This window comes from Colias croceus, chromosome 6 (genome assembly GCF_905220415.1).
Source record: "Colias croceus chromosome 6, ilColCroc2.1".
NCBI lineage: Eukaryota > Metazoa > Arthropoda > Insecta > Lepidoptera > Pieridae > Colias > Colias croceus.
Genome location: NC_059542.1, coordinates 10,119,968 through 10,183,136, shown reverse-complemented (window position 1 = coordinate 10,183,136; position 63,169 = coordinate 10,119,968). Strand labels below are relative to the sequence as shown.

General features: G+C 31.5%; 7 protein-coding genes across 7 annotated transcripts in view; 4 read left to right on the top strand and 3 right to left on the bottom strand.

Moving 5' to 3' along the window:
* Nucleotides 1–2,977: 2,977 nt before the first annotated feature.
* Nucleotides 2,978–5,308, top strand: LOC123692745. The gene is made up of 5 exons (XM_045637535.1): nt 2,978–2,999; nt 3,827–4,036; nt 4,335–4,468; nt 4,762–4,795; nt 5,236–5,308. Exons 1-4 carry the CDS (start codon nt 2,987–2,989, stop codon nt 4,792–4,794), a joined length of 390 nt encoding a protein of 129 aa, XP_045493491.1. The 5' UTR covers nt 2,978–2,986; the 3' UTR covers nt 4,795; nt 5,236–5,308.
* Nucleotides 5,309–5,749: 441 nt separating this feature from the next.
* On the top strand, nt 5,750–7,290 carry LOC123692672. Its single transcript, XM_045637445.1, has 4 exons — nt 5,750–6,038; nt 6,123–6,212; nt 6,289–6,684; nt 7,044–7,290. Exons 1-4 carry the CDS (start codon nt 5,957–5,959, stop codon nt 7,184–7,186), a joined length of 711 nt encoding a protein of 236 aa, XP_045493401.1. The 5' UTR covers nt 5,750–5,956; the 3' UTR covers nt 7,187–7,290.
* Nucleotides 7,291–7,895: 605 nt separating this feature from the next.
* LOC123692702 lies at nt 7,896–35,214 on the top strand. The gene is made up of 28 exons (XM_045637474.1): nt 7,896–7,917; nt 7,999–8,142; nt 8,221–8,337; nt 8,468–8,587; nt 8,759–8,896; nt 9,512–9,625; nt 9,959–10,096; nt 10,589–10,689; nt 10,801–10,939; nt 12,562–12,711; nt 12,878–13,012; nt 23,198–23,278; nt 24,117–24,188; nt 25,327–25,422; nt 26,515–26,625; nt 27,507–27,575; nt 28,097–28,210; nt 29,487–29,594; nt 30,496–30,597; nt 31,006–31,089; nt 31,167–31,247; nt 31,506–31,595; nt 32,144–32,233; nt 32,347–32,424; nt 33,224–33,373; nt 34,150–34,269; nt 34,730–34,837; nt 35,099–35,214. The coding sequence occupies exons 2-28, from the start codon at nt 8,034–8,036 to the stop codon at nt 35,212–35,214; spliced, it is 2,931 nt and encodes a 976-aa protein (XP_045493430.1). The 5' UTR covers nt 7,896–7,917; nt 7,999–8,033.
* Nucleotides 19,599–22,652, bottom strand: LOC123692562. Its single transcript, XM_045637319.1, has 2 exons — nt 22,067–22,652; nt 19,599–21,925 (listed from the first exon to the last, which is right to left on the bottom strand). Exons 1-2 carry the CDS (start codon nt 22,605–22,607, stop codon nt 21,762–21,764), a joined length of 705 nt encoding a protein of 234 aa, XP_045493275.1. The 5' UTR covers nt 22,608–22,652; the 3' UTR covers nt 19,599–21,761.
* An 8,696-nt stretch (nt 35,215–43,910) lies between the features above and the next one.
* LOC123692796 lies at nt 43,911–48,149 on the top strand. Its single transcript, XM_045637591.1, has 4 exons — nt 43,911–43,947; nt 45,440–45,532; nt 47,528–47,626; nt 47,819–48,149. The coding sequence occupies exons 1-4, from the start codon at nt 43,935–43,937 to the stop codon at nt 48,082–48,084; spliced, it is 471 nt and encodes a 156-aa protein (XP_045493547.1). The 5' UTR covers nt 43,911–43,934; the 3' UTR covers nt 48,085–48,149.
* A 453-nt stretch (nt 48,150–48,602) lies between these two features.
* LOC123692500 (cytochrome P450 4C1-like) lies at nt 48,603–54,809 on the bottom strand. The gene is made up of 10 exons (XM_045637256.1): nt 54,424–54,809; nt 53,186–53,275; nt 52,820–52,930; nt 51,967–52,158; nt 51,242–51,423; nt 50,865–50,931; nt 50,356–50,554; nt 49,902–50,050; nt 49,305–49,478; nt 48,603–48,812 (listed from the first exon to the last, which is right to left on the bottom strand). Exons 1-10 carry the CDS (start codon nt 54,449–54,451, stop codon nt 48,646–48,648), a joined length of 1,359 nt encoding a protein of 452 aa, XP_045493212.1. The 5' UTR covers nt 54,452–54,809; the 3' UTR covers nt 48,603–48,645.
* A 6,914-nt stretch (nt 54,810–61,723) lies between these two features.
* Nucleotides 61,724–63,169, bottom strand: part of LOC123692704 (peroxisomal targeting signal 2 receptor) — a 13,815-nt gene continuing 12,369 nt past the window's right edge. The window contains exon 8 of the mRNA XM_045637477.1: nt 61,724–63,169. This exon is cut by the window's right edge and continues 236 nt beyond it. The gene's annotated coding sequence lies outside the window, so the exon portion shown is untranslated.

The window sequence follows — 63,169 nt, the reverse complement described above, 5'->3', positions numbered from 1 at the left end:
ATTATGATTAATAATTTGACATTTTATTAATGGCCAGCTACCTAAATAAAAATGTTATAATTATTATTGATTAAGTAAAACATGTTTTTATTTTATAGAATGATATAAATAAATTAAGATATGTGTTAAAAATAAGTTAAGTTTTGCTTCTGATTTATAAAGCATTTGAATTCAATAAAATTAAAAATAAAATATAGATATTCATTCGTATTAATCGATATATTCGACTTTTTTACTCTGACAATCTCTGCTTGACAACACTGACAATCTCTGCTTGATAAGACCGGTAGTCATAGAAATCTAAATAACAATGCCGGTAGTGAACACATTATCTTTTTTTTCAAAGATTTGTTTTCCCATAGAATCAGAAGTAAATATTTTACCAAGAATTACTAGAAATAACATAATGAATTTTAAATATATTATGATTTCTGTAACAGTTAGGCCCAGTTTCGCCATTCTCCATTATTATATTTGCACTGGAACAAGTAAGAACATCTGAATTAAGTCAGTACCATTCAGCATTCTTTCGTCAACAAGCTTAAAAATTCACACTCATCGATTAAAAATGAATATTTCGTTTTCGCTGTATAGTTTATTTTTATATAAACATCATTGACCACATAGACGAATGTTAGAGCCTCCTCATATACCTCTACATAGGCTCATAAATATTAATCCCTTTTATCAAAGCTTACACAACGTGCCGTTTAATACATTGTCACAATAAACATATTTCCATAGGAATATCCAATCGAGGGAACCATATTTTCACGGGCAATACAATACGCGACGAGCCGCGAAAATTGTCGGTTATGCTAGCTCGTTATTGGCTGCAATTTTTTATTTAGATACTCGATTTTATTGGCCTTTTTTGACTAAAAATTGTGGTCATATATCCAATAATGAAAGAGGAAGTTTAGACGTCTATCCTACTAATAAGCCTACTAATATTATAAATGTGAAAGTTTGTGAGGATTTGTGTGAGTTTGTTACTCACTTTCACGCAAATACTACTAAACCGATTACAATGAAATTTAGCACACATATAGAGGGTAACTTGGATTAACACATAGGATAAGTTTTATCCCTAAAATCCCACGGGAACGGGAACTATGCGGGTTTTCCTTTGAAAACGCGGGCGAAAAACTAGTTATTTATAAATTGATAAAATAATAGCGGTCCGCCCTTGCTTCGCCCGTGTGTACAACGGTGTTTAAGTTTTCTCTTCGAAAGAACCTTCAATGTGGCTTAACAAAAACCTTAACGAAAAAAATTTCTGAAATGGTCGAGCCGTTCTCGAGTTTTACGCTTAGCAACATATTTGGCAGTTCATTTTTATTATATAGATGAGATATAATAAAAATGAATTGCCTTTTAGAACGTATGAAGACTGATCAATTCCTCATATTAAAATAACAATCATTAATGATTAAACTTCAAGCCCAATTAAACTACTTCAAATTGTACAATATCCATAAGAAAATATAAATATTGTGATAACATTATTACATAAGAACAACGCAAAGTGTGTCATATATAATAAGTATATGTTTTGTTACGAAGCCACTCGGTCTCTCGAGGCACTAGTATCTAAATCTAGACAACGCGCTTCGCAAGCACTGAACATAAATCTATGTAAATTCCGCCAAATTCCCGCAATGTTACAAAGAATATGACAATGTTTCTACTGAAATATAAATATTCTTTTATTATATATTACAACTACGACTCATTAGTTCATAATTTATATTATACTATCATAGGATTATAAGTTTAATGTTATTTTATTATTTTATATTTAGGCTAAATAAATTATTATGGTTGGTTGGACATTGATTTAAAAGAGCACATTCAATTGAAGAAATATTCAAACACACTAATTACCGACTTGCATCTTATCTACATGTTTGTTGGTAGATAAAAACTATCAGAATAATATTGCGTAACCATACAATTCATAAAGTAATACACATACAAATAATTCGCATTCGATGAATTAACTTTAATACAATTGAATAACAGACTATTTATTTGTTTAGTAATTTGTGTCCTAACACTCAGAATTGAGGAAAAGGATCACCAACCATATTTATGGCATTTAACTGTTATTTTTAAATGTATGTTCATTGAGAGACTCAAAGGACTGAAAGGTCACATTCACCATAAAGTGTGTGAGCGGACCATTTTCTCTTTATCCTACAAATTATAGCTTCGAGTGACTTTGATCTTAAATTCTATCAATTTATTATTGAGACGTTAACACGAATGAAGATATTATAACATTATTTGGAGAAATATCACACAATTGCAATAATTTTTGATCGCTATCCGAAACGGCACTGATGGATACAAATTGCTGACGGTAGTTCTGTTTAAATACCTGATAGACGATGAAATATGCGCATTCATATCAAAGCGAAGTTGCGTATGTAATGCATACGTACATTACCTATTTATATAATAAGACATTTTACTACTTACAAGTAATATGTTTTAAACAAGTTTTAAACGTATATCTCTCTCTCTCTTGAGCCTTTTTCCGTCCACTGTTGGACAAAGGCCTCTCCTAAAGCACGCCTTATAGCTCGGTAAAGACCGAGCTTTTCGCCGCCATTGAGTACCGGCAACCCTGCGTATATCGTCGCTCCACCTTGCTACAGGGCGCCCCACTCTACGTAGGGCGTATGTAAAACGTATGTTACAGATGAATTATTCCAAGCAATAGGTAGAATTAGATTGAAACCTCGTTCCACATCTTAGTTAACGCATTCTAAAAAATAAATTCCAAATTTTAAACTTTATGACAAAGAACAGTTCTTGACAGAAATATTCAGGACACCTACAAATTAAGTAAAATCTTCAAGTTTCTCAAAATGCCCGTTTAATTATAAAAATAAATCATACATAATATGGAAGTTTAAAAAAAATAACACAGTAAAATCACACAGTCCTCCATATAAATTTTAAAATAACCCCATTTAGAATGGATAACTCAAGTAAGTATTATAAGTTCTCTTTATGTGTACTTCTGCCTTATCTTAAAGACTGGTTCGAGGTGCACAAAACATCTATAATTTACTAGTTCAACTTCAATGTTAGAGGAGGAGCCATTATTACCATCTTAGTTTGAAATTAACTGCTATGACCTGAATTCTGTTACGGCATATGAGGCCCTATTTGCATTCTAAAGAATGAAACATTTTATTCATAATAATCAAATATAAATAAAAAAGATAGATTTATCTCACTTAACGCCCACGACTGATGATTTCAATGTAACATTGAATCAACTCATTCATCCATAATATTATTAGGGTTGTTTATTTCTTGCCTTACTGCTTATCACGGCCAAAGATGTCTTTAACATACCGTTGCAAGTAACACTGCGGGTATAAGCTAGTCAAATATAACAATTTTAAAATTCCAATACCGAGTCGATAAGTGTTTGCTATTGTAAACATCGTCATAGTATTTGGAATTGTCCGCCGTTTAATTCGTATGCAGGAGACACTTGATCCCCAAAACGTGCCAAGAAATTAGATTTTTCTTCAGTTATAACAATATTCTATTATTTTGTTAGACACTATAAGGGCTAGAAAACTTAGTATTGTCTTCTGAACGAAAAACCCAGCCAAAATATTAAACTATATCTCCCTAGTAAAATTGCCGAGAAGAAGTGCACTCACCTACATATTTGTTATTCACAAGAGCAATTTTAACTCACTTGCAGATAGGACGTTAGAGGACCTATTGAACTTGACAGACACAGATTCATCCTCCTCCAATTCAGGAATTTACGAATCTAATCAACCGTTTGTACTAGAACTTCACGAGATCAAGAAAGACGTGCCTCAGATAGAGAAGACTGCACCAACTGATTTGAGAATAAAGAAGAGGAGGAAGAAACGTGCTCAACCCACTGCGGAGAGGAGTAGCACGTCAGCATCTAGCTTGTCGGATAGTACTCCTAAAGTTGAGGATCTGGGAAAGGAGGAGTTCTATGACGCAAATGCCAGCTTACATGATATACCAGGTAAAAACTGTTACAGCTTATAAATACATACTTATGTATTTGTAAACCTATCGAATAAAGATTATAGTAACTTCAACAGCAGATAGCAACATTTAAAAGAATTAGATTATAGGTACATTAAATCAATCACGGTATTGTATTTCGAAAATTCGTTATCAGCTCATAACTAACGTTTGATTTTCCAGTCAAGGTCATACTTAAAAGTCAAAATGCAACTCGGATCAAGGTTTATTAATAATATAATATTTGTTATAATAACACCACTTTCTAAATGATCTGTTCTATTAAAACTTTTTAGATAACCAAGCAAAGCCCGCAGCAACAGTTGCCTTGGCTCAAGCACATTCTGAACACGGTCAAGATCCAAAAGCAGAACAAACTGCAACAACTCAAAGGACTTCTGCCACTCCACGACAACCATCTACTGTTACGGTAATACAATAGACATTACTCTTGCAAATTATAAGAAGTCTGGTTATTTCTAGTACTATAATTTTTAAGGCATAGAGAAATTTTCATTTTGGTGAAACTTAAAACTGACCAAATTCAATTTTTTTTTTAATTAAATAGCATAATATATTACTTTAATTTAATATAAAGTGTATTTCTTTAGTTTTTATGCAAAATTAAACTATGTAATGCTTGGTTACTTAGTATAATAATTTTTGTCTTATGTTTAGGTGAATATCTAACTTACTATAACCATAATATTAATTGGTTTTCAGAAACCTGTAGTTCCTCCAGATGCAAAGCAATAAGGTAAAAATCTAATTTAAAAACCTTATTTATAAATTATAAATATTATACATCGATAAAACTTTATTTTCAGATTCGATTACAATTTATTGTAACTGCGCAATTTTTTTTTATCTAGGGTCGCTTTTAATGCTTCAGACTCTTTTAGAGCTAGCGCGCAAGAGCAACTTTTGTCTCTCCCATCAACTCTATAGGAAGTTGCGTCGCTACGTGCGCGCACTTTCTTACTAGCCCATAGAGTTGATGGGAGAGACAAAATAGTTGCGGAGACAAAAGTTGCTCTTGCGCGCTAGCCTTTAGACTACATAATAATTAAGAAACGTTTTATTTTTAAGTAAATGCAGGTACAATTTTACATTTTATTATACAAATACATAGAGGTCTTGAAAATATTTTACTTATAATACGTTGCTTTTAAATATAATATTATGTTATCTTTACAGGTGTTCAGGGAAACATTTGGCTTTCAAGGAACAAGTATTATATAATTAACAATACAATAAAATATTTATGGAATAATAATGTGTTGTTGATTAATTCCCAGAACCTTCTATTCATATTTCAAGAGCATCCTTCGTTATCAATTAAGTACCCTATTGGTTTGAAATAAATAAGAAATCGTTGCATTTTACATTCAAGTGTAGTTTATAGCATTTAATTAATTTTAAATTTAATAACTCATACAATAATTGTAAATGCTGATTTTGAACATTATAAACATTTTATGCACTTACGACGTTAAAATTATAGCGTAGTAAAGAAATAAATGTATGTCGAGATCATAGAGCATAATATTATAACCAAAGAGCATTATCACAAAAAAAGTTTAAATTAGCACTAATTTGTTACCTACACTCGATATAAACCTCATTGTAAATCTATTGTTTATGAAAAATATGACAAAACCACGACATAAGTCAAAATGACTTTGTCAAAGCGCACTCCTCTAAAATTTAATGTTGTGTTGTGGCAATTTTAGCTTTGATTTATTTAAATATTATTTTACTCGGGAGTCCCGCTGTATCGGGACCTCCCGGGGTCTTTGGGAGGTAAATTTATATATTTTATTCCCTTAGTAATTGTTGCATAAACTCGAAAACATGTTGCTTTATTAAACACATGATAAATATATGAAAGCCACGAACGAGCGCAATTCCAACAGTTATGGAAAAACCGATCCGCATCAAGAGTAAGAATAAATCTGCTGCGTCGAAGCAAAAAGCAGCGAAGAAAAGAAAGAGTGATGGTAACTATTATTATTAACGTAATTTCAAATTATAGAGAAAATTATCTAATTAGTTATCATTATTATTAAACTGTTCTTCTCCAGGTCCTACATGTTCAATGTTCATAGCTGAACTGACAAAAAAATTCATGTTGAAAAAGAAACAAGAAGCCGAAGCGCCAATAAACATAGTCCGTTAGTGTCCAAATATTATTCATTTCCATTACTCAAATTATTATGGATTTAAGCAATCGCATTTTTGGTTTTATAGAAACAATAATTGAAAGCCTCACTAACGCACTACCGGTGAGATTATCAAAACGGTCTCCTCCAAGGAAAGATTCGCCTTTAAAAATTGAAACTTTACAATCTTACGCACCAGAATTATTGCCGAACGATACATTGAATGTACCTCAACCATTAGTCATAGCAGCTGATGAGCCTGCGGAAATAGAAAATCCAATATTAAAGAGTGGTTTCAAAATGCCTAAAATGCCAGTCGCAAGCAGTGATGTGTTCAAGCCAACAGAGAGACGGATCAAAATGCCTATGGAAGATGTTGCAGTGAACACAGGAGGTGATCACGACGTCGCTGGTGAAATAGCAAAGTATGTGGGGACATTGAGAAAAATATCACTCATAGCTGAAGAGTTTAATCAGAAGACAGGTAAATCCTTGGTATATCAACTATATAATGCCCTTAGGCTGGTTGCAGAGCTTGACCAACCATCAGTGCGTACCGTCGGTCCTGACGATACGCACCAACAATATGTATGACTATGACACTAATGCGCATGACAATGCGCATGCGTATGGTCGGTCTAGCTATGAACGGTTTTATGAATTTCCATACATATGACAAACGCGACTCGGTCAAGCTCTGCAACCAGCCTTAGATATTGCCTATTTAAATGTTTTAGTAAACTCATATTATATGTTATTGTCAAGGTGTATTCGAATAGGCTATGAAATAATTGCCACTTCTATAAAACTATTATTATGTCAACAACATCAATCCTATTTCAGCTAAGAATTTAAAGGAAATTGTAGACAGCGTACAGGAGGATCTAATTAAAAAGCTAGAAGAAATAAAAGCAGAAGAAGGAAATAAATTAAATACTCCAATGAACGTTATGATTGAAGCTGAATGTTCATCGACAAAGAAATAACTGGACTGGCAGAAAATATAAAGTAGAAATCATACCTGACAGCTTGTCAACATGAATTAAAGATTGTTTTGGATTTCTAAAATTCTTTGTAAAATAAATACATAAAAATATAAGTTTTGTTTCGTTTTATTTTCAAAATTTTAAAGTGAATGCATGCTTTATCATGAGCATGTTTTAACAACAGAATCGACAAACAAATTCCAAAGGTTCCATTCCATTTTATGTACCTAGTTGATATTTTATATGTATAGACACTGAAGTTATTATTCTTATTCCTATTTTTAATTAGGACAAACAAGATATTATAAAGCATATTGTTAATAGAGCAAAAATGGATGTTTCTCACGAAGTAACTTCTAATTTATCTAAGTCGAAGGATTATACAGTTGCCTTCGGCCGTATGACTTCAACTAGGAACAAAATAAATAAAGGTAAATTAAATAAAAATATTATTCAATTATTCAGCCTCAAATATTTATAAAATATATGAAATTATAGATGTTAAGCATAAAAGTGAAGAGGATAAATTCTATAGAACCAGACAGCCAGTTAATTTTAGAAGAGTTATACCAAATAGCAACGGTCGAATTGATATTGCAGGTACCTAATTAATATTGAAATAATAATAATTGAAATAAAAATATACTTTTCTTTATATTGCCTTTTTTTCTTCAAAGGTGACCCGACAACCATAAATAAACGACCCAGGCCAGCACCTACTAATCGACCAAGTAAATAATAAATTTATTGAAATCCTTTTTGTAACTTTAAATCTAAATTTAAAGGCTTTAAAATGTGTTATACATTTTTAGAAGTAGATAAAAAACCAAAACCAAGTCATATTCCAATGCGAAAAGTCAACACTCTGAAGAAAAAAGCATCAAACGAAAAGACACAAAGCATCTTATCACAAAATAAAAATATACAAAGACTGCAAATTTATAATACTTCACCGGGTGAGTTTTTGAAATAAAACATAATATTTATTTTATATCAAACTAATTGTATGAAACTGATATTAAAGTAATAACTAGAAGTTTCAGATTTTTCAGAACTGCATGATGTTCCAGTCACTGTAGCTACAACGAGACCTATTCCAACTTTAGGGCAAATTTATGGCAACTCAGTCATTAATAGCGACATTTACAATGGTAATATCATATTTGAATGATCTTTTTTAAGTAAACATGATTAAAATCTAGCTACCCCTGCTAATACCACTTATTATTTATTTTCACTTTACTGATCATGTAAGGGGCTCAATGTACAATAATTTTTTAGATTTTTTCTTGGGTCCAGTAAATGAAAACTTAGAAGTTCAATTTGTGACCCCAGGCAATAGTAATAATATAAGTAACGTATCTCCTGGAAGCGGATTCAACATGGTCGATACTAATAAAGGTAGCAATCTTGTATTCTAAATTAAGGTTCAAGAGGAACTCTATATTATGATTTAATCAGGACTTTGAAACAAAAAACAATGAAGTTTTATTATCAACTCTTTTTAATTTAAATTAATTTGGTAAATGCTATAAAAATTCTATTCCTTCACCCCGTCATAAAATGTTCTAGAACAAGGGATGAGCAACCAACATTCTTCATTTACAAGCAACGCAAATCACCGAGCAAGATATTTCCAATCCACTAACGATAATGTTAGAGACTGGTTATCGTTTGAACTAGATCATCCCACGAGAGATAATGAATCAGGTACAAATCTTGACTTTTTCATTATTATTTAATTTATCATAAACATTATTATCGGTATTATCTCATAAAGATTTTATTAAATATTATTTAGGTTACCATTCTGATAGTCAGCCAAAATACACGTCAAGTGGAGCGAAATCAAACGGCTTTTTGGATCCCAGAGCAGAAATTATCAGAAAGTACTCACTTCTTTTCAATAACATAAATCAAACTAAGAAATCTGTGTCGACGACGGACATAGAGAAAAATACCGATGGTAAATTAACTACAAAAATTAGACCATTCATTATTATTAAAAGGCATGCATGTAAAATAATAAATTTAAATGCTCTGGATCGTCAAACTTATTCCAAAAAACACTGAAAAAAAAAGATCCTAGTATGTCTTTTTAGTGGGAAAGAAAATAATATTAAGTAATTATTAAAAAGTAAATTAATGACTTACGTATATTAAACATAATCAATTTTGCTGTTTTCAAAATCGTTCCAGTTATTTATAACTGGTAAGGATACCCTCAGGGTGGCTTACTCAGTCTAATTAAATATCAATATCAACAATAATTTACAATCACTATTGATTGCTTTTTATGGCATTCAAATTTTTATTTAATTTCAGCTAAATCGATGACAGTGCAAGAAACTGTGATATTAGCTAAGGACTCTAAAATAAAACCTGTAAACCCTTTGCACAAAATGAATACTGATACGAAACCGTTGAAGCCTCCCAACGGTATGTTCATATATCAAAGGCTTTTCTATATTTAGTAATTCCTCCTTTTAAGGGTTATGTTGATTTCAGTAATTTATGTTTTAACAAAATATTACGTATTGTCTTATTGTCATATTTTGTGTTCAAATTCAAATGGTTTTTTTTTTGTGCTCAATGTAATATAGATGAATAAGTACCTTATTCAAGTTAAATTTAATTTAAAGACGCCTTACGTAAGAGATTTTTCCAATACATAAAAATCTAATAACACGCCAGTAATACCTGTACAATATAAAATATAAACTAATAACTACGAAATATTTAAAATAATTGATCATCACATTATTTTTCCAGAATTCTACGCCACCTTCAAATTCCCGTCCACACCAAACCCGACACGCAAGAGAGAACCCTGCAACAGCATACAAGTTCCCTCATACATCGAGTGTCCTTCAGAAGTTCTGCAAAGGACCACCAACTTTGAAACAGACGGTATGAGGCCGTTGAGTTATATGGGTTGACCGGGTTGTCACATTCCTTTGAGATTTCCTTTGAGAAAGTGTGTTGGAATCATGCACACGTAACCCTTGCATTATTTTGGAGTCTAAACACAATATTATAATTTACGCATAAGTTATTTCAAAATCAGTGTCCGTATACAATCCCGAATTTCACAAATTTAACAGTGAATACCTAAATCTATATGGAATTTTAGAAGACACGTCGAAATACAAAGTAATAAAGTTATATAGAGCAACAAGTAGGGTCCTTTGAATTTTATGTAGAAAATTCATCCTTGTTTTGTAAATTTAATCACCACTGTTTACATTAAGCACAAGTAAACATACCACCAGCGAAATTTATGGGAATTATTCACCTATTACATGATATTGTGTATATTAAACATTCCCTATTTAAAATCCATTACCTAAACCTGATTTTTTTTTTTATTTATATTAATTGAAATAAACAATACTCCCCAAGGCAACGACACGTCAAGCACAGGGAAAGACGTGGACATACAAGACGATCTCTCCAGCCACGCGTGTGAACACCTGGACGACAGCAGCGATGCCACCGACCAGGTAAACCCTGATAATTTGACAAACAACTAGACTCACAATCGCTTACTAAAAGATCGTCAGAATTTCCACTCTCGTTCTCGCAACGCTCTTTTGACACGTTATGGTCACCAGTACGACTGGAGGCTGCCGAGCTCACAGTGCAGTGCCATATTCAAGTCATCTAAGTGCTCGGAGACGACGGATGGTTCCTGGAGACAGAGGGGTGACCTGTGCAAGCCGTCGAGCAACTTTTCGTCGCAGAAATGTGCAGGTTTGCGTCTATTAACCCGGCGTCATTGAGGTTGGGTCAAAATGACCCAGCTTGTTTATAATTTACAATATCTTTGTAATTACGTGCACGATTGTGCTGTTTTTTGTAGTAGCTGGAGCTAATAATGTACATTAAACGTTTTGGAAGTGAAATCCTTTCGACGTCGAGTATACTGGGAGCTACACGCGTGTATTTTCGAAAAAGGTAAATATGACCCATCCTCACAATTGATGTAACAATTTTGCGCCATGGCTAAGTTATTGATTTTTACTGTTGTGTATGATTTCTTGGTGTCTGCAAAATTTTTTTTTGCTTGTTTCTGTGAATTTAATGTTTTTGTTTGTCCAATAGGTACTTATTATAAAATAAGTACTATAAACGGTTAGAATAGAAAATATCACGTATCATGGCGGGTTTAGACTCTTGTCTGACTCAGACTTACCTTATTATGATGATGAAGTAGAAGAAGAGGATCATGTTAGAGTGCGGAGTGTGTTTCAAGCGGATAAAAGCGAAAACCCGAATTCAATACCTTTTACAATAAAACTAAATATGGGGTTGACGTCGCTGATGAACTTTGCGCCTCATATGATGTGATTCGTAACTCCAAAATGTGGCCCCTGACAATTTTTATGCCATGTTGGACACACAGGAATTAATCCTCTTATAATACGCCGCATAAATAAAAACAAATCAAAGGATAAGCGACGTAATTTTTTGAAAAACTTAGGTCTTGCTCTGGTCTTAGAAAATTTGAAAATTCGCCAGGAATTGATCGATTGCAATGAAAAATGGGCAAAAGAATCAGAGAATTTATTGGTGGATCATCAGAGGAGCCACCTGCAATTCCCACAAAAGATGTTAAGTGTGTCCGGAAATAAAAATAGTAAAACAAAACATTTTTGTCAAGCTTGCCCTAAATTTATTTGTCCTGAACACATCGTGGCTTACTGTATTAATTTCATTTACAATGAAGATTCTAAATAGCTTTGTTAAAGTTTTTTTTCTAATATATTAGACATAAATTTATAAAAATGCTATTTGTAACCAAAATTACTGGTTATTAGCGTAGTAATGACATGAAAACGTAAGAGGTCTATATTTTGTTCCTATTTTTATGAGTTTATGTCAAAGTTGATTAAAGTGAATAAAACGTTGGTTAATTACTATTTTTATTTTACATTATCAAAACCAGAATACCTATAACCTATAATAATAACACAGAATACTAATTTTCTTAAAAAGTTTTAAAATAACAACTATAAAATATATGGGTAATATTGACCCACCTCAACGTTCGCGTATCTGTTTTCTACCACAATGACGCCGGGTTAAGCTTGATGTTTGTATAAAAATGTTAATATTTTAACATGTTTGTTAGATATAAATTTATAATTATTTATTTGAATGCCATAAAAACCAAAAAATATAAATTCATGTTTGTTAGATGTTAGTAGATTCTGACACATATAGCTTGGTCCAATGCAGCATAACGGGAATTACTGTAACACATCTAAATATGTATGGTGGTTACTTCACATTCATGTTCGTATTTTTTTCAAATCACGTTATTGTAGAGAGATTTATTCCTACTATAATTTTACTTTAAATGGATGTTTTAGCGAATTGCAGTTATCATGAATATTACTATCATTACTGTTGGAGAAAAGAAGTGGCCATACGGGAAAATAATATTCAAAGACTTCGCGATTCTTTGGGCAAATGTAAAAAGTGTCAGAAGTATAGAAGATATTCAAATAAAAACAACAAGAGTAAGTCTCAAATCATAGATTATTCTATAATATTTATTTTTTTGGTAAATTCGATCCTTGATAATAATGATGGTTGCTTTGAGATCATAACACGTAAAGCTTTGGTTTTTATTAGTAGTAGCATAGTATTTATTAATTATTTTAATGTATTAAGACAATTTTTCAGTATCCAAACGATTTGTAGACTTGAAAAACCGCATAGTGTTTGGACGAGGGTGCAAACATCGCTGGAATCGCGTTTGGAAGAAAACCACACAGCGGTTCACGAAATGGTCGAAATCACCGTCTAAATTCGCTAAATGTAACTATATCCTATATTATTACGTATGCATCATCACTACATAGTATAAAACAAAGTCACTTTCCGCCGTCTATGTATAATCAGATCTTTAAAATTACGCAAAGGATTTTGATGGTATATTTCTTTAATAGATAGAGTGATTCAAAAGAAAGGTTTTGGTATAATATAATTTGTAAGATTGTAGACAAAGCGAGCGGAGCCGTAGGCGGAAAGTTAGTTTATATAATAAATTCATTTTAAGGTATAAGTTACTATCCTACTTATATTGTGTTTAAAAAGTCCCAAGTTTTTTCTGTGCGTTAAAACCTGACATGAATATATTATAAATAAACGGGTCGGTAACTTGTCGGTAACTGTGTTTAAAAACAGTTCATGATGTCCTTGTGTTTATTGTTCTCGAGTTTTTACGAACTTAACATTATTCCGTTCAGGATATTTATAAAATAGACTCCTTAAAATAAACGTCTCACTCCTAATATTACTTTGAACGTTTAACTTTACCCCAAAAATATATTTTTATTTCCATATAAAAACCAATTGCGTACACTAATATTCTGATATTGAATAAAATAACTGTTCTCTCGATATAATAATATCAATAACAAAATAAAGGTGTCTCAGAAAAACTATGACTGAATGGTAAAATGAAATTTTCTCGAGGATCGACTCAAACTGCTGATCTTATTTACGTCTAGAGGACGAAAAACTGAATATCAATATCGTGTGAAAATCTTATTTGGAGGGAATCGCACATTGACGTCTATATTGAATCAATCTCAGGGAGAGTATGGTTTGGAGAGCGCAACTTATGAGACCCACTTACCTACACTATGTATAACTATCTATATAAGAAGAGGATATAATAAAATAGCATACCGTTTGACCATTGAGAATTATTTTTTTATTGGTTACCTAAAATCAATTTATATCTTGCTACGGTCTACGAATAAAGTTTACGAATTAATCCTTCGAATGTAGATTATTGAAATGAATAAGATCATCATACTCACATTATTTATCATCAACCAGATTTTATACTTCCAGTATTCCAATAATATTAAGGGACATAATATTTTTTGTCTATTTACTTTTAAAATACCATAATAATAATAATAATAACCCCCCGATGTATCTCTACGTTGCCGTCGTGGAGGGGCTTGTGTGCCTCAATGAGCACTAGAGCTATGCCAGCAGAGCTACTCATGCTGGACAGGTCTAGGGGGAGAGGTCAGACTAAAAGAGGTACAACCAATGTTTTTAGCCCGGTCACAAGCTAAAAATATGGTCTTTTCTCACTTCTTCTTTCCCTTCCTTCTTCCTGTTATTTCACCACTCTTCCCATACTCTTTTCTTTCACTTTATTTCTTTACTTTCTCTCTTTACTTGTTCCTTCTAATGTCTTAATTCACTATTCTACTCTTACCCATACCACATTAATTATCTCGTTAGATAATATGCGATGCGCCTTAGAAATAGAGTATTACCCCAGGCGGGTACCAAAGCTAACCGCGATGGAGAATCCCGCCCCGAGCCAACGAGCTCGGGCTGCCCCTCGTATTCTGGGGGGGGCACCGTATCGCCAATTGTCTCTTGTCCAACCGCGACAACCCAATCTGTAGAATCAATATCATGTTCTTCACCTTCGTCATTGTTTTCATCAGTACCATCATCACCACTCTCATTGCTCCATTATCAAGAATCAAGCTCATCCAATGTATCACCTTCATCTTCATTACAATCCATTGGGGATGTTGTGCAGGAGGCTACCTCAGCTAAAGTTACTGCACCCGCCCCAGATGGAAGGCGCACACGTAAAACGTGGACCAAAGAAATGAACATTTTCATCATGCGCCACTATTTCATCCTCACAAACTTAGAATCAAACACAAGAACGTACCTGACACCATTACATGCACGTTTTACTGCGGAATATCCTGAAATGAACGTAGGAAAACAAAGAATAGGAGATCAACGTCGTGCTATTGTTCAACGCAACTTCCTTACAAAACAAGAAATTAATAATATCAAGGAAGAAATTAGAATTCTACTACAAAACCCTACGCCCGCAGAAGTGAATGCGACTACAGAGCACACCCAACAGGGCAGGATCAGATGGTCAGATAATCTTAACGAAACCATAATGAGAAGTTACTACCGACTCACAAACCTTGAAACCGATTTAACTACTTACAGACCTTTACTGCATCAGGATATAATTACTAAATGCCCTTCAATAGCTCACCTTTCAGTACAAAGAATAGCTGACCAACGCAGGTCTATTGTCAATAATCACCTTTTGTCCATTGATAGATTAAATAGAATTAGAGAAGAAGTAAGAAACGAATTAAATACCTCAGCTTTACAATCACAACATATAGATGAAAATATTTCAGTTTCTACAATTCACCCATCACAAATACACAACGAACACCAAACTTTGCAATCAACACAAACCACCACAAACGATGATATCACAAATCCAATGCAAATAACAGACGACCCGCCAAGTTTAACTCTGGAACTCGCACAACAATTAGAGGACATGTATGCAGAAACTTATAATAAATTTAAAGATTCGAACCCGACAACCCGGCCTTATATACCCAAACTAAAATCCTCTAAAAAGCTATCATCCATAATTAACCATCTGAATAATGTAACTCTCCCAAACATATTTACACCTGACACTAGCTTCAATATAATACAAACCTCTATTTATTGTGCGGCATATACTTCAGCTAAATTTTATGGGGCCCGAATTAGAGACACCAGCCTAAATACCATAAAACCACAAGCACCTTGGTGGCAAAGACGATTAGAAGATAGGATAAGCGAGCTTAGAGCAAATATAGGGAGGCTTACTGAATACGCTAGGGGTATTAGGTCACCGGCTTTGGAAAAGCATTTGTCTAAGATTAAACAAAAATACAAAATACACACTCAACATGAAACTCAAAACACTGACATAGCACACTTTCTTGACACACTGAAACAAAAATTAAACGCCTTAGCAAACCGATTAAAAAGATATAAACTAACAACTCTCAGAAAAACACAAAATAAACAATTTGCCAATAGTGAAAAACTCTTTTACAGGAAACTCACACAACATCAAAGTCAACGAGAAAATAGCGCAACTTTGCCTACCCCTGAATCTCTAAAAGCATTTTGGTCAAATATCTGGTCTAATCAAATTGAACATCAACACAATCACTGGATAGAAGAAGATAAGGAAAGATTAAAGGATACACCAGAAATGAAATTTGAACAAATTCATATAGACCTTTTTAAAAATGTAATAGCAAAAACTCATAACTGGAAAGCTACTGGAACCGACAATATACACAATTTCTGGTATAAAAAACTTACATCCACACATGAATTACTACTCAAACACATTAATACATTCATTAGCTCACCCGATACCATGCCACAATATATCACACAAGGTATTACATACATGTTACCAAAAGATCCATCAGACACATCAAACCCTGCAAAATATCGCCCGATCACCTGTTTACAAAATATATATAAGATCATCACATCAGCTTTAAGTGAAACAATACATAGACATATACAAGAACATAATATTTTATCAGAGGAACAAAAAGGATGCCGAAAAAACAGCCAGGGATGCAAAGAACAACTTACTATTGACGCTGTAGTATCAAAGCTAGCACTCAAACAAAAACGTAGCATTTACACTATGTATATAGATTATAAAAAGGCTTTTGATTCAATTCCACACTCCTGGCTACTATACATATTAAAACACTACAAAATTAATCCGATAATCATTCATTTTCTAAAAAACATTATGCTTAACTGGTATACAAAATTAAAAATATGCAATTTTGATAAAACTACTGAAACCGATTTCATCCCCATAAGAAGAGGTATTTTCCAAGGAGATGCCTTAAGCCCCTTGTGGTTTTGCCTTGCCCTTAACCCACTATCCCACATGCTTAATAAAAATAACATAGGATTTAAAATAACACACAATACAGAAAACATAACTCTTTCTCATCTCATGTATATGGATGATATAAAACTTTTTGCAGGCACGCTAAACGAAATTCATACCCTTGTCGATATTACGCAGATATTTTCAAAAGATGTATGCATGGAATTCGGAATCGATAAATGTAAAATCCAATCAATCAATAGAGGGGTGATAGAACATAATGTGTACCAATTAGCGAATCATGATACCATAGAAACGGTGGACCCCGCTGAAGGGTACAAATATTTGGGCTACTACCAGTCACAAGAAATTCACCACAAAGACACTAAAAAACTACTTCAAGATAATTTCAGACAACGACTACATAAAATATTACACACCCACCTCAATGCTAAAAATACTATTAAAGCCATCAACACTTTTGCTATCCCCGTTTTAACATACTCGTTTGGGATCATACGCTGGACAAAATCGGAACTTGCTACGCTACAAAGAATAATAAATACTACAATGACAAAACACAGAAAACATCACCCTAGAGCCTGTATCCAAAGATTGACCCTACCTAAAATTGAGGGTGGTAGAGGAATCATAGATATAACAAACCTCCACAATAAACAGATCACACTACTTAGGGCCTTTTTTCATAATCGCTCACACCAATCACGTTTACACCAAGTTATATGTCAGGCAGATACATACACTCCACTTACACTCTCCGACTTTAACAAACAAATAAACATAATCACCAAACAACAAAAGATAGACTTATGGACCCAAAAATCTCTCCATGGCCGACATCGTCTGGACTTGACCAATCCAATAGTGGACAAGGTAGCGTCAAACGCTTGGTTAAAGAGGGGTGAACTGTTTCCCGAAACAGAAGGCTTTATGTTAGCAATTCAGGATCAGATTATAGACACTAAAAATTATAGGAAGTACATTATTCGCGATAGCAGCTCCAGAAGTGACCACTGTCGACACTGCCACAAGCAACCGGAAACGATTCAACACATAACTGGCGCATGTTCATCCATCACACAAACAGACTATAAACACAGGCACGACCAGGTAGCAGCTATCATTCACCAAACACTCGCCTACAAATACCAACTAATAACGGAAAAAGTACCCTACTACAAATATACACCACAAATAATTTTAGACTCCGCAGATTTCAAAATTTACTGGGACAGAACAATACTTACTGACAAAACCATACACCACAATCGACCAGATATCACACTTCATGACAAGAAAAATAAAACCGTATATTTAATAGATGTAGCAATCCCCAACACGCACAATCTTAACACCACTCATACTAGCAAACTGACAAAATATACAGACCTGACTATTGAACTTAAATCTCAGTGGCAGGTAAACACAGTCAAGACAATCCCAATTATAATTTCTAGCACAGGCGTCATACCGAAAACACTCCACGCTAGTCTTAAAATCTTAAATTTACACCCACTTACTTTTATACTTCTACAAAAAGCTGTGATATTAAACACCTGTAGGATTGTTAGAAAGTTCTTGTCAATTGACTAATTTTAAGGTAACCATAGTTGTTTGGCCAAAAGCCCGCAACCTTGGTTATATCCCCAGTAATGGGCGAGGTATTTTTAACCTAAAAAAATAAATAATAATAATAAAGCTTTTATTCATTCCTTTACTTATATCTAGTTACAAATTTTATTTGTTGTTAGTGTGGTTAGTATAAACATTCTCATTTCTCTATAACAATTCTATTTTTAAATATTAAATTAAGTGTTAGTAAATTAGAAAGATAGTAATATGTAATCAGATATAATAAGGACCGCTTTTTGCGGTAAAAGCCTCCTCCAATTTCTTCCACTCATCCCTGTTCTTAGCTAATCTAGTCCAAAGGGCACCTGCGTGATTTTTGATATCATCACTCCATCGTGTGATTGGTCTTCCCCTCTTACGCTTTTTATAAAAAGGTGTCCAATTTATCACCGAATGTGACCATCTATCGTCTCTTAATCTGCACAGGTGACCTGCCCACTTCCACTTCAATTTACAGACATACTTTACTGCATCTTGAGCTTTCGTTCTTTTTCTTATATCACTATTTCGGATTCTATCTTTAAGTTTGATATTCAAAAAGCTTCGTTCCATGCCCCGTTGGCAGATGCTAATTCTGTTTAAATGCTTTTTTGCAAGGGGCCATGTTTGACATGCATACGTTAGGCAAGGTGTTAAACATATATCCATGGCTTTAGCTTTTAGTGGAATTGGCATTTGTCCTTTGAAAATCTCTTTCATAGCCCAATATTTATTCCATGTTTGCTTGACCCTTCTTTCAATTTCTTTTTCGTTGCATAGCTTAAATGAGATAAGATGTCCGAGGTAAATATAGTCTTCAACATATTCAATGGGAGTTTCATTTATTGTGACTTGTAACTGCTGACTGTTTGTTATAATCTTGGTTTTTTCCTGATTTATATTCAAACCTGCTTTTTTGCTATATTTATTTAGCGATTCTATCATTGTTTGCAATTCCCTTACATTTTCTGACAACAAAACTATATCGTCTGCAAATCTGAGGTGCGATAAATATCTTCCATTGATTTTGAGACCATATTATGACCCCCAATTTAGCTGGCTGAAGATATATTCCAGTACTGATATAAAGATTTTTGCTGAAAGTGGATCCCCTTGTTTCACACCACGGTTAATCTTAAATTTCGGTCCTTGTGTATCTAATTTTACTCTAGCATAGCTGTTCTCATATATTGTTTTTATAATTGATATGTATGTGTCGTTGACACCTTGGGCTTTTAATGCTTTCCATATAGTACTATGTAAGATAGAGTCAAATGCTTTTGCATAGTCAATAAAGCATATATATAAGGGTTTGTTGTATTCTTTATACTTCTCTATTAACTGTTTTACTGTATGTATATGGTCAATTGTAGACATTCCTTTCATAAAGCCCGCTTGTTCTATGGGTTGCTTTTCATCTAAGATATATGTCAGTCTTCTTAGTAGAGTTGAGGTAAATACTTTATATATGCATGGAATTAAACTAATCGGTCTGTAGTTACTTATAAATTTAGGGTCTCCTTTTTTGTACAATAAAATTATATCTGAGCATAGCCATTGTTTTGGAAATTCTATTCTATTTAGAACGAGGTTGAATAAATTTGTCAGAGGTTTTACTATGTGTGATTGGCTCGCTATGATCATCTCATTTGTTATACCATCGGGGCCGGGGCTTTTTCCTGATTTGAGCTTTTTAATAGAAAGTTCCACTTCACATTCTAGGAAGGGCGGGACATCATCAAACTTTTTGTTATATTGTATTCTATTGGTCATAAAATTTTGCAACGTTTTACTTGGGTCTTGATTTGTATTGCTGTATAAGTTTTTGTAAAACGATGTGGCAACATCTAGTAATTCCTTTCTGTGTGTGGTAACAGAGCCTGTAGAGGTGCTTAGATGTGTCATTAATTGTTTGGTTCTCTCTAGAACTTTGTTCGCTTTCTTTATTCCACCTGTTTGTTTTAAATGATTTTGAAATATTTCTAATCTATATTTTTTTAAATTTTCCTTGATTTTTTTATTAATAGTTCTGTATAGATGTGTTAGTTTGGTTTTTTCTTCTCGGGTTTTATGAGTTTTATTTCTTAATGTATGTTTCTGTTGTTTTAATTGAATGATATCCTCAGTAATTATTTGACATTTTCGTGTGGTAGAGTTTGCGTTTGGTTTTTTCAAACATTTCAGCATATTTTTTTCAATATCGTCATAGAGGCTCTGTACCGAATCATATTCTCCCAGACATAGTTTAAATTTACTTTTTAATGCCTCATAATCAATATTTCTTGTTGTAAATTGTGAGTAACGTGAACGCGATAATTTCCTTGATTTGGTACATAGTGTCATTCTTACCATGCGGTGGTCACTTGGGTGTATAACTCGACTTATTACACTCAAATCGCTCACATTTCTATGTATATTAGTAATGATAAAGTCAATTTCGTTTTTTACTTTATTATTGGGTGCCATCCATGTCCATTTTAAACTGTTTGGTTTTTTATAGATTGTATTTAATATCTTAAATTTATATTGAAAACAAAAATCCATTAGACGTTGGCCTCTACTATTCCTTTTGCCATAACCGTATATGCCTCTAATCATTTCCTCGTTATCCTCTGTTTGACCTATTTTTGCATTGAAGTCGCCCATAATTATAATTTTTTTGTTACATTGAGATATTGCGTTTTCTAAGTCAGAATAAAATGTTTCTAGTTCTTCTTCACTCGAGCTTTCCGTAGGAGCGTACACTTGTATAATACTATATAAAGTACATAATATTTTAATTTGCAATATTGCTACTCTATCGGATATTCCAATAAAATTAATAGTTTCTAAGTATCTTTGTTTTTTAACTAGGAATCCTACTCCTTTCTCGCCTTTTATTTTTCCATAGTAATATAATATGTAGCGACCTCTATTTTCTATTTTAAATCCGTTTCTTCTTACTTCTGAAATACCGATTATATCCCATTTTATAGGTGATATTGCATATTCTAATTCTAACAGCCTGACTTCACTTGCTAGGGATCGTACGTTAAACGTGGATATGTATATATTTTTTATTTTCATGTTATTTGGAGGGTTGTAGTCTACTGCCCCCGCGGTGACTAACCGTTGTGGGGGAGGTGTATAATTATTAACCTTTTGACATAAATATTTATTATTTGAGGGGGTGAATGATGTTTTTGTCAAATTGGGGGGCTTTATTAATTGTTATTCCGAATCTGATGAGATAGAAGTTGTTGGTTTGGGTAGTAGTAAGCTTTTATTTTTGTTTGTTATATAATTTTTTATAGAATATTGGTTACTCTGAGATGGATAGGATCGAACCTTATTCTTCTTGGCGATTTGTTGTTTCTTATTGCTGTCATGTTCACCTGAATGGTACGGGGGAGTTACTTCCAGTTCTCTCTTCTTTGTATTTTTATTATTGTGTTTAAAGTTGTCTCTGTTTTGATTATCTCTGTTACTTTGTTCTTTCACAATTAATTTGTCGTAACGAATGTATGCTATTTTACCACTTTCTCTCTCTTTATGAAGCTGTTCTTGTAATTTTTTTCTTATTTCAAGTATTTTTGGTGGAAAATCCTCCTTTATGTAAATGTTTTTATCTTTTAGATTATGTTTCATTTTCATTATGCATAGTTTTTTTCCAAAGGTGCTGAATGTGACAATTACAGGTCTAATTTTATTTTCAGTTCTTTTTCCTAATCTCTTAATGAATTGCAGCTCAGTCTTATGACAATTTATGTTCATGTCCGACGTAATTAAGTTTAAAATATTTTTTTCTAAATCTTCATAGCTTTTTTCTTGTTCTTGTATTCCAAAAAATGTAAGGTTTCTAATTCTCATACATTTTTCTATTTCTAACAATCTGTATTCATTTTCAGTATTTGTTTTCTTCAATTTTTCGATGTCTTCTTGAATAGTTTTAAATTTTGAGTCTATGTTTTCATTAATTTTATTCGTAATCCTTTGTTCTACTTTTTTTAAAGATTCTTCGGAGTCGTTTTTAATATCAATTCGTAATTCTTTTATCAACTGTTCTATATTCGACATCTTAACGCCCTCTATTAGAAGTTCTTTGTATCAGTACTTACCTATGTGTGGACTTTATTCCGTAATTAGGGATCTATTCGTTAGAGGTCGTTATCCTAATTACGTTGCGTTACTGATTTTTTCGCTAGATGGCGTTGAAAGATAAATGTTTTCGTTATTCTTAATGAGAATGATTATGCATATTTTCTAATAATGTCTTATTTGTAGAATTATACACTTCATGGAATATGCTCGCACTTTGTAAAATATTATGAAGACTTTTTACGATTTACTCAGTTTTAATAACGACGTATCACTTGCACTTAATGTTTTGAAGAGTTAAACTGTCATTTTGAACATCAGCTGATATTTTCAAGTTTAAATAGTCCGATTTGTAAATGTTTATTCACTTTCCAAGGGTTTGTACACTTTTATTTGAATTATTCCACCAAAGTTCTATTAAATTCACGTACTTTTCACTTTAAAACGCAGTAATAACATTTATAAATAATTTTTAATAACGGAGCACAATTACAGTTGTGTTTACTTCACCGCGCCCTCTATGGGAATAAAATACCATAACTTTAATAAATCTCTTGTATTTCTTCTAGTTCGAATGATGCATTACTTACAACGCTACAACTTAGATAACGCCGTCGTCCAAACCACTGTCCTAGTATACAACGAAAGAGGTAAAAAAACAAATTATAATATCTACCTTTTATTTCACAAGAGCGGGCAAAGAAACTATTGAGCATTTACGGATCCAGAATACTAGGCTCCTACGAATAAGTTGCTTCACTACAATTCATAGTATAAAACAAAGTTGATTTCTCTGTCCCTATGTCCCTTTGAATGCTTAAATCTTTAAAACTACGCAACGGATTTTAATGCGGTTTTTTTTAAAGATAGAGTATTTCAAGAGGAAGGTTTTAGTATATAATTTATTAGGTTTTAGAAAAAGCGGGCGAAGCCGCGGGTGGTAAGCTAGTATATAATAAAACAGAGGACTGGGATAGGTTAGGGAAATGATATGAACGAAAGACAAACATTTACATGTTAATATTTCATGTCTGTGACCTATTGTGATTTCTGTGAGCGTGTGGTCTCCTCAGTGCAGACTTGACCCAGTTCGATTCCCACTTATCCGAAGAAAAGAAACTGAGAATAATAATTTACAAAAACAAAGTGAAATTCCATGTTACACTTAATTTAATTTCATGTTTTGTCTTTGGAATAAATATCGGCTGATTACTATCCACGACGCATCCATTTTGACATTGAAATGTTAGGATAAATCGCGGAACCCTCTTGAAACTCAGAATTGAATTTAAGCGTATAATAAATACGTGGCAAAATCAAACGCTCGAAGGGTGGATGAAAAATTCTCTCATCGTTCCGCTGACATTATCTTAAGAGGTTTCAAAATATAATTTGACGCATTAGCACGGCCATTTGAGACGAAGATCGGAGTACATTTCCTCGTAATTCTGCGGATATTGTAACCCATGACATGATTTTACTTTTTAGGGACGGACGCGCTGTCAAAGGGGCAACGGTCTGCCGCTATCACTACGAATACAGAAGTTAGAAATGGATCAAGTATGTTTTTCTAATAATCTAATAGAAAAAAAAGACGGGTTGCACTCCGGGAGTGTCGGCAGAAGTGAAAACTTGATTATTAACGTTCAGCATGTTTGATATTTTGGAATGGTATCCGTCTTACGCATGGAATATAAGGGCTAAAAAAAAAAGTCCGTCTTACGCTTTTTCGATCAGGCCACGTGTCCTGACGCGAGTTTTAGATTTTATACCCAACGCCGCTAAAGAAGTTTTCACTTCAAAAATCTATGCACTTGTTCCTATAGATAAGTGTATAAATTAATTTAACTACTGGGTATATTAAAAAAGGGAAACTCGAAAAAAACGGCCATCCAAATTTAAACTGGGATGAGAAAAGAAAATATGTACATTCCTACACTTAAGATTTATGAAGCAGTCTTACTAACAACCCCAGTTTCATTGAATTAAATTTCATAATTAAAAATTCAACATGCTTAAGGCGAATTTTCCAGAAAAATTTGTTGACTTTTATACCATATTCATAATAACAATATTATTGAATACACAAAGATAATATTTAAAATTTCATTAAATCTTCCAACGTTTGAAACATGTAATATCTATACCTTATAATATATTACATGTTTACAAATAGCTCTATGACAATAGGAAACCATATTTTTATACATTCATTGGCTTCACATTATTTGAAAATATTTCAAACAATATAGAGATTAGGAAAAAAACATTCATTATATTAGAAAAGCACCATCCACGCGAGATTTTGTTTCTGATATTTACATTTATGTCAGGTACGTATTACATACGAATATTGATAATATTATAATAACAATCCATAGAGTTTCGATAATTATCCATTGAATTGTGAATTCATTGAGATCCAGTGAATTGAGTTTTATTATTGTGCTTTCACGCGTAACACAGCTGAGATATTCAGAATATTTTAAGCACTTATACATTATAATAAGAGATACAGGTAACAATTGAATGAACATGCGAACGAAGCCGCGGACAAGTCATATTATGTAAATAAGTATAGATGTTTTAAAAACTTTAAACTTCACAATTTAGTTGTATTTAGAGAGTTTAATATTCAGAGAGTAAAATTTAGAGGAAAATTTTCGTAACAATTATTTTAAATATTGCTATTTTCCAGTAGCCTGTACAACGTCAAGAGTCAAAAAGTGTACAAGCTCTTATCCGAATCACGTTAATGTTGGCCCATCGGAATTTTCATTCGTCAAATTGACGAGTAAGTTGAGTTTTACATTATTTTACATTGTCCCCATGTGTGGATACAACCCATAAAGAGCAAGAGAAATTGAATACTTTTCAAATGATTTTAAACGTGATTCAGTAAATTATTTCATGTTAATTTAGACGTTTCAAGTATTTTAAAGCAAGCGCGGTCAGTCTTCCCTTGATAATGTCGTTTAAAATTCCCAAAAAATTCTTTAGGTAATTTTTTAACCTAACGGCTAACCTAACCTATGTTAAATAAATACGATCGTTTTGTTCAATTAATTTAGCCTTTAATTTTTATTACATTTAAGTAGAGTCACGTAGAAGAAACTACGAAAAATACTTCCAGAATAGTCCAAAGTAATACGACACGTTTGTAATTTCCCCCGATGCAGAATCAACTCGATTTCTAGATATAGAACTATGATATTCATTTTAAATTTTTGGATAACAAAATATCCATAAATTGCTGTTAGAAAGTCTCATAACACAAAGTTTGTAACTAAACTTACAGAAACGGTCTAACTTTTTTTTTTTTTTGCGAACATTCGCTTGTCTGCTAGGTGAATAGGATGACAACCAACCAATAGGCACACAAAATTTCATGACAATTGGTCCAGCCATTTTGGAAGACTATTGTAACTAGCATTGTAACTCGATAATTTTAAACATATAGAGCAGAGAAGATGTATTTACGGCATTTGACATCTATTTCACTCCGGAATCCTCTTGACCTACTAATAAAAGATCGGAAGACATTCTGTGAGTTTATATCAGGGATGAACAAAAAATTAAGTGCCTTATCAATAACAACTCTACATAGAATACAGATATGTATATGAGAAATATTATATTTAGATTAAGCATTAATAAGTTGATTTAAGTTGATAAGCGAGCTGTACTTCACCGCCAGACGAATAAAATATCAAATTACAGTTACGTTTTAAATAATAGCTTGAAGTGTTTAAAACTAATTATTGTAAACGTATAATATAATATTGTATAATAATGATCCACTGTATTGTAATACCTGTACAAGGTTGCTAATATGATTGAATGTTTGTATGCAATAAATGATTTGATTTGATTTATTCTTTTAAAGAATTACCAATGGTGTCTCAAACAACGTCGGTGGAAAAATCGTCGCCTTTCCAAGATTTGAAAACGTTCAAAGAACTTATTAAACTTATGGATCAATCAGCGAAGATGAGATGTAAGATTGATATTAAGTATTTTATTTTTTAATACTATGTAGCTTTTCTTAATAGGTAAGTAGTTCACAAATATGATCCTTAAATTTTAAGACTCTGAAAAACAAATCCTATTTTGTATAAAGATAAGCACTCACCTGAATATTATATGATGTATTAAAATAAATATAACGTATACTTTATTAGATTCTATGGTTGGTTGTGCAATAGTAATTATTGTCAGTAATTATTTATGCAGTAGGTAAACCATTTTTTCCAAAACCTTTAATTGTATATACGACTTTGATATATAGCTCGCATGTTTTATAATTATTTGCATTTTACTTAATTGTGTAATAATAACACAATAATTTAACCAAATTTAATTTATTTTAAACACCTTATATAATAAATTATTTTTTATGCTATCATAATTTCCTTGAAAATAATTCCATCTCAGTGAGCAACGTACCTTATAAAGGTGTAAAAACCTCAGATAGGTATTCATTGTCACCTTTAATAACACTTCTAATTTCGCCACGTTCCTCTTGAAAGATGAATAATGCTAAGGCGGCAGGACGACAATGACTCTTGTATTTTGTCATTTTTTCCCACACTTTTAGGGTTCCATCCACCCAAAGGGTAAAACGAGACCCTATTTCTAAGCCTCCGCTGCCTGTCTGTGTCCAGGCTGTATCTCTGTGAGCTGAAATTTTCACAAATGAAACGGAAATACCGTTTCCGCTATAATAAGAAATACTAAAGAAAAATATTAACGATATATACAATAATCGTGTTTTTTTGTATTTTTTGCTTGATAGCAGGGAACCGTTCGTGGGCGAGTCCGACTCGCACTTGGCCGTTTCACTTCGTTTTTTCCAACATTTTTACATTTTTTTCCCAGTGAGTCGTCAACTCAGTAAGTCGACGAGTTATGTGGTTATTCCGAGTGACAAAGCCGAGAATGGGACAGGTATTCAATGTTGTTTGTTTGTATAGTTTTATATTTGTTGTGAAAATGAAAATGTTGCTTATTTCACATCCGCCCCGTAGATCGCAGTTCTAGTATTAATTTATAATTATTGTTTGCTACGTATTATTTCGTAAACAACATAAATTGATTCTTCTTTTGATGGTATGTTTGAAATTTTAGTGCTATCCCGCAAGACATCATAATGTTTCCATTTCCGCAAAATCCCTGGATTACAAAGATCTCTATCAGTACCTATTGCTGATTTTATTCCAAACAATTTACTGCCTTCTTTTAAATACTTATCCCCGTATTAATTTATTAACGATAGTTAATATTTCCAAGCTACATTCAAAATACGAATTAATAAGGCTAAAACGAAGCCTTTTATTTTTTATCAACTAAACACCGGTTTCTTATACCGGTTCTATACCTGCAATGGCTGTATGAACCTTCAATATTTCCAAAGAAAGTTTTAAAATCGAATTAACAAATAACGACACGAAAAAGGTTATTATTTTCAGTTACAGAATCCCTTCCACCGCTAACCAATAAGATAACGAGCACACTGCTACACTTGAAGGACCAACTACCGCAAAACGTGTGCACACAGATGATTATAACTTGTAATAATGCAGGTAAATAATAAAAAGAGCGTGTGTGCCGAGCACACGTGTCAGAAGTGAAACTTCTTTGGTAATATTCAAAGATACCAATTTCGTCGCCTTACTCCATGACGTGACGGTATTGCCATGACGTTTCACTTCAATAATAATTATATTATAAAGCTAGCGAATGTATGTTTGAATGTCTGAAGTTTTTCACACAGTGCCGAAACTACAGACACAGTCTGTATAATTGTTATATAAAGTTTAGACTCCCTTACGTATAATTATATGAATATTTAGAAGGCACTGTGATTTTTCAATATAATATACAGTGTTATTATGTAGACCCAATTCCCTTCGAGCATAATATTGACATTACAATAGGATTATTCTTCATAGACCACTTGTACCACAAAAGAAAATATTATAACACAAGAGGCGGAATTTGTTTACAATTTTACATACATTTTTTCTTGTAAAATTTAGGTCAATTAATCTCCTATTTGATATAAAACATATTCTAAAAACAAGAACTATTATCAAACACAGCTTTCCGCCCGCGGCTTCGCCCTCGTTTTCAAAGAAAAACCCGCATAGTTCCCGTTCCCGTGGGATTTCCGGGATAAAACCTATCCTATGTGTTAATCCAAGTTACCCTCTCTATGTGTGCTAAATTTCATTGTAATCGGTTCAGTAGTATTTGCGTGAAAGAGTAACAAACACACACATACACATCCTCACAAACTTTCGCATTTATAATATTAGTACGATACAATTGTCTTAACTATGAAATGTATAGCTTTATCTTACATACAGTGTAACCCGAAACGTAGCCCATAGATTAATACTGCTCCTTTCTATATTTCCGAATCATAAAGCTGTTAGACGCTTCCATGGGTCCTATATCATCGAATATTGTACTATTTGTCCGATGTGAATCATTGTTTAGTTTCCCGAGCCCTAGATAGTGTGAATCTTATTGTTAGTATCTAGATGTGTGTGTGTTGGAGTGTGAGTGTGAATGATGAAGATATAGGCCTATGGTTTGATATGTTAGTGGATGATACAACATAATGTAATAACAGCTTTTGAATTTCACTCGAAAACTTGACAACATACAACAATTGAACATACAACTTAGAGACAACAAATATTGTGTAAGGTTTTTGTCATGGTCAATTTTATCTACAGGTAAATTAAAATTCATTAGAATTAATGTTTATGTCACCTGTAAAAAAACATCGTTTGTTCAATTCAATACGATGATTACTTTTTCAATAATTATAATATGTGATGTGTTTCATAGCCACCGATATAAAATTCAATCCAACATTGGAGGCATCGGCTACAACATCAGAATTATACTGCGATTCAAAATTAACCGAAGATTTTACGTCAGAGCACAAATCAATGAGTAAGTAGAATAATATTATTCACTTATTTATTCATATCATAATTATACTTAACGAGATGGCATATCAGCTGTATACCAACTATCATCTATACTAATATTATAAAGCTGAAGAGTTTGTTTGTTTGAACGCGCTAATCTCAGCAACTACTGGTCCGATTGAAAAATTATTTCAGTGTTAGATAGCCCATTTATAGAGGAAGGCTATAAGCTATATAGAGGTATCATCACGCTAAGACAAACAGGAGCGGAGCAATACGGGTGAATTTGCGAAGCGATTTAAACCTTAAACTAAAAACAAAAAACAAAAGTATGTCCCCTAATTTCGACATGTATGTCTATGTTATTTAATTTTTATTCTTTATACATATATTATAATAAAAGGAAAAATCGAATAGATAGAACCAAAATCACATAATAATTTCATTGCTCAAAGCGATTTCTATCACATTTTATGAACTGCGTTAATACCTCAAATCGTTATGACGGTGTCGGTTCGATTCCGATATCGTAAAAAGTAATGGTTTGATATTCATACAATTATTATTCGATGTACTTTTATGTATCTGAAGTATGAAAAAAAAATAAGGGTTACTGTTACTAATATTGTTATATTATAAAAAGAGATGGAACATTATGTAAGTTTGTTTTTAGTAGTTAGATGAATTTGTAATTTTCCTTTTATGGCCTTAATTCATCAACTGATTTGGATAAATTTGAATGTAGATATAGTTTAGACTATGAAGAAGGACACATGAAAACAAGGTTAAGGCTTTGAAATAGAGCAATGCATTTGTAGGGGCAATGGAATACATTTAAAAAATTCAAGATAATTATTAACATAATTGTCAATAAGGATTATCACCTTTCTAGATAATAATTTATAATAATATCCTCACAACAGTGAAATCGATGCGTATAACTCCAGAACCGTCGAACACCAAAGTATCAACGGGCACGATAACTTTCGACCCGGGTTTCCTCAATACATCTAGTACTGTTACAGGTAATAACTGTTTGTTGTATATATGTTTAAATAGATTAATAATCTTGACAGGCAGAATTGTAACACCCTGCATAGGTAATGGGCCCTCTTCACAATCGAAAGCGTTGGCCCAACAAATGATCGTCGATGTTTCCTACCATTACGGCGATTATGAATAAACATTTACAATGATGGCCGATTATAATAGACATTTAGGCCCTCTACACTATCGCTATTTTTAAATGTATTGTTTGCCTTTATATTTCTATTTTTAATGCAATAAAAAAGGATTTTCATTTCATTTAATTCGATTCTCAAAACTGACACAATCAAAATTTACGAAGTTTAAATAAACCTGTCATATATAAGTATGCCAAGAATAAGTATGTAGATCCTTAAAGTAATCAATAATAAGTAAAATTGTTCCAGATACTGTAATACCTTGCAAAAGGCTTGAGAATAAAGGCTTTGCTACGTTGACTACACCCAAAGGAACTGTTTTATCGTGCACCGGTAAATAAAATTAATATTTTTTTTAATAAGTGTTGAATGAATATACTTAATATTTATTTTTATAAATTGCATTTCAGGCACAAAGATAATATCAGTATCATCGGTCAATCTTCAAGCAGATTCCGTATTTTACAATAGGAAGTATATAACAAATACAGGTAATTAACTATCCGACTAATATTATAAATGCGAAAGTTTGTATGTTTTTTACTTCTTCACGTGAAAACTGCTGAGCCGATTTTCATGAAATTTGGCACTACATACAATATACCCCGCAACTCACGGTATGTTGGCCTAACATTAAAATTAAAATTATTTTAACTTAATATTATGATGTACGCAATTAAAATAAAGTATTTTATAATAAAAGATGATGATTTATGAAAATACGTAATAATTTATGAATTATTTTTCAGCAATGTCCACGAATTTGATATCGACGCGTAACATGGTGTGTCACACGGCGCCGTCTCTCTACCAACATACACTGAAAGACGCGTGTTTAGGTAACGCAATATTTGTATGGTTTTATTTAAAAAGTAATTTAATAATTAAAATATATTTAAGTACTATTCCTTATTAAAATTATTATTGTTAATAAAATGAAATAAAATGACAAATTGTAATTGAATTGTAATGAACATTGAACGCTGTAATTTCCTGTAATTAAAGGTACAGTAGATTATGTATTTTAATAAGATGTAATAAACGTGAACTGTGTCCTTTGTTGGAAATTCTATAATAAATAAAATAAAATAAAATAAAATGTTCAGCTGTTTGATTATCAACGCTTTAACTTTGGCTTAGATCCCAAGATGAGAGTAAAAAAGCTTTTAACGTATGTTCTATAACTTTGGGAATTCAATTATTTTTTTTTTATTTAATTGTACAATTTAACGATCAGCGATAATTCTAAATATTAACGACATAATGCGGTGAAATATGAGCCTGTCGCTTCATTAATAGTTGGTCTAAAATATACCTACGGCTTCAGTACATCAGTTCCAAATACTTAGGAGCTTTTGATTGTATTTATTTTTATTTATATTTGTAGGCATAGATATCGACGCCGGATATAATATTATGAAGAATGATGAAACTACGTCCACGACAGATATAACAAAAGCTCTTAATTTTACAATTGGTGAGTTAATTAACAAAAGTAATATTTTTACAACACGTTCATGTTATGATATGAAACAAACAAATTATTCTCTTTAGCTTAATAATATTAGTATAGCTTTTCTGGTGTTTTAGGTGTCTCTACAACCAAACTTGTAGACAAGTCATCTTTCAACTGTGGGTCGCCGAAAGCTCAACGCAGTTTTAATGCAGGTCTGATTACGTTTTTAAATCAGTAATGTCGTAGTTGTTTTATGTTATTATTTTACACCTCTTTTTAGATGCTTTTAGAATAAACACTACACCATTTATCAAATTTCCTATCGATTGCTAAAATTTGAGTAAAACATAAAGATAAAATTTACCCTAAAGCTTAACAAATTTTTATTCTAGAAAATCAGGTTATGTTAGGTAATTTTATCGAAATTGTCAAGACATTACCTAAATCCTTCGTATGTACTTAACCAAATTTATGAGGTCGTATAACTCGGGCTTAGGGAAAAATACCAATTCTATCGTATCTAGTGAAAGAATCAAACTTCAACTTTCCGTCTAAAGTTAAAAAAACCTTTATTTTGACAGATTATGTAAAGGAGTTTTTTTTATCTCTTATAATTATATACAAAATTTTTGTCACGGTATTTGTCAGTAGTTAACCTCCCCCGAAACTGCTTGACTGAATCTCATGAAATTTTGTATGCATATCGGATAATTCTGAGAATCGGCTAACATCTATATATTTCACAAGCGGTCCGCCCTGGCTTCGCCCCTGGTACATATTTACGTTTTCTCTACATAAGAATTAAGAACCATCCTAGTACTTCAAGGAATATAATATAATTATCGAAATCGGCTCAGCCGTTCACACGTGATGCCGTGACGTGAAACGGGTTTCATTTTTATATATATTTCATAAACCCCAAAGTGATAAGAGTAAGCCATAACAACCCTTGCTGGGACAGCTAGGCCTTTTGAATAATTTTTATGATATAAAATTCCATATAAATTTCAGATTTTCGTCCAAGCATGCATTCAATGTCGACCAACACAGAGTGGGCAATACAGTCACGGGCGCTAATCATTTCCAACGTAGCCGTTACGGAGGTCCGCAATACAAACATGAATGACGCTTTCGTTCAGTATAGCGATAAGGAGAAGAATGGTTAGTTACTTCATAATTAATATACAATAATTAAAAATAAAATTTAGGTATCAGTAATAATAATAAATAAAATAAATAAACAAGCTCAATTTTCTATTGAAACAATTGTCCTGGCTGTATAGCTAAAAGCCATAGACTCTTGTGAAAGGATTAAGAATATTTTCGCGCGGGAAAATGAAATAGTTTAATAGGTTTTTTTCACATACGTAATTTTTACATTTATTTTTAAATAAATACCTAATATAAATTAATATAATAAAATGAATTACTATATATAATGGCACCTAATCATTTGGCTGTATAGATAAAAGCCATAGTCCAAATTGCGTTTACGCGCGGGAAAATGAGCTCTAGAAAAAAAAGAAGAAAAAGCTATGTTCCATTTTGTTCAGTTAATTAACCGACTTCAAAAAAAAGGAGGAGGTTATCAATTCTATTATTTTTTTTTTTTTTTTATGTATGTACACCGATTACTCCGAGGTTTCTGAACCGATTTACGTGATTCTTTTTTTGTTCGACGCGGGATGGTGTCGAATTGGTCCCATAAAAATTTTATTCGGATAGGCCCAGTAGTTTTTATTTTATGAGCATTTTTGTCTGTAGGTATTTTGTAAATTTTGCAAGTGCAAGTTTGAAGTCGGTTGTTTTTAACGCAGTTATCACTTGTTTTACTGATTTGTGTTTCAATTAAAAAATTATAAAGTAAGTTTGTTTCGTTTAATAATGCTGTAATTTGTGTATTATTTTTTGAGAAGACAGCTGTGTTTTATTTAAAGATACTCCGAAATCAGTGGATTCCGGGCGTATCGGTCGCAGCCGCCTCATGTCGGTGCGAATGCTGGGCGACTCTTTCTCAGACGTGGACACGCAAGCTAAGCCGTCTATGGCAAATGCAGGCAATTTTACAAATATCTTAATAATAATTCAACTATGGTAATACGTAGAAAAAAATCACGAATTTTTATCTTTGAATAATACTGAATATTCGTAACCTGTACTAATGATGAGTAGGAACTCATACTGCACTACTTATATATTGTAGGTACCTAATTGTGAAACTAGAGAACAGAATTATGGAGAATCATAACTCTATCACGCAAAAAGAGATGATCGATTCAGTATGAAATTTGAAATAAAAATATATTAATAACTGCAGTCGTAGTAGACTTGGTAGGTTAATTTTTATGGGAGCAAAGCCGCGAGCTCGAATTAAAAGGGAAAGTACTTACATACTTTTGTTGTCTACGACAAAATTTTTGTAATAATCTGAACTTTAATATTGCTCGAAATTTTACGACAAAAATGAATGCATACATACGAATACATATTACATAGCAATCCATCTAATTGTTATAGAAACACATACGACGCCGAAGGGGATCGTGTCGGCGTCTATGCTAACGTCTCACTTTGCGTTTGATAAAACTGTCAATGTGATGAAAGCTTCTAAGGAGAATAATACAGGTTTGGTCCTTTATTGCTGAGTAAACTTATAACGTCTGAAATTTTAATAATAAACATTTCTTCGAATATTTAGAACCATATTATTTTTATTTACATTCTAATATACTGAGCTAGTTAATTTCAGTTTAATTTGTGTGGTTATCAGTTATGTGTTTTGTCTCCTTCCATCGTTATAAAAATTGTATTTATATGTACCTACATATTGTGTACTTTAGATTGGTCAATTTAGCAAGCCCTTAAAAATGTTATATTTACAAACAGATACACCAGAAGTCAAAATAAACAAGACGTGGAGCAATATACCATCTAGATTGGAGAAGCAGACTGACGCGCAAGGTTTGTGTAATAATGTTTTTTCACAACTTACTCTATTTTAACTGACTATCAAAAATAATAAGGTTCTGTGTTTAACTGTAGCTACATTTATTAAAGTGCTTCATTCTAATGTATTTCACCGGCATTGAATATTTCCATAAGTCATTGTAGATCCTTAATAAAAGCAAGTTAACTACAATAAAGTTTTTCAATATTTTTTATTTAATAACTGTGATTTCTTATACCTATTATTGTTTTAATATACAACTTTTGCTCTGCTCATATCTCTCATACAAGCAAAAGTCGTTATCGGTATAAAATAAAAATGAATCGCTAAATGTGTTGCTAAGCTCAAGACTCGGGAACGGCTGAACCCATTTCGTTAACTTTTTTTTAATGATATTCCTTGAAGTACGAGGATGGTTCTTATGTAGAGAAAACGTAATCATGTACCTCGGGCGAAGCCGGGACGGACCGCTAGTTTAGATTATAGTATAGATATTATCATCAATACTAGCTCGGCAGAGACAAAAGAAGGTCCCAAAGCAATAAGCATCAACCTCACGCATTAGAAAGTTTAAGCTCTTAATTGTTTCACATTGTTTTAGAACACATGAGCGAACTTTGGTATTTCTATTTTAACTTCCTTAAACTAAGAAGCGTAGTGTCTTCCACTCCAACGGTTTTAATTTTAAATTTAGTCCTTTATGCCTAAATACTTAGTTCTCAATTAAAGGAGATGTCCAAAAAGTACACGTTTCATTCCTGTCGATTCTCGGTTTTTGGTTCATACAATATGTTGGCCATGTCCTTTCCTAATAAAAGAAAATAAATTCTACAATTAAGAATCCTACGTGATCATTGGGAATATTGGTAAAAATTTGTAGAGTTTTAAAACCCGATAAAGATTAAATTAGTTAATTTTTAAAACAACAAAATGATATCGAAATTATAGAGCGATACTTCATGTTATATTCTTGAAGTAATAATTAATCTACCCACCGCTTGAGATATTTTTATATCTATAGTTCTTTAGTTTTTACGACTTCCACCAACTCACGAACTTTATTTATGTCTTAATTTTCATTACTTTCCGCTTGAAACTATCAATATTATGTCTATGAAACATTATTAATTTTTATCATCATATTATTTTAAATCGTTTTCAAAATGCTATGATATTTTCTCGATAGAGAAAATAGATTTGTCTCGGTTATAACAGATGATTAAGTATGATTTTGATAGTATAGTTTTTATAGCATTCAAATTATTTATAAATATGTGTAGCCTTCCTTATAAGCAGAAGACGCGGGTTCGAATCCTGTCTCATAATTATTTTAAAAATTTATACACATTTAAGTATTTATTTATTTCCTTATAGGTATATTATATTCAACACTTTATTTATTTATCTGTTTAATTATATAGAAAAGACAGAGAGTCACACAAAATCTACATGTCGTGTGGACAATAAATCAAAGAATTCTTTACTTCGGCCTCGTAACCCCAGTGTCGTTATATCGAGCAATTTGAATGCAGCTAAATGGATGAATGGATGTACTAAAGATGGTAGGTATAGAACTATAGACTTTGTCATATTAATGTATAGTAAATGTTTGCCATTGAGTTATTGTTAGAACTTTAATTAATTACAAAAGTTTAACCGTTTTTTGCTGTATGATAAAGTAAATATGCTTCGTGTACACAATGTTTACATTAAAACATTTTAAAAATAAGGACGATATGAACGCCATTAGCATGTCTAAATTCAAATTCATATTGTACCACTGTATTAAAATTGTATTTAAGGTAAATAAAACCTTTATTATTTCCCATAATTTTCACTCTAAATTTCAGAATACCAATCAATAATAGATATAAGTGAAATGACAGTATCAGAGTCGTTAGAGCGCGCTACATTAGCCGTTACAAATACAAGCGCGTACAAACACACATCGGATATTGTTAATTCTCAAGAAGCCGCTGTTAATTGCGGTATGGTTATTAAATAAACGTTTTAATAAAAATATATTAGTTCAATATGGTTTTTAAAGTTTTAAATTAGATGGATGTTGGTTGTTGTGTGGAAAAAGAGAGTCCATGATATTATCTATATTTCTTATTGTGAATGAGCCCTAATTAAAAGCTCGATTCTTACTTATTTCCTTTTATGTTGAAAATATTAATGCTTGTTCAGTTTAACCCTAGATGTTTCTATCTATAAAAATATAAGTAAATCATTTAAAACTAGTAAGTACAAACTATTTTTTTTTCTTTCGATTATAATTCTTTTTAATTTGAAGTCGTTTTTAACTCGACTGGATAAAATTTCAGTAACTGCAGAAAACATGAGTACAATACTAACTGATAACATAATCACTGACGAAATACCAGTTAAAGATGAAACTAAGGAAAATGTTGGAGTTACAGAGTCGTGTCATAATCAAGCAGATGCGGATGCTTCAGGTAATGTGTACTTAAAACCAAATGAGAAATAACCAATTTGTGATACAATAAATTTTGGTTAATCTGAAAAAAATTACTAATTTTTTATGAGATATTAAAGATTTAACAAAAAACTACTCCAATAAATATAATAATAATATTATGTTCTTTTATCAAATAGCGCACGAAATTTAGCATTTTCAATTTCAGATAATACGAAGAATTTAGATAAATCTTCACTGCAAGTTCGTCCAAACGTTTGTGATGCAGGTAAATACAATATTGTTTTATTGTTTTTATTACTTTTGTTATAATAAGTCAATAGGTACAAAATATAAAGTAATTTTGCTTATAAACATTCCAATAATTACATATTTTTTTTTAAACATTGTGTTAAATAATAATTCGTCGATACAGTTTTATTCGTTAACAATCCTACCGTTATATTGAAACACTAGCGGTCCGCCCCGGCTTCGCCCGTGGTACATATTTCGCAATAAAAGGTAGCCTATTTTCTTTCTCAAGGTCTAAAGATTGTCTGTGCCAAATTTCATCAAATCGGTCCAGTAGTTTATTCGTGAAAACCATACATACATAATTACAAACCTTTCCTCTTTATAATATTAGTATAGATAGATAACTATTGTATCGAATAGACTAGATACACATATTTGAATGCAATATTTTTCTCCATAGAGCAAAGAAGTTCATCTAAACGCAACTCGAAGTTTGGTATAATATTAAAGTTGGACCGTATGCATAAAAGTAACTGTGTGATCACGATTAATATCGAAACTAACCCTAGAAAATCCAAATAGGTAGGTTCTTATATTTTACAGTCAAATATTACCTACGCGTGTTTACTTATAACATCTTTAAAGAATCTAAAATATTTGCTAATATCTCAATAATCATTATTTCATATTAATTTAAACAATGTATTGTTGAAGGTTTCAATTTAGTTTTCAAAATGATTTTTTTATACTCTACGAATGAAAATATACATATACTTTCTATACAAACAGTTTATAATCGTTATGAGATAATTATTCATAAGAGATATTCAATCCTTAAGAAACATTACCGTTAAGAAAACATAAACAAAAAACAGTGTCTGAAAAAATACAATATTTCAGATAAAAAATCAGGAGTGAAACGCAAATCAGCCTCAGCTCTAACATCGCGCCATTTTCTCGCCAAGCCACTGGAATGTCAACAACTGAGTAAAGATCATACAGGTAATATATTACGCGTATATTATATCTTGAAATATTTATTTATTTTATTATTTATTTATTCTTCGTGTATATGTAGTTAATATGGCTATTGGCTGGCCGTTCTAAAGAAGTAAAATTGATGTCATGCTCTAGTTGGAATTGAGTCGATATTTAACAATTAATTATATTATAATTTAGCAAATAATTAGATTCAATCGTTTAAAAAACACAGCGAGTTAAAATAATCGTCAAATTTAGTTTCTCAGAACATTCGTTCAAAAATTGCAATCTACTAAACATTCATACCCATCGACAATATATCCTTGTCGAATATTATAGTATATTATAATATAACGTCGATCTGCATACTCTCAATTATTATAATGTTCATACAATTTAATTGAACAGTTTAAATGTTCATTTATTCATTTATATCGATCCTTTGAATCTCGCTCTAAAATCTAAATGATCCAAGTATTGAGCAATATAGCTTTGTGCTTTAGTCATGCATGTTAGAATCGGTTCTCTGCAATTTGGAATTGATGAAGAACACTACAAATTAGTTTAGTATTATAGTATAATACTAGCTGTGCCCGCGACTTCGTCCGCGTGGAATAGCGACTGCATAGTAGTTACTACTTTACATACAATTACTTAGTAAACACGTACTACAATAAACAATTCAAAGAATTGTTAATAGAATTTATTACTAATCTAAGCTAAAAAACTTACGTACTTTCCGGAAATCCAGGGCATTCTCCGGGGATATCCGGAAAATATCTGGAAAATCCCCCGGAAAATGTGTGAAAATGTCCGGGAAATACCCGGAAAATATCTAGAAAATATCCGGAAAATGCGTGAAAATGTCCGGAAAAAGCGTGGAAAATGCCTGGAAAATCCCCAGAAATTGCGTGGACATGTCCGGAAAAAAGCGTAGAAAATGCCTGGATAATCCCCGGAAAATGTCAGGGAAATGTCCGGAAAATGCCGGGGAAATGCCTGGAAAATATCTGGAAAATATCCGGAAAATGCGTGAAAATGTCCGGGAAAGCGTGGAAAATGCCTGTAAAATACCCGGAAAATGCCTGGGAAATACCCAGAAAATTCCCGGAAAATATCCGGAAATGCGTGAAAATGTCCGGATAAAGCGTGGAAAATGTCTGGGAAATGCCTGGGAAATGCCTGGAAAATATCCGGAAAATGGGTGAACATTTTCGGGGAAAGCGTGGAAAATGCCTGAAAATCTCCGGAAAATGTATGAAAATGTCCGGAAAATATCCGGAAAATGCGTAAAAATGTCCGGAAAAGCGTGGAAAATGCCACTTCAAATTTGCGAAGTAATTAAAGCAGACATCCAAAAAAAGAAAAAGAAAGCTAAAATCTTTCATATTAAATGTATAAGGGATATTCATATTTCAAATTTTATATGTACTTAATGTATGGGAGGGTTTAAAGATAATTTTTTTGATATTTCTCGATTTATTTAAAAAAATCGAGAAATATCAAAAAGCACAAAAGCACACTTATGCTGAGCTGTCTCCTTTTTGTCAAGGTCGTATGACACACCTTAATAAAAAAATACTGATTATCAATTTTATTTTCTCTACGTGCTTTTTTATGTTATTAATTTAAGTGTTATTGTTGCTATTTTCTTGTCGTGGTGCTTTCTTATTTATCTTTTACGGTTCTTTATGTTTTTATGTGTGTGTGTTGTGCTGTCCTTGATAAATAAATGTTTCTTTTCTTTTCTTTTTTTTCTTTACTTAACGATTAACGATTACACCCTGTATAATTGCCTTAGCAAATGTTCGCTGTGATTATTTAAATGATCATAATTTTTTTTATTAATGAACCAATTGACATGAAATTATAAACACTAAATGATAAAAAAAAATTAACTGCAGTTTTGGGTTCGGGATCAATTTAATAATAACACCTGCTAATTATTTTTTACCTATTTTCATTGTATAAAATCGTAACATAATTTCCTATATGTATTGTTCTATTAACACATAGATAATAATATCTTCCCAAGGTACTAAATTTTAATAAAAAAGTTGTTTTTGTTATTTATATCTAAAAAGGAGCTTTTTTAATAGACAGAAATAAACATTAAATTTTTATAAGTTTTATGGACGCTGAATGTAATGCAAATGGGCAAATATTAAAAGTAAAATTAGGTATTTAAAATAAATAAATGAAACAACTACCTATGTACCAATTACAGAAAAACTTCTTTTTCGGTTGAAAATTGCTGGATCATGAGTATAATTCTTTATCTCTTACCTTGGGCAGTCTGGAAGAGATCGCTAGTAAGCGATAAGACCGCCTTATGTACATACCGCGTTAATCCATTTGGTATGATTGTAAATATTTTACTTGGTGTGGTACGTATATTAAATTGATAAATAATATGTACTATCCCAGTACGATCTGTACCGCGATAGCCATAACGATAATATAATATATAAAACAATCAGATAACATTAAATCACGAATTAAAATCATACTTGTACAGTAGTTGTGAGTGCAATATTTACGTTTCAAAATTACATTTTTTTATGGTACTAAAACGTAGGTAGATTCTCACGCACGCACGCTGATACGCGGTTGGCTGCCCCTTCTCTCATTCCCGAAAAATATACTCTAAAACTACCCAAGATTCTTCCAATGATTGTACCATACGTTGGACATTAACTTTAGTCAACAATTGACCACGCGCAAGGATACTAATTTCTACTACATCCTCACGCAAATCATCAATTTTTATGAATCTGTAAATAAAAAAATCAAAAGATATCTTTACCTAATTTTATTAAAAAGCTACTAACAAATAAAATTTTATCAAGAAGTAAAGTGACCTTCTTTGGGCGTGTTATACATAAAAATAGAATTTCATCATTTTCTTATTTTGTCTTAACTTCAATTCTAATTAAAAACATGAGTCTAACTATATTATAATTATTATAAAGAATAAATATAAAAGCTACAACTTACCTTTTGTGGGAACGCAAGAAGGATTTTTAAAAATGTCAACAATGAACACAATCTATTATTACCAATATTAACTGTTAAATGGTGTCTTGTTTGACATCAAATAATAAACATCTACCCTCACTTCACATAAAATATAAGCACCTGAAGTGGACTCTGGGAAGACATGGGTTAAAAAGATACAAATAAAAAACCCCACCAACATCATAATATTTAAATTATAAATTTGCAAGAAGTTTATTATGTAAATTGATTTGATTTTAATGAAATCTCAATAGATGGCGCTGTTTCAAATTTGTCTTTATACTATTTAATTCATTAAACTGTTTCTCTGCCCAAATTACGTAAATGACATAGTTTTTATTTTGTAAAGCTAGATAATAGCATGGCTTACTCGAAACCAACATTTAAACATGAGTCTTTAGATTGTACGCTGTCGTAGTACACGGAATATATAAGAAAAATAAAGGTCCACAGCTCCTCCCCCGAAGGTGATATCATGATAATATGTTTAAACTATCCTCACCCGACTTCTCAGGAACATTAATGCAAAATTTGAAGTTAATCTATGCAGTACTTTCTGAGATTAGCTCGGAAATACATACAGACAAACAGACAAACCGACAAACAGACAAACAGACAAACAGACAAACAGACAAACAGACAAAAATTCTAAAAACTATATTTTTGGCTTCTATATCGATTATAGATCATGGATTATGTATTCTTTTAAAAAAATATTTAATGTACAGTTTTGACTTTCCTACGATTTTATTATATGTATAGATAACAATTGGCTGTATTTGAAAATTTCAGCATTTAAATGCGCTATAGAATATGCCACAGTACAATATTTGTAACTCGACGACGCGGTTGGCGCAGTGGTAAAGTAACTGCCTACTGAGCCGACGGTCCCGGGTTCGATCCCCGGTCAGGGCAAATATTTGTGTGATGAACTCAGTTATTTGTTCTTGGGTCTGGGTGTTATTATCTATATATATGTATTTATTAAATATTATATTTATCGTCGCCTAGTACCCACAACACAAGCTTTAATTGAGCTTACTGTGGGACTAGGTCGATTTGTGTAATAATGTCCTTTAACATTTATTTATTTATTTATTTATTATTATTAATATTTGTAACTGTGTCTAAATCTCGACAGTCTCTCAATGAATTGATGGTAGTTGGTTTACTTCGCAATGTTGTAAACTTGTAACCAGTGGCGTAGGCAAGTAAGCAAGGGCGACGAAAAAAACTTTTTAATTTTATTTTGTTTATCTAGACATACCAACTAACTAAGTTGCAACCTGTCATATTTATTTTGAAAAATGGAAGAAATTTTTGAAAGTTCGATCTAGATTTTCTGCTAGGATTCGAGGGCTCTGCCCCACTTAGCCTCTGGGTAGCTACGCCACTATGACAATATAATAATATTATGATATTACGTATTATTACTGAAACATTATTTTCTGTAAAATCTTTATAATGTCACTGATTTTTCCAAAGAGGAAAATGATAAATCGGAAAACTCCGTTTTACAGCTCTGTGTATTTGATCGTTTCTTGTAATATAAAATGCGGAATAAAGTGGATCTAAGTTTGATTGATTCAGCGTTTCAACTTGGAAGATTTATGTGTTTTATAGTGGGAATAAATGGCATTCTCGCTTTATGACATTGAAATATTACAATATAGAGGATATAGTGCAGATACAAGCTTTGATATTTAATTAAATTTTCAATTAGTTTTTCATGACTGATTTTATTTAAATGAATGAATAATGAAAAATACTCTATTGTATACCTTATGGAATACATTTTACAAACTGATAAATATAGTATAACAATATTGCATAAATTCTTTAATTTAATATAATTATATCCAAAGTCATAGTGTTTTATGTATTCAAAGCAATAAAGCATTTTCATTCATTCATTTTGTCAAATACCTGTTTTTTTTTTATTGGACATTGTTTTAACTTTTTAAAAAACTACGAATTCTCTAGCGATTTCTCCTATAGCAAAGAAAATAAGTAACGACAATTATAGTACCATTGGTTTTGTGACGTCACGACAAATACCCATCAATTGCTGTAAGCAAACAAGCGCTGTGATTAGTGGAATAATGGCACCTGAAGGTTTGTATTCGAATTATTTTGAATTTTAAATTAATCTAACAACTATGCTGCAAATTATTGCGAAAATTAATTTACCTAGTATTTTCTAGGGTTTGATTTTACGCGAGTATTATACATTTAGAAATTAAAGACTTTTTAACGGATTTTAAACGGGAGACGGGTCTCCCCGTGACCACGCTCGCTGTAAAGTGTTCGAAACGTCGGGAAAATAATAGAATGAATAAATCGCGTTTAAAATCCGTTAAAAAGTCTTTAATTTCTAAATTTAATTTACCTATTCAATTCGTATTCAAGTAATAACAAAAATTAACGTAAGCGTTGTGTTGATTTAGTTGGTACTATATTTTATGTAAGTTTAAGATATAAAGATTAATTTTTCCTTACCTATAATTGGTTGATAGTTGCTACATCCTTAACATTTATATATTTCTAGATTTAAGCTCGCAAGATTTGTGTGTATTACTATTTACTACTACTACTAGTTCTATTGAACTAGTGTATTTTTTCTTTGATTTGTGCATCAAATAAATTGTTGATTCATCTACTTAATTAAAAAGAACTGAATTATCCTCATTAAAATTATAAGTATAACAATGTAGAAGTATGTTATTTTGTAAAAATCTAGTTATTTTGTACTGAGATAGAGGTTAATGTACAACCTCGATAACGACATGTAATCCATACTTATATTATAAATGCGAAAGTAACTCTGTCTGTCTGTCGGTCTGTTACTCAATCACGCCTAAACTACTGAACCAATTTGCATGAAATTTGGTATGGAGATATTTTGATACCCGAGAAAGGACATAGGCTACCTTTTATTGCGAAATATGTACCACGGGCGAAGCCGGGGCGGACCTCTAGTGGGTAATAAATACCCTATGTAATAACTCAGCCCCCGGAATCACAGACACAATAGAAAATCTAGTGTCGTGGTCGGATCGGGCCGCTCGGGGCTTAATGGGAGCACACCCTGTAATAATTTTCATGAACTACCCAAAAGCCAAAAGGTGTCATAAAATATTATTATAGTTTCATATTGAAAAACTATTTTACGCTTGGGCTTTTTCTGTATTAGGTACATGAAATTGTTAATTTATTACAGCGTATAATAATGCTCTTGAACGTGAAGCGAAAGAACATAATATTTTAGGAAATGAAACAGGTAGGTCCCTATGGTGTATGTTTTTTTTTTTATTGTTTGCAAGACTTCAAAATTGATTTGAATAAATGTTTTTATGGTTCTACTTGGCTATAAGGTATATAAAAACATCGTGCAAATTTTAAAATAATGTATTATATTTATAACTTTTACTAAATCCAAATTAAAAATACTTGTTCCAATTGCTAATAGCAAACGATTTTATTTCTGTTTGCATTTTAACAAAACTGTTATAGAACGAACACAAGATTATTCCATAGCAGACGTAGAAAAAAACAGCGCCTTTTCCTATTCTTTAATTTAATTTAATTTTTAAATGTTTTTTTCCAGAAAAACACTCGCAATCCATACAAGCAATACTCGGGTCGTTGCCATTTACATGTCCTTACTGTTCTAGAAAATATAATAAACACAAGGATTCCGGTAAGAAACTGGGACAAATTCATATTTGCCGTTTTCCTTGACAGTTAAAAAGTATCTTAAAGTCAAGTTAAATTATTATTTGCGTACATAATAACATTGTAGCATTAACTGGTTCATGGCAGATAGTAAAATTCCTTTAAAATTGAATAGAATTTACATTTTCTTTATAGTAGCTGTACCTATAGTAGAGCCATTTTAATAGGCAACATTTGACAGTTCAACAAAATTCAACAACGTAACCTATAGTCGAGCCAATTTAATAGGCAACATTTGACGTCTATCAATTTTATCTTCGAAGAGAGGTAACCTGCTTAAAAACATCGATTAAAGTGAATTAATCGATATGGATTTGAAACATTTGTCAATCGAATTTATTAATTTATGATGATCTTTATTCACAAGTAATCAATGCATTCGATTCTAGATGTCAGATTTCGATTTTTAGAGTAACGTCTCTGGTATTTAAAAAGAAAAAAGGTTTATTGACACAAAATTGTAGCGACGTCAGTTCTTCAATTCAGAAATTGTTGATTATGTTTAGTATGGTTTATCAGTAAAATGAAATCTTAAAATTACTTGTATCGGTCATTATTATTATAAATATGTAATCATAATTGAAAAAAGTAAAGCAAATGTGCAGTTCTAACAAAACGAAATATCATGTTATTCTATGTCGTCGTTACTAGGTTACGTTGTTGAATTTTGTTGAACTGTCAAATGTTGCCTATTAAAATGGCTCTACTATAGTAACGACGACATAGAACAACGTGATATTTCGTTTTGTTAGAACTGCACATTTGCTTAACTTTTTTGAATTACGATTACATATTTATAATAATAATGACCGATACAAGTAATTTTAGGATTTGATTTTACCGATAAACCATTCTAAACATAATAAATAAATAAATAAATAAAAATAAACAATTTCTGATTCAAAGAACTGACGTCGCTACAATTTTGTGTCAATAAACCTTTTTTCTTTTTAAATACCAGAGACGTTACTCTAAAAATCGAAATCTGACATCTAGAATCGAATGCATTGGTTAATTGTGAATAAAAATTATCATAAATTATTGACATGTGTTTCAAGTTCGATTGACAAATGTTTCAAGTCCGTATCGATTAATTCACTTTAATCGATGTTTTTAAGCAGGTTACCACCCTATGAAGATAAAATTGATAGACGTCAAATGTTGCCTATTAAATTGGCTCGACTATAGTAATTTTTATGTTTGTCTTTGCTCAGAAGGATGATTAAAAAAAGAGCGTGTGTGCCGCACACGCGAGTCATAAGTGAAACTTTTTTGGCAAAATTCAAAGATACCAAAATCCTCACTCCATGACGTGGCGGTAATGCCATGATGCGATCTTGAAATTTTACTCTCAACGCATCTAAAGACTTCAAATAATGTAAAAATAATGAGAAAGATTTAACAAATGTAGTACCTATAGTCGAGCCAATTTAATAGGCAACATTTGACGTCTATCAATTTTATCTTCGAAGAGAGGTAACCTGCTTAAAAACATCGATTAAAGTGTATTAATCGATACGGATTTGAAACATTTGTCAATCGAATTTATTAATTTATGATGATTTTTATTCACAAGCAATCAATGCATTCGATTCTAGATGTCTGATTTCGATTTTTAGAGTAACGTCTCTAGTATTTAAAAAGAAAAAAGGTTTATTGACACAAAATTGTAGCGACGTCAGTTCTTCAATTCAGAAATTGTTTATTATGTTTAGGATGGTTTATCAGTAAAATGAAATTTTTAAATTACTTGTATCGGTCATTATTATTAAAAATATGTAATCGTTATTGAAAAAAGTAAAGCAAATGTGCAGTTCTAACAAAACGAAATATTATGTTATTCTATGTCGTCGTTACTAGGTTACGTTGTTGAATTTTGTTAAACTGTCAAATGTTGCCTATTAAAATGGCTCTACTATAATTGTATTTTTCAGTTTTATAAATATTTATTCGTTTTTAGTGCACACTAGCGGAGACCACATCGAAGATCAGATGGCATCATCATGTCGATATTACAGTGATCTCTTATCGAAAAAAATTATACGGTTTAAACAGAATGGTAAGTTCTGTTCTGATGAAATCATTGAGGAATGTCGTAAAAAATATCAATCAATTAAAAAATATTTTATATTTATAGAGTAGGTACATAGTTAGTTCTCGTTAATAGACAATAATTCTCTAGTTTATAAAAATGAATTAGCATGGCGTTTGTATATTGTGTTGGTATTTATTATTTTTTAAATATTTTCAGTTAAAAGACGGCTAACAAATGAACTGGATTCATTTTCTCCATCAAATATATACGTAGAAGCGTGTACAATGAAACCTAGCGGAAGACAAGATGAGAACTTGCAAGTGAAAATCAAAAAACGTGAAATAATAAATCAAAACTGCATATTATCACCTACTATTAGTGCTGTAGATATTAGAAGGAATGAAAGCCACGATTTAAAAACATTATATTATATGCTAACTGCGATAGAAGGCAGAGTTCGTAGACTAAAACAAAATTTGTGATCGTACTGTTTTAAATAATCATACTGTATGTAATAGTCGTATGGCGTAATAAATTTTGATCGAGCTTTTCGTGTTTTATTTGTTTGTTTACCTTTTTTAGATATAATATTTTGTTTGTTATTATATGCCGCATAGGAAATACACATTTAGAATGATACCTTATGCATATTCTGCCTTTTCTGACGTAAATTCGAAAATTCTATGAAAGTTTTCTAGTTTCTAGTTACTAGTTTTCCGCCCGCGGCTTCGCCCGCGCAGTCAATGAAAAACCCGCATAGTTCCCGTTCCCGTGGGATTTCCGGGATTGCGTCATTTTCCCCGGATAAAAAGTAGCCTATGTCCTTTCTCGGGTATCAAAATATCTCCATACCAAATTTCATGATAATTGGTTTAGTAGTTTAGGCGTGATTGAGTAACAGACAGACAGATAGAATTACTTTCGCATTTATAATATTAGTATGGATTTCGAAATACCAACAAATCTGAGCAAAGGAGCAACTTAAAATAAAAATCAAACGTATTAAAAAATCATTTATTATTTAAATAACTTATAGCTAAACATCAACGCCGTTCTAAAGAAATCTGATAATCATCTGTTGCTCTCAGCATAATGGAAAATTTCAAATCCATTGTTGGTATGGGGCTAATTGCTTCTTTACCCACAACCCTGTAGTGTCGAAGTATTGTTGCAAGTGCTATTTTAATACCAGTCAATGCATATTGATATCCTGAAAGAAATAATTTATCTATAATTTCATCGTTTTCACCCTTATCTTCAGCAAGAAATTTCATAACTTCTGCAATGGTAAGTTCTAAAAAGTCAAGATGCAATATTAACGGTAACTATCCCAAAAATGTAGACTACTTTCACATTCAAAAGATTAAAAAAATGATAACTAGATAGATATCTGTGAGAAACCACGTCATATGAAACTATGCAAAGAAATAGATTCTTTGCATAGTTTCACACATTATCATTTTCATACAACTTTTCTTTTCTACTTTCATACAACAATTAACATTTGAACTTAAAAAACTGACCATTTATTTAGAAACGGAAATAAATCTAAACCACACATAATAATTTTTATTCGCCATATCTGAATTCTAATGTTAAGTAATTCACAAGATCAATCGTATCATACGATAGGGAACAAATAGAACTATCTACCGTATAAACAAATCTATTCCAGAATTAGCAAATGGCATTTTGTACTCACCAATGCAATTTCTCGGCCCTGAACCAAATGGTATAAAGCGACCGCCATCTTCCTTTGATTGGAACCTATCTGGATCAAAGCATTCTGCTGTAGATCCCCAGTTGTTTACATCTCGATGAATGCCCCAGATAGATATTATAACTTCTGCTCCTTCAGGGAGTATGGCGCCAGAAGCTATTGAAATGGAAGCAAAATAGGATTTATCCTAAAATAATGAATAATCGCACAAAATATTCAATTTAAATGAAGGAATTGTACATTAAGTATTGTAATTACAGAAATTTAACCGCTAGAAATTAAAATCAATGTTAAAATTAACAACAATAATTAAGTATATTGAAGATAATAAATAGGTAAATCCTCTGTAAAGAATACTAAGGTATATTTTAAAGTAATTTAGGTAATATTGCATCAACTGAGACCTCATGACCCGTTATTATATTATAAGTACTTACGATAAGAATGATGTTATCTTAAAATTATTATTTGAAACTATGTTATGTTATACATTGTTCTTGCAAGATTGTGTCTACATCTAGATCTAGAAGTAAGTACCTATGTAATGAATTCTTGAGAATGTTTTACGAAATAACTCACGTAATTTAACTTCAGTGTCGAGTTTTCTTCCAATAATTGGTACAGGAGGGAATAGTCGGAGAGATTCCTTTATAACTCTTTGTAAATAGTCGAGATCTCTTAGACTATTTTTGTCAAGTGGATGGTCATCCTTCAAGATGCTTATTATCCTGTTTGATGAAAATGTATATTTATTGCGTAACGAAATTACTTAATATTTTATTGAGACATTTTTACAGATAGAAACTTAATAAAAAATTAATTTGTTCAAGTTATTTCAGTCTTATTAAACATAGATATTTAACAAAGTCTGATTTTCTTATACATAATTACATCATGTAATATACAATAATTACTTGTTTACCTATTTATTACATTTTTTTGGACGATTGGAAAGCCCTTAACCACGATTTCGCCTGATGATAAGATTTGGCCTATCATCATTTTTCCTTAATATAACATAGAAAATACTTACTCTTTATAAACTTTAGCCTGTACATCGGGATACATTGCTAATAGCTTCAAAGTATTACATATCGCTACAGCAGAGGTATCAGTTCCCGCTATCAATAAAACCAAAATTTCTTCTCTTATTTCTGTATCAGTCATTTTATTGATTCTAGACTGCATAATTAGGTGATCTAGGAAACTCTTTACTTGGTGTTCACCTTGACCTAAAATTAAGCATTCAATAGAAGTCTTAAAACAATTTTTAAAGTAACTGAATCGACTCGCTTGCTGATGAAGGTATTTACGTAAATCTACGATAAATTTAGCTTTAGTTGCAATAAAGGGCAATTCTAGTTGAACCTAGTTAATTATCATAATATTATTCTACTTACCTTATTTTAGGTTTTATGGTACCTAGCTGTTTATAGTAATAAAATAGCAATAAATAATTAATTGATATAAATAATAAAAAAATATAAAAAGACTTGTCTCTACAAAGATTATTACTTTTATCATAAATAAATACAAACTTACCATAGATAGAATTGGTGTTACTGCTACCTTTAAAATCCTTCAGTACTTCACGTCTCTTTTGTATTATCTGGAATAATATAAATCAAAATAAAACCTACAAGTTTGCAGTTTGCAAAATGCTATTGCAATATCAATAAAAGAATTAATATGAGATACATTATTACACATCATCAGCCCATATACCGATACGTTCCCACTGCTGGAACACCTTAGGACACTTGGGTTCAGGCCTTAACATTTAAGTTAAGTTAGACATTATTTATTAAGAAGGAATGTCTAAAATTAACATCGTTGTTGTTAACAACTTGTTTGTCACTTAATGGTAAAATGTGAAATTAAATAAGAAAGTATCATAAAAGGTGATACTACTTACTTACTTTATTAGACAAACTATTCATAATCTCCTTGCATTCCTGTGCCTCTCTGTATGACGGTGTTAGTCTAAATAACCAGTCTGGCCACAACCGTTTTGTCATTAAGAATAATGTGCGGTTAATAGCATTTAGGAACGGTATGTCTGGGTTTCGCTGGATGTCCAGATTCACGCCTAGGGACGTTTCTGGAAAATTAATTAACAATATTCTAGAATCTAGGTGATACATAAAAATATAATTCAGAGTAACTAATTAGATAGGTAAAATAAATTGACATTGAAACTATTGAATTCTTGTTAGGTAGGTACTTTATTCTGAAAGACCCGGTTTGAAGCAAAAAATATGTTTTAGGTAAAGTTTTGGACATTGGGTTTTATTTTCAGATTTCTACGAGCTTCGTTCCTGTTCAGAGTGTTCAGGGGTACCTATATAAAAATATGTATTTCCGTCTTCATGCAAACATTCTCCAAACCTTTTACATTGGGTAGATATTATTGAAAAGAAACTTCTTTAGGCACGTTGAGATTAAAATTTCAAGGTCAGGTCATGGCAATACTGTCACGTCATGCAGTAAGGTGACGATTTTGATATAATCTTTAAATCTTGCCAAAGAAGTTTCACTTCTGACACGTGTGCTTGGCACACGCTCTTTTTTTGAGTAAAATTATTTATTACGCACGATAAAAATGTCGTCATTTCTGCTAATTTATACTTTGTTCAGAACTCACCTGCAATAGTGGACAAAGTGAAACCAGTAACATACGGCCAAATGCTAAACTGCCCAGTACCAATACGATCGTCTTTCGCCAAACGCTCATTAAGATTTTCACTTTGGGCGACAATTGTATCTAAGAAACTATTTATTATTTTCGGAGAAAATGCCGGCACCATTATCTTCCTCCGACGCGTCCAAATTGGCACTAAAATTATGTAAAATTATAGTTAACAAGGATTTGTTTAAATTTCGATGTGGGCCCTCTTCACAATGGCCAGCGTTGGCCCAAAAATGATCGTCGATGTTTGCCGCCATTACGGCCCATTCTTAGGCCCATTAGATAGATACACGGTTTATACTGCTTATAGCTGGCACCCAAACTGTTCTGCTGATCAAAACATAAAACACTCAGATCTAACAAAAAAAAAATATCTTTACAAAATTATCATTTAAATCTGTCACAGAAGTCTGGTTACAAGTACTTACTTAGTGCTATGACACGAGGATTTTATAATTATACGTATTATTATAAAGATTGCTAATTGATTGAAAATACATACATTATTGCACATATACAAAGTCATTTAAAATAATATTTGTGCCTTATTACTCTGCTACTACTTTATTCTTCAAGGCCGTAGTCATAAAATATATTTTCATTTTTTATACAATGTTTCACTATTTATTTGTCCATTAAATACAATTTTCTTTCATTTAGAAGACATAAATATGGTTTTTACAGCTTATGATTTATTTTCAACCAAAATTTCAACAAATTAACATGAAACTCTTAATTTAGGTAAAATTAAGTAGTACTTAGTGGATTTTTTCATTTTATTTTAATTAAGTATAATTAATTAACTGACCAGGTGCGTAAATCCCAGCATTGCCAGTAAATTCTCTGAGTAACTTCTCCCGGCTTTCCTTTTCTGGGAATTTCTTCAATATAAAATCAACGTCATTAGGTCTCATTACACCTGTAAAGTTTAAAACTTTGAATGGGCCACAAAATGTACTATTTGAAAATAAAAAAAATAAATAGTACTTTAATTTTACAATTATGTCTAGTTTTCTAGGATACCTACCTACTATTTATTTTAATCGTTGGATATTATTAACATTGTATGGTAACTGAATGCATAATGAGTAAATAAATATTAAAAATAAATCTTAAATTATATTTTCAAATTTGAGACAATAAAAAATAACTTTAATTATTGCAACCGACATACCTGCGAAAAATATTGGTCCTCCCCAAAATTTGATAATGCCTCCGCTTTTCTCACAAAACTTGGTGAATTCCTTTATAAAATGGAACGCAACTGAAAAAGAAGAAAATCGATGCATTAACTAATTATTTCTACTTAAATGATTATTATAATTGTCTGCAAAACACCACTACCTAGTACCTACCTACTTGTAAAAAAAAACATTTACCTAGTAGGTATTCTCTATTCCCGGTGCAACTCTGAATTATCTTTTTTGCTAATTTATCCAAATCCATTCAGATTTCAGTAATTTATCCACGATTGAAATCATTCAATATTTTTTACTTTCCTTACCGTTTATCAGTATTTGTTTAAGAGGAAATAAATTCTAGTATATTATCATAATGGAAAACTTCAAGGGAAAACTTTAAACCCCAAAAAAATTCATGAAAACATAATTAATTTCTGTGGTGCATTAGGCCGCTAGGTGAAATAAATATAAACTTTAATTAAGTATCAACTACTACTACTATTAGATAATATTATCTAGGTAGGTATATACCTACCTAGATAATTATACTCAATCGCCGCAAATTAAATTTGATCTAGTTTCTAAAAATATCTGTTTAGTACGAATTTAAATAATACTCATTAATTATGTAAATATCTAGGTAAAAAATGTAGATAGGTTACCAACACAATATTTTATCTTCAAAAACGGCACACCGACGCACAGACGACTAGACGTGAATTCTGGGTAATTTTAATTACCAAATTTTAACGAGCCGCTTCTGGAGCTCTTTTATTCTATCTACACCTTCCTACTTATAATATTATCATTCATGAAAATAGCAATGTCTTCATTACCTACACTTTAAAAATATTGAATTTTTTTAAGAATTATATTACTAACGTGAAGAACTTGTCAAGGAAATTGACAAAATTTTTAATAATGCATCAATTAAGTACCTAACTCCCACAAAACTTTATTCGTAAAAATACAGATAGATTCGTAGTCATCAACAATTTCACCTTCTTAAAAAATAATATTTATCTATCATATTATCATCTATCATGTTGGTAAAGGATTCAATAATAATGAAGTCATGGAAATGCGAATAAATTTTAGTATGTTTCTAATGTTTCAGGAAGTTATTTCACATGTCGCAAGAGCCGCACGTTTGTCTGCTATACTTTTAAATCTAGGCTGATAAACAGAAGATATACATATTTTTTTGAAAATATTAAATAAAAATACTCACCATCTGTTCCTTTAAATGCATGTTGCATTATACCTAGCAAATTATTCATTCCTTCAGGGCTCGGTAGCAAATTGGCTAGTTCATATAATCTTCTTCTTTTATATCTAAATACTGTATACCACAGCACTGCCGCTAAACATAGTAATAAAAACAACATAGCGAGCGCTATGTTTGAAAATTTTTATTCAAATGAATGTCTACATAATAATCTCTTATTTATATATATTTTTGAAGGTAAAACTCGATGGGTAATGGGTAAGATATTTAAGTGCATCGCACGTGTAAGTGTCCATTGTCAAATATTAAAATTTTCAGCTTGATATCTCCAATTTCAGCTTGATATTTCCTGAGAGAAAGGGACAGAGGCAGACAGGCGGACAACAAAGTGATCCTTTACGGGTTCCGATTTTTCCCTTTTGAGTTACGAATTGAGTTTATAAAAACTCTAGTTACTTGCTCTGGTATTGCTAAAAATATTAGATAATTAGGTATAGCGTAGCAACCATAGTAGCAACGCTACACCTAAGTCCTAACCTTAGCGCGTCACACACAGTGAAGATACTATAATATTTTGTTTCTCTAATATAAAACGTTATCGGTATCAGCGTTCTGACCATCATTTTTCTTTTTGTCATTGCGTACCTAAGACCCCTGTAGAACCGCCATCCTGTTACAAATGACCCACAAAATTTCGGGTACATGTACACAGACCTATTAAGAAGAACAGTCACATATTAAAAGCATCAATTATTGTTAAATGACTCTTATGGGCCCTCTTCACAATGGGCAGCGTTGGCCCAACAAATGTTCGTCGATGTTTGCCGCCATAACGGCGACTATGAATCTACAATGACGGCCGATCATAGACATTTAGTCCCTCTACAGTCTATACTATCGTACTGGCCTCTACTCGCCGAACGCCGACCATTGTGAAGAGGGCCCATTAAATGTAGGAGACCTGTTATGCGAAACTATATTATGTACTTGCATTACATATTATGTACTTATATTTTTTTCATTCTAGCTGTAAAATCTATTGAGTAAATATTTTGTAAAACTGCAAATGAGAGGTAACTAAAATTTTCATAGTAAGACTTAAAAGTAGGTAATTTAAATTAAAATCTATAATATAAAAATGAATCGCAAAATGTGTTGGTAAGCGCATAACTCGAGAACAACTGAACCGATTTCATTAATTCTTTTTTATTACATTTCTTGAAGTACGAAGATGGTTCTTATGGAGAGAAGTACCACGGGCGAAGCCGGGGAGGACCGCTAGTTAATAATAATTATGTATAAAAATAATATTATAGAAGTAATAAATAAAAACAACGGCATTCGTATAATATTTTATTATTTATCCACCAAGTATTCAGAGAGTAATCCAATAACAAAAACTAGTCTATATTTGTATTTAATTTACAAATATTACACAACAGTAGTAAGGTAAAATTTACAGATTTATAAAAATGTAGAAGATAAATTATCTCAGTTAATAATAATAATATGTTAATGGTCTCATAAAAAGGAGTTATAGTAAACATCTATTAACCCCTCAGCTGTCGCGGCGCGCCGCCTCAAAAAGGTGCTGTCTGTCGGGCAAATTCGAGCTTTCGGCGCTGATTTGCCGATTTTTTTCGATATTAAAATTTGTGATATAAACTTTAACCTGTGAGACTCTTGTAAATTTTGATGCTAACTAGATAACCAAACTTTATATTAGTTACCTTACTTACTCCCTGGCATGCTTATTTTACTTATTAGAAGCATTTTTTCCCACACATTTTGAATAAATGTTACATTGTAAAGAAAAATACTCATAAAAAAATAATATCAAGGTATTTTAGATTTTTATTTTTGTATTTTCATACTAGAATAGACAATCTTTTGAGTGAATATAACAAAAACATAGGTTTATTTAATAAAAATTCGAGAAAGTTGATTATGAATATCATCGTTTACGCATGAGCATAAGCGGGCGCGATCTCCAATCATGTTCATACAAATACAGACTTTACAGGGTGCTCCAAAATGACAACATTTCAAAATTTTTTGCTACTTGTTTTTATTTTTATTTTAATCAAAACTAGATAAAAACTAACAGTAATTTTTACTTTTTGGAAATATTTAGGTTTTTATTAATGTTTAAAAATCGTCTTATTCCTAAATAACGTTATTCTTATAGTGGGCTTTGTTCTAACGTCTGTATGTATAACGTCTCCACATGTCTAATTTATTTTCTCTTAAAATTTGCATTTAAGAAAATATTTTTTGTGGTAACAATAGCATTATGAAGAAATGCTTTTTTTTTTCTTTCATGCTCTTAATTATTATCTATACATATGATAAATCTGTAGAAGGGTCAATTCTGTACATTGAAAATATTGAAAATATTAATAGCAGGGGGTGTTACTGGATCGATACCAAGCCCAAATATGTGATTAAAAAAATTATTGTCTGTCTGTCTGTATGTATGTGAAGGCATCACGTGAAAACTAAGGTTTCGGTTTCGATGAAACTTGGTATAATTATACCTTATTATCCTGGGCGTAAAATAGGATACTTTTTATCCCGGAAAAATACGTAGAAAAAATCTTAATTTTTTCCGTGCGGACGGAGTCGCGGGCGGAAGCTAGTAATCGTATAATATGAAATGTTGCCCAACTACAAATCGAAAGGCACTGTATCCATACAGAAAAATGTCTAAGCTGTACAAATGTGAAATCTACATTTAATTATACCATAACTTAATTATAAACCGTTACATTTAATTTATAAATCAAAAATTTACGGAAATTTGAGTTTGAAACATTTTTTATAAAATACACCTTATGTAAAGGATAAAAATCAATAAACTTAAAGATTCAGAATAAATAAACAATTACATATAAATGATATTATACATCTAAATGTTATACTTATCATTCTAAAAATCAACAAATAATAGGAATCAGAAAACATACTAAATGAAAATCATTATATTATGTCCCTGAGACGACGATTTATTACCACGAGGTTCCACTTGAATTTGATCAGGAAAGTGATGAAAGCTATCCAATCTAGTTTTTATTAAACTTCAATACATGCAGTATTTCCAAGCATATTGTAATTAAGATATAAACTAATCGGTAAAATTGTATTAAAATCGGTTCAGTAGTTTAGTCCTAACTACTAAGTCCGTAGTACACAAACGGCATGGAACTTAAAAATATTTTGATTGGAATAAAATAAAACGTAATGTGTAGAATTTCATGAAGAATCCTGGTATCAGGAATTAAAAGCTGCAAATTCCCAGACACTGATCGTGTAAGTATTATTATCTGTTCATTTGACAAAGTATACAGAGTTATATTTTCTTGATTTCAAATACTGTTACGTCCTATTGTTAAAGTAAGCCTTGGAGTGTCTTGTCTTCCATTGCCACAAGGATCGTTGTTCCATTTGAATTCTCTTTTATTGATACTCAAATGCTTACGAATCGGAAAAAGGTAATCCTATCAAATAGTTACTTAGATATTTTTATCTTCAAATGAAAATTAAAATATCAAGGTGGAAGTTTATTTAGGGTTAACTAACAAATAAGTAATTATTGATTATGTAGTTTTAGACAGCAATATGATATCTTCAAATAAAAAAATTTCATTCTTCTTCTGGGTAATAGAAGCAGTTTTGACACCAAAAATACAATAATTGTTATCGCTAGTCATTTACAAAATGAGAGGATAGATTTATATTTTCAGGCGTACTGCAAATGATGCATTTAATTCGTTTTATTAAATCTGTAATGTTCCAAGGCTATTTAAAGTCATGAATGCAAAAAAATAATCGTCTTCAGACAGCGATCTACATCTATAACGTTCTGCCTACGAATGTACTACATATAGTACATAAGAATAAAAAACTCGCACACCGAGGGCTCCGAACAAACCAATTTTTTATTATGTTGTAACTCTAAAATTTTATGATTTTCGAAATTATTCCTCAGTCTGCGCTATAAGAGCTTATTTTACCCCAATTTCAAAACTCTACGTACACGGGAAGTACCCTGTAGGTGTCGATTCCCTTGCTAATGTCGAAATTTGCGAAAATTTGCAGCATAAACGGCTGTATCTTTAGATTGCGTTGGTTTATAAGTTTGATTTTTTCGCAGCTTCAATCGACTCAAGTAATCAATATAAATTTCAGTTAAATGTCACATTACGCGCTCCTTATAAAATGGGTCTTGACTCTTGACAGACAGACAGACAGATGGGCAGATGGGATGGACAGACGTAATCTTATTAGGGTTCTGGACCCTTAAAAACCAAACCCTTTGGGATGCAGCCGTTAATACTGCAATTTTTAGCAAATTTTGACATTTGCAATGCAATCAAAACCGACAGGGTACTTCCCAAGTACATAGAATCTTTAAATTTGGTAAAAAGCAATGTTTTATAAAAACAGATTTATGAATAATTGCAAAGAACATGATTTTTTAATTGCCATTTACAAATAAAAAAAGTACTTAATAATTTCAACTTTCAACTAATATGAACGCCTACGTGTATTAACTTGATATTCACATTTAAAACTCAGATTTACAATTTAAAAGATACCTAGAGCATAATAAAAAAAAATAAGTTTGTACGAAGCCCTCGGTGCGCGAGTCCGACTCGCATTTGGCCGGCTTTTTATTTTTTCTGAAACTTAAGGTTCCCCAATAAATAATAATATGTTGTATTTGTATGAAGGTAAGAATATGTTGTACAATTAAAATGTTAAATTTCTTTTTGAGTTTGTCCTACACAAATTACATAGTATCACTTTGTCCTATATATAGGTCATAGTGAAAACCATTGTTCCCTTGTTCATTGTTGTTTGTAGGTTTTTTTACTATTTTTCCAGCATATATACACTTTTAACCATAATATACTAAAGCTAAAAGAATTAAGAAAGAAAATGTGTCTCTGGAATTTTTTCGTAAGCAGGTTACGGACTATAATTTTTGTAGTTGATTATGTATATCGTTTTTGACCTGAGGACAATTATAAATACCACAAAAACGATACCTTTCAATATAAACAAAACATATTATCATGTACATTTTATTTTGTATGAAAATGAAAAATTTAATTGAAGACGAAATTTAAAAAATAGTGACGTTGAATTTGTGAACATCCTGTATGCGGATTTTACGGGGAAATTATTGTCGGTTTTGATTTGAAAACGAAATATCTCTAAAATGGAACACAGTATCAAATTTTGAATTATATCATTAAAATCTTCATAAAATTTCTCGTAAAATGATGTAAAGAACAAATACAATATGTAAAAAAAAATATGATTTACCAGGGGTCAAAAACTAAGCAACGTACAGTTAAGTGATAGATACATATTTGAAACCATTATTTATGGTATAATTGTTGTTAATTTTCATTATTTCGGCACATAAACATTAGGTTATATAGTCAATAATAATAAAAAGACCAATAAATAATTACCGTTTTTCAACTTTCCGCAAAATTTTACATTTTGTAAAACTTTAAAAGTTAAAAGTTACTCGACTAAAGTATGACATAATTACTGTTATATTTCGAATATTTATCGGTCAAATTATTATTGGATGGACTTTAAATATTCAGTAATTCATAAGCTATCAACTAAATAGTCGTTTATGCAGATTTGAACTATATTTGCGTTACAATGAGCCAATTTCCAACCGGCGGTGATTTGGCACAGATCTGTGCCCCGACAGACTACGGGTACAAAATTTTTGGCACAGATCTGTGTTCCGACAGACGAGGGTTTAATTTTGACTTAAAATCATTTTTATAATCAAAATTACGAAACGCCCGACAATATTGTTACTGTATAATATAAAACGACGTGTGGCACTCGGGGACTGCCGCGGTAAAGCTACTGCATAGCATGCCTTCAAGCCACACCTCCACCCGCCGGAGTGGTGAGGTTTTTTCGTTACGGAATTTCTCGATTCGGTCCCCGCGCTCAAGGCCCGCGATAGAAGCTATGCAATAGCTTGATAAATTATTCGTGTGTTCATTCACGTAAGTATTACAGTATTGTTCTTCTTATAAATGAACTTTTAATTTTCTTATGACTGTTTCGATGTTTAAAATAAATAAATATATTTTATTACTTATTACCCGTATAACATATTTAGAGTCTTTATAAAAAACTGACGTAGTAATAGGACAGGATCATCTTAAAATCATTGAAGTTAAATGTTTAAAATGATACAAAAAAGGGAATAATTTTCCCAAAATACCATCAATCAACTTTTTATCCTATAATATTATATTTAGTAATTTTGCAAAAAAAAAACATTGTAAGAACTCACAGCTATAGAATGATTATTCCATAATGAAGAACTAAACTGAACAATTAATAAAAAATAACAGGAAAATTATTTATAGACTAAGTATCTAAAAAAATCGCTTAACTTCTTGTCATCTATTGTAACCAAAAATAGTACACTTAATAACCATGATTGTTTTTTTTACTCAATACAATTTATAATAATATTTTTCTTCTTAGTTTAAATGAAATACGACGTAAAGGTGCCTTGAAACACGTGTCAGAAGTGAAACTTCTATGGCAAGATTCAAAGATACGAAAATCGTCGCCTTACTCTATGACGGTATTGCCTTGAAGCGTCTCTCAACGCGCCTAAAGAAGTTTCACTTCAAAAACTCAAATACTTATGTTGTAATACTTTTGAACTCTAGGTAGAAAAGCTAAATGAATTCATGAAAATTACTTCAAACCTGAATTAAACCAAAAATGCTTTATATTATGCATATATCTAATATATAAAAATCAATGCCACTTTTCGTTGTAATTCCATAACTCGAGAACGGCTGAACCGATTTCGATAATTCTTTTTTTATTATATTCCTTGAAGTACGAGGATGGTTCTTATGTAGAGAAAACGTAAACATGTACCACGGGCGAAGCCGGGGCGGACCGCTAGTAAATATATGTAAAAATATACGTTGAGAATGAGAATGAAAAAAAAAATGTTACGAATGATATTTCTGTCTCCATTGCTTTATAAAAATTTACTAAAATTATTAATTTAGTAAATTACTTTTCTATATTTTGACGATTCACAAGTGATAACTGCGTTAAAAACAACCGACTTCAAACTTGCACTTGCAACATTTACAAATACAGACAAAAATGATCATAAAATAAAAACTTCTGGGCCTATCCGAATAAAAATTGTATGGGACCAATTCGACACCATCCCGCATCGAATAAAAAAAGAATCACGTAAACGTTTTTTTTGAAGTCGGTTAATAAATAAATGTTTAAGTTTGATTATAATATTGGCAGAAAAACCAATACTGTGCTGGTGATATAGTACATAATATTAGACAATAATAATAATATCATAGGTTAAACATTATAAATAGATTTATTATGTACAAAATAAGCAATTATTATCGACATTTATACAATTCATAAAATATTAAACGATTATACTGGAATGCTAAAATTCATTAATTTATTTGTTACATTTAAAAGTTATCAATATTCTGTTATTATTAATCTATAATATGTAAGGGTGCATTTACATCAAACGAGCAAATGCATTTGTGTGCGTGCGTTTACACTCGTAAACAGGCGTAGGGCATTCTTTCGTTGTTCTTAGTTCGTTTGAAAATATTCTGTGCAATGTTCTAATACTGAATAACACTTAATAAAAGTTTTCGTTTACACTAAAAGAACACGAAAGAATGCTCTTGCTCTAGCTCTAGCTCCATGTTCGTTTGATGTAAATGCACCGTTAGAGAATAACGATTTTTTATTGCGATTTTGCGATGCGATTTTTTATTGAATACTTACAAATATAACAATGTTTGATCTCCCACGTTGGAGTATTTTGATACTTTTTATAGTGTATAACTTTTAACTAAGCGAAGCCACGACCGGAAAGTTAGTTTAATTTTGAAGTTCATTTTCGTAAGTAACTAATGTTAAAGTTAATAATAACAGAATTATAATAAAATACAACAATAAAACAGACGATACAATAACCTTTAACAGGCAATAAAAATAGCTTATAAAGACTTACATCTAAAAATTATAAAATATTTAACAAATATAAATTGTATTTACACTCCAACCACCGAAATTCATTCATCTCCCTGTTTTTAATTTCCATTCCCAAAATTTTAACAAATAATAACAAAAAAGATCATACTAAAACAGATTCGTAAAAAGAAATGAACATAAAAATTATACTAAAGATCTCTCGTTAATAACTAAAAAATGCTGGATTTTTTTTCAAAAATTCAGTTAGAGCCATCCATGGGGTGCTTTATTTTTTTAAATTAATTTAACATTTACTTATTTAAACAGTGTTTTGTTCTTTGACATACTATGAAGTATGAAGCAATAGACTCAAAATCATAATACCTTCTTTCTGGTTAGTAATGTTCAAAGTCTATCTTATCGTCATTGCTCATAAGAAAACTCTGCCTAATACACGCGAAAGCAGAGTTTTGTTTCGGACAATTTTTGAGCGTGATTATGAGTCTATTTGACTAGTATACGACAATGGTTCCATTTCTTCCACTCTCAAGTTATTTTACCTAAGAATGAAAGAAACAGAGTGGTGGCTTTTTATTAACTTTACTGTGACGCCATAAATTTTAGACTTAGAAATTATTTTAATACTTATTGCAATCTTGGCTTATGACGTCACAAAACTTCCTCTGTTATTTTCACATTCATTTAAATT

Coding starts and splice junctions, on each gene's coding strand:
- LOC123692745 (XM_045637535.1), top strand. Junction 4,037..4,334: donor CAGCTTACATGATATACCAG/GTAAAAACTGTT, acceptor AAAACTTTTTAG/ATAACCAAGCAAAGCCCGCA. Junction 4,469..4,761: donor GACAACCATCTACTGTTACG/GTAATACAATAG, acceptor ATTGGTTTTCAG/AAACCTGTAGTTCCTCCAGA.
- LOC123692672 (XM_045637445.1), top strand. CDS start 5,957: ATGGAAAAACCGATCCGCATCAAGAGTAAGAATAAATCTGCTGCGTCG. Junction 6,213..6,288: donor AGCGCCAATAAACATAGTCC/GTTAGTGTCCAA, acceptor TTGGTTTTATAG/AAACAATAATTGAAAGCCTC. Junction 6,685..7,043: donor AGAGTTTAATCAGAAGACAG/GTAAATCCTTGG, acceptor ATCCTATTTCAG/CTAAGAATTTAAAGGAAATT.
- LOC123692702 (XM_045637474.1), top strand. CDS start 8,034: ATGCGAAAAGTCAACACTCTGAAGAAAAAAGCATCAAACGAAAAGACA. Junction 10,940..12,561: donor TTCGTCGCAGAAATGTGCAG/GTTTGCGTCTAT, acceptor TGGATGTTTTAG/CGAATTGCAGTTATCATGAA. Junction 32,425..33,223: donor TCAACGCAGTTTTAATGCAG/GTCTGATTACGT, acceptor TATAAATTTCAG/ATTTTCGTCCAAGCATGCAT.
- LOC123692562 (XM_045637319.1), bottom strand. CDS start 22,607: ATGTCGAATATAGAACAGTTGATAAAAGAATTACGAATTGATATTAAA. Junction 21,926..22,066: donor TCATAAAGAGAGAGAAAGTG/GTAAAATAGCAT, acceptor CGTACCATTCAG/GTGAACATGACAGCAATAAG.
- LOC123692796 (XM_045637591.1), top strand. Junction 45,533..47,527: donor TAATAAACACAAGGATTCCG/GTAAGAAACTGG, acceptor ATTCGTTTTTAG/TGCACACTAGCGGAGACCAC. Junction 47,627..47,818: donor TATACGGTTTAAACAGAATG/GTAAGTTCTGTT, acceptor AAATATTTTCAG/TTAAAAGACGGCTAACAAAT.
- LOC123692500 (XM_045637256.1), bottom strand. CDS start 54,451: ATGCAACATGCATTTAAAGGAACAGATG. Junction 51,424..51,966: donor CACTTTGTCCACTATTGCAG/GTGAGTTCTGAA, acceptor TTAATTTTCCAG/AAACGTCCCTAGGCGTGAAT. Junction 50,051..50,355: donor CAGGCTAAAGTTTATAAAGA/GTAAGTATTTTC, acceptor TTCATCAAACAG/GATAATAAGCATCTTGAAGG.